The 72089-nt window shown below is 35.8% G+C and overlaps 1 pseudogene; it reads left to right on the plus strand.

Moving 5' to 3' along the window:
• The first annotated feature begins 13037 nt into the window (after positions 1–13037).
• LOC101611771 lies at positions 13038–24325 on the plus strand (annotated as a pseudogene).
• Positions 24326–72089: the final 47764 nt, after the last annotated feature.

The raw sequence follows: 72089 nt of genomic DNA on the forward strand, positions 1-72089 counted from the left end.
TTTCTTGGCTAAATTTGGACTGAAGTCTACCTTGTCAGATATTAGGATAGCAACCACTGCTTGTTTTCTAGGCCCATTTGCTTGACACACCTTCTACCATCCTTTTACCCTAAGATAATATCTATCCTTTGTAGAAAGGTGAGTTTCTTGGAGACAACAAATTGTAGGATCCTGCTTTTTAACCCAGTCTGCAAACCTATGTCTTTTGGTTGGGGCATTTAGGCCGTTGATATTAAGAGATATTATTGAAAGGTGTGTATTTATGTTTGCCATTTTTTTTTTTTTAATTTTGTGGTTCTGGTTCTACCTGTGCTCTCTTGTGTTAACTAGTATTTGAGTATTGCTTGTTTTTTCTAGGTTCCATATATGTGTGCTTTTCCTTTTCTTCAGCATGGAGGATTCTATCAAGTATTTTCTGTAGAGCTGGTTTTGTCTCCAAATAGTCCTTTAACCTGCTTTTGTCATGGAATGTCCTTATTTCTCCGTCTATTTGAATGGATAGCTTTGCAGGATAAAGTAACCATGGTTGACAGTTGTTATCTTTCATAACTTGGAAGACATCACTCCAAGCCCTTTTGGCTTTTAAAGTTTGTGTTGAATAATCTCCTGTAATCCTGATGGGCTTGACTTTGCAGGTAACTTGATTTTTCTCTCTAACCGCTTTCAATATTTGTTCGTTGGTTTGTGTGTTTGGAAGTTTGATTATAATATGGCGAGGAGAGGTTCTTTCCAGGTTTTGTCTGGCTGGGGTTCTAAAGGCTTCCTGTATCTGCATTGGCACCTCTTTCCCAATTTGGGGGAAATTTTCTTCTACGATTTTGTTGAAGATGCCTGCTATGCCTTTGGAGTGAAATTCTTCTCCTTCTACTATGCCCTGAATTCTTATATTTGATCTTTTCATAGTGTTTCGAATATCTTGAAATTCCCACTCATACTTTTCTATAAATTTGTCTTTCTCTTTGTTGCCACCTGGTCTTCTAGCTTAGATATCCTGTCCTCTCATTCATCCTTTCTACTGGTGAGATTTTCTACAGAGTTTTTTTATTTCATTAACTGTGTTCTTCATTGCTAGTAATTCTGACTGGTTTTCTCTTTATTATTTCTATTTCCTTATTTATTTCTTGTATTGCCTTCTTTATTTCCTTAAATTGGTGTCCTGTGTCTTCTTTGATTCCTTTGATTTCCTCTTTGAGTTCCTCTTTGACTCCTTTTTTTTTTTTTTCTCTCTGACTTCTTTGAACATATTTACAATCATTCTTTTGAACTCTTTCTCAGGAATTTCCTGTAATTCATTCTCACTGGAGGTCATTTCTGATGCATTAATATTTGTAGGTGGATTTATATCGTCTTGCTTTTTAGTGTTTCTTGTGTTATAATGTATATATCTTTGCATCTTGGATTAAGTTAATGCTTGGATTTTCTAGCTATCTGGGTATTCTTAGCTGTATCAATTGATTTGATGTTATATATTTTCAGGGTAGGAGCTTAAGATGTTAGGTGTGGCTCTTAAGACTCTCAGAGTATCTACAAAGGTGTTCTTAGGGGTTGAGTTTCCCTGCTATGGGAGTATTCAAGTAGGCTGAGTGGAATAAAATACAGGTAGATTCTAAAATTTAACTGAACACTGTACACATTCAATCCAAAACAGCCCCAAGTATGCAAGAATAGTTATTATAACAACCAGATTCTCTATCAACAAAGAGGTTAAGATTTCTGGTCTGTTGAGGGATCCAAGTCAGCTTGTGACCAAGTTACACCCTTCCCTGGAGCAATCCCAGTTACCATTGAGGATTTGGGGTTAGAATGACAGATAATAACACTTTGGTGTGAATTTACTTTGTTAGAAATGAGATTTTGAGTTGTTAATCAGATTTCCAGCTTCTGGAATCTAGCATGATGTTATTGTAATAATAAGGGCCAGCTTGATTCTAGGTGGTTAATATGGAATTAAAATGTAATGTTTAAAAGCAAGAGTGTAAAACATATCTGACTTTGACATCATGATTCAACTATTTTAAGTCCCTCAGAATCTACAAGGCAATTAAGGCAGATGAAGAATGGGAAGCCTTTCCAACATGCTTTGGGGCTTTATTTAGATGCTGGTTCAATTTTTAATGATTTGAGCCATCTCTTTCGTCTTCTAAATTTATTTCCTAACATACATGAACCTGGTTCATTCAAAAGTATAACTTATAGAGCTGGAAAGATGGCTTAGCAATTAAGGCACTGTCTCCAGACCTAAAGGATCCAGGTTCACTTCCCTAATACCCATGTAAAGCAAGGTGCACAAGGTGACCTATGCATCTGGAGTTCGTTTGCAGGAGCTAGAGGGCCTGGTGTGCCCTTTATATTTTTTTCTTTCATATCTATCTACTTCTTCCTTTCTTTCTCACAATAATAATAAAGTATGATTTATGTATTTTGATATCTGCATAATCAATTTAAAGATTTCGCATGGCCTGCAAAACCAAAAAAAAAAAAAAAAAACAGCCTAATTTGAAATATTTGTTAAAATTTAAAAGGATCAATATTCCATGGAGAGTTCTATGGCCATACCATGCTTTTTGTGAACTAATTATAAAAATACTGTTAGGTGTATCTCAGTCTTTACAAAAGCCTTCTAACAATGTGGCATACAGTCTGAACTGCAAAATTTTCCAGGTAGAAAATATAAAACATCCACTTTCAGCAGATGAAAGTCTGAAAGTCATGCTGCTCCCTTGCCAAGTTCCACTTTGGCTATGCCCCTCCTTTGCACAAGAATGTTAAAAAGGCACACATAGTTTTGTCTATACATCATAAGATTGTCAAGTCCAATTCTAAAATCAACTTCAGAACAGTATTACTATATTTTTCTAAGCAGCAAAAATGTTTAATGAAATTTACTTATAATGGATATGATTAAAATATTGAAGAACTAGATATCTTTCTCAATTCACTTTGGAATTTATGAAGCATTGTTTAGATGAAGATCCTAGCTTTTGGTGGCACCCGAGTTAAACATACACTTTTAGATGAAAGCACGGCTGCCAGTGTGCTTCCACAGCTCTTTGATCTATCTGTGCACCACACTCTAAAGTTAATCTGTTTTACTGAAAATGTCTCTTATAAACTTAGTCAGGTTATTTTAAGACACTTGAATAGTCTTTTATTCATCAAGAATAAAATCATATCTCATACAAATCTGCTTCTATGGATATATATCAAACTTAAAAATATTTTGCTTGTGAACCCACTAAATATAAGATTTATATCTATCTTCAAAATTTATGTTGAATGCATATTTCACAAAAATTCAAAACTGAAATACTAGGCTGAAGAGATGGCTTACTGGTTAAGGTGCTTTCTTGCAAAGTTTAAGGCTGGAGATTGATTCCCCAGGACCCACATAAACCAAATGCACAAGGTGGCACATGCTCCTGGAGCTTATTTGCTATGGCTGGGTGCCCTTGCTTGCCCATTCTCTCTCTACTTTCCTCTCTCTTTCACTGTCTCTCCAACAAATAAATAAATAAAATATATAAATACAATTACTGCTTTCTTCATGGATTTCAAAATTAAAAACACAAAATGACTTTTTTTGGTTTATGTGTGGCATGTGTATCTGTGCATGGTGTGTTTTGTATGGTGGGGAGTGTGTTGTATAGGCATGTAGATGAGAATTTCAGAATGATACGTGATTGGCTGAGACAAGGTGATGCCTGTGGTGGCAGGAACAGAATTTCAGTAGTCCCCCTCCATCACTTCACTATATGTTCTCACTTTGAACTGAAGTGTCTTACTGATATTAGAGCTTGCTGTTTTTTGTGAGCCTGGGTGATTCTCTGATCTCTGCTCTCCTTTGTGAGACTGGAGTTACATGTCCACATGGCTATACCCAACTCTTTATGCGATAACTGGAGATGTGAACTAAGGCAATTTCAGGCAGCCTCAGGCACACATGCTTTCTCAGGAAGCTCACTTAACCACTGAGCCATGCCTACATTCCACAAAGAATATTTTTAAAACATTGGAAATAGTACCATATATGTATAAAAACATGACCACATCCTGTAGCCCATCATCATTTGCTCTGAAGAATCAATTTTTATCTTTTTAAAAATATGTGTGTTTGTGATATGTGTACTTGGTATTCATCTAGGCATGTAGGCTCCCTTGTGTGCATTTGCCTATGGAGACCAGAGATTGGTGTCTGGTGTCTTCTTTAATCACTCTAGATCTTATTTACTAAGTCAGTGTCTCTCATCTGAACCTACAGTTCATGATTTTGCTGGTCTAACTAGCCAGCTTGCCCAGGGATCCCCTATCTAAGCCTTGTAAGCACTGGGATTAAAGGTGGCCTGCCAAGCAACTCAGTATTGATGTTGGTGCTGGGTCCACAGATCTATTTCTCTAGCCTCAACTGTCCTTTTTAGATTGCCACTATCCATGGACTACACCTCCTAGAATAGCTATGTGAAAAATAGCTGGCCTTAAAAATCAATGCTGCAACTGAGAAGAACAGTTCCAGCAATTTATAGGCTAAGAAATATAATTAAAGGATGTATATCTATATGTGTGTGTGTGTGTGTGTGTGTGTGTGTGTACAAATATTGCCCTCATATGATAACTATATGTATGGTTAATGTTTAAATCAGTTAAACATATCCATCCACTCAAGCTTTTATCATTTCCTTTTAATGAAAACTTTCTTTTCCAGCCCTTCATATGTATGATACCGCTCTTAAACCATAAATTGCTTCAATGTTCATGGCATTTCTGAATGAGCAGTCATTTACACTTCACCTGCTTTCATTTCGGAATGTTACTGCCTACTATTTGAAGCAACTCTCTCAGAATAGACCAAGATGCTTGAACAAAATGGCTTACAAAGTTAAATGACCAAATCCATGAACATGGGTCTGGAGAGCTGGCTTAGTGGTTAAAAGCATTTGCTTCCATATACATGATCATAAATTTCAAGGTCGAAAAAATATCGCATACTTCATAAAAAAAATCTCACGTAACATTATTCATGTTAATTACATATATTAATTATAAATGATATACTGTGATGTAATTTTAGTACTTTCTAATTTTAATACCCTTTTAGTTAATCTTACAGCATTCTTTCTTATACACACATTTTCATGCCTTTTTCTAATTATTTCTGTAGGGTAAATTTGTAGAGAGAGAATATCTGTCAAATAATGTGTATATTTTACATTTTGGCACCTGATTTGAAGCTGCATGCCCAAAAGTTCATTTTCTGTCAGAGTAGTGAACAGTTTTTCCATATTTCATTCCACATAGAATTCAGTTGTTCTTTAAAATATTTCAATTATTATATATACTTAAATGAACCATATACAACTAGCTTTTATTAGCATGCACATGAATATTGATGAGGGCTAACTTGTCTTTGTAGGTTTATCACTGTTGTAGTTACCTTCATGTTGCTAAAACAAAACACCCTGCCAAAAGCAACTAGAGAAAAGAGTATATTTCAGCTTATACTGCCTATGAGAAACCTCATTAAGGCAGTGGAAAGCATGGCATGAGCAGAGGCTAGACATCACTTCTTTCTACAGCAGGTGAAGAAAGAAGCAAGAGAGAGAACTGGAACTGAGCTCTGACAACGGGGAAGCTGGGCAATAATACCCCAAAGCCCATTCCCAGCCACTCACCTTGTCCAGCATGGCTATACCTTTCAAATTCTATCAAGCATTCAATACATATGAGTGTATGGGGCCCAACTTATTTAAACCTTCACATTTACTGTTTATATGATATCACTTCTCCTGTGGATCTATATTAAATAACTCTTTCCTTAATCCTAGGGAGCCACTCAAATTTGGCTTAACTAATTTTGCATGTGAGTGTTTTATTGTATTCAGAATCCAATACTCTGAAACACAATTAGTTTACCAGTGATAATCTTCTTGTTGATTTATTAGTCAATCTTCATAGCAGTATAACGATGGATAATCACTAAATCTACAATATTTTTGTTCATCTGCTAAGACTAGTTGCTCAATGCTCTAGGTACCTTAGATTCATCTATACTTTAATTTATAGTAATTTTACAATAGAATTTCCTCTTCAGGAATGAATTACATTTTTACTAAATGAAATCTTTTCCTCTATTATTGAGTAGACTTTTAGGCTCTTTTGGAAGTTCCCTCTTACTTTGTATTTTGGATCAGCTTTCCATAATTTCAGTCATGAATTTGGTTTTAGACAATAGATTTTGAATTGTATTCTGGCTTTTAGTACTGAGAAGCATAATAAAAGTTTTTAAAGCATACCCTCCATGACCTAGTTCCTCCATGTAATTTCTGCCTCCAAAACATTCTACCATCTCCCAAAATAGTACCACCAGCTGGAGATTAAACTTACGTGCATGTGCCTGGAAAAGATAATTCGTATTCAAACCACAAAACTTTCCAAGGAAAATTTAACATTACTTGTGAACTGAGAAGATTCGATAGTTCATCAGAGGAAGAAATCATAGTAGTCTGAGTCAATCCTTCCATATGTGTACAGCCTTCTGAAAGAAGAAGGCTGGGGCCACATCTGAAATGAAATGGCAGCCTATATTCCTGGGAGTCTAGAAGCCACAAGATGTATGACGCAAGGTGAGGCTGTGTGTTATAAGATCATAGAGTTGTCAGTGATAATATAAAAAATTGAGAACATGACAAGCATTTGGTTGATGGGAACAACTTGTGCGTATTTACAGAAGGGTGAAAAACAATATGTAAATATGATGAAGTTAGTGGACAAATATCACCAGACATGTTCCAGAAATGAAATAAATCCAAGTCACTGGAGAACACAAATAGGAGAAGAAAAATCAAGAATTATCCCATGTTTGAGACTGATGAATGAGAGGGTTGATATGTGAATCAGAAAATGGAAAGGACATGAGAAAAAACTATGACTTAAGTTTCAGCCTTCTTAAGATAGAATTTTCTTTTTAATGTCAATATAGATTAGTAAAATATGACCATCATAAGTTTAAACATTAAAGATGGTGGCTCTTCAGATAATTAATTTATAAAATAAACTGTTAAAGTAAACAAATGATACCCATGGGGTTCCCTACTTCTTTAATATAGAAGGAATATTTTTAAAAAGGTATAGAAAGAAAGAAAAAAGAAATAAAGATAACATATGATCTAACACTTGAGTATTTTAGCTTTTGCATGTCCACAAAGAAGTAGATTAATTTTAAAGAAGACTTTAAGAAAGTATGTTTGATTTAAAAAAGTAAACTAGAAGCAGGTTGCAAAAACTATTTGTCAGGACGATTTTTTTAATATTTGAATTAACAAAAAAATTACATTGTGTAGTAATAGAAGTACATGCAATGAATGATAATAATCCATTATTTTTATGGAAACTTTTATAACTTCCTCCAATAAACTCCATTTATTTTCTCACAAATTGTTCTGTTTCTTCTCACTAGATTAAAATGGCTTTAATTTTAAGTTGTAATATGGAAGTAGGTTTCAAAAAATAGGTAACTAGCCAGGTGTGGTGGCACGCCTTTAATCCCAGTACTGTGAAGTTAGAGGTTGGAAGATCACCATGACTTTGCGGCCATCCTGAGACTACATAGTGAATTCCAAGTCAGCATGGGTTAGAGAAAAACCTTATCTTGGGGAAAAAAAAAAAAAGTCAACTAATAGAATCTAATTATATGGGTAAGAAAAATATAACTATATAGCTTTTTTCTTTTCTACGTTCATGGTTGTATACTATTTATTTTTATTTTTATTATTTTGTTTGAGAGAGAGCAGCAGAAACAAAGAGAGATAGGGAGAGAATAGGCGTTCCAGGGCCTTATGTTACTACAAGCCACCTCCAGACGAATGTGCCACCTTGTGTATCTGGCTGACATGGGTCCTGGAGGATCAAACCTAGGTCCTTTGGCTTTGCAGGCAAGTGCCCTAACTGCTAATACATCTCCTCAGCCTATGATTGTATACTATTAAGAATATTTAGGTGGATGGGGAGGGCGGAGAGGGCATCGAAGGGTGGAAAACAGTAATCTGGACCCAAATGGCAATGGTACCATAAAATTCTACTTCCTAAAAGACAGACCAAATGGCTGAACCTTCACTAGACCCTTACAGGAAACACCTGAACCACAAGACACTGGAGAGGGTAGGATCAAGACTAACCTAAATCTTCTACATCTTCCCTCCCTCCCTCTCCCCTTCTCCCCTTCTCCCCTCTCCCTCTCTCTCTTGTCTAACTCTTGTATATTAGTTATCTTTTTCCTCATTTTCTTAGTGGGCACTGACCTGTAACTCCCAGTACTAGCATGGGGCTATCATCCACAATGAGTTTTTGATCAGAGAAACCTACAAGGTTTCCTAAAAGAATGTCAGAGTACTTGATCACCCACCAAAGGTTAGTGGTAAGACCCTATTGCTGAAGACACCATAGTAGCTGACAAGTAAAATGGAACAGCACCCCTCAGTGGTAGGAGATCCATAGCTGGAGCTGGGAAACAAGTTAGAACCATACCCAAACATAAGCCCACTCTCCAATATCAAGCTACCATCAATCATGGGATACAAGAGGGCCTACACCTATCAAACTCTCTATCAAAAAAGTAATTGTTATCTCAATTTTCCGGGTGCTTAACTTACTCTCCGTTGGAGAATCTGCTTCTCTTTTTCACATAGATGCAGATCCTAAGGAGAGAGCTGCCCCAACATACCTCAAAAGGGGCCCGGCTGAAACTAAGGACAATTGGTGAAACAAGCAAGGGTGCTGTTTTCCTGATGAACTGTATACCAGCACAAAGGGGAAGGAGACCAACACAGAGAAAAATCAACTCCTACCAAATCAGAGAGCCAGAGCCTCAGAGGCCTCCAACACCTCAGCACTGAAGCAGACCAAAAATGAACCCAACATGGCTCAGGGAAATTTTGAGGAAGAGGGGGTGGAAAGAATGTCAGAGTCACATGTTGGGTCATGATATGCAGAGACATTTATTGTACCAATAACTGTGGGCTAAGTCCACAATGCACGACCCATTTACATCATCAAGGAGGTTCCAATGGGAGTGGGTAGATCATGGATGAGCCTAAACAATGGTACCAAACTGCCTGTATTTGCTGAAAAGAAAACTAATAAATTAAATTTTAAAAAAGAATAATTATATACTTATAACATTTATATTCAAACTTCATAGTAGCCAGAATTAAGAAAAAAAGCCATAACAGTTGGCAAATAGATTCAGGGAAGTTTTCACATGATGTGTATCTGTGTATGCAGATATTTGAAAACATCTACAACTTATTATTCCCAAATACAGGAAATGAAATGGCAAACAAGAAATTGATTTTCTGTCATCATTTATAATAAACACAGTCGTATAAAACTAAATACAATGACTTTATCTATATAAAATTATTTTCATCACTATATAGCATTAGAAGGATATTAATGTTCATGTGACATGTCTCTTAGGTCATTCTTGCTGTGAATCTAAAATTGTCATAATACTACCAACCAAGATATTTTTGGTTAGGGCATAGCCCTTTTTAGCCTATAGTCATTAGATTACTTCAATAGTCATTAGATTACTTAGATGTGTTGCTTTATAATTTGTGTTTCAAAGAAAATTACAATCAACTACTCTTAATCTTTGGGCTAATGCACAATTAGGGAATGTTGATAATGGCAACTGCTCAGCCAAAACCTTCTGGGTATGTTTTAGAGCTTCCAAGGTTAGCCATTCTCAGGGTCATGCCATGATGACTATCTACATATTCTTACTGTTCCTGTGAGTATCATCATTTGCCACAGCCTCTTCCTTCTAAGCATTTGATTTTGGAAAGTGTGTGGGCTTATTTTCACTACCACATTGTGGTAGTTTTAATCTATGCCCCTGCCCCCAAGTAGACTAAAGTGTTATGAAAATTGAGTTTGCAGCTTCTGACCATAGCAGGCAGATGCCTGCTACAGAGGAGGCATCTCGCTGTGAGTAGATCTGGATTTCCAGCTTAATAGTATGCAGAATTCTTGATCTTTGCCTGGAGTACCCTGCTGAGTATTGCTGTTTTGCTCTTTCTTTTGGTGGTGCTGCTGGTGGATTTTTTTTTCTTTTTCTTCTTTCTCTCTACTTGGATCTATAAAAAGGGAAGACCCTCTTTTGACTTTATGGAACTTTCCCTGGATCTATAAACCTCAAATAAATCCTGCTCTTCCACTAAGCTGTGACTGGTTTGAAGGTTCATCTCAGAAGTGTGGAGCTGACTATGACACACATCCATCTTTATAAAAAGTCAGCGATTTAATTTTAAGAACTTTAATATATATTGTCTATTATACCTTGTAAACAGCCATTTTTATATGTTATTTCTAAATATAAATGCTTCAAAAATATTTTGAGTAGGTATAATTTCAGTGGAAAACCTATTATATATGTAGGTTCTTTAAAAAAAATATTTAACTCATTTATGAGGGAAAGAGAATGAGAGAGGGAAAGACACAAAAACAAAGACTTTACTCAATGGGACCTCTTTCCCACATGCATGGACCACTTTGTGCATCAAACTTTACATGCATAATTAGGAATTGAATAAAGGCTTTGTAAGCAAGCACCTTTAAGCATTGAACCACTTCGCCAGCCTGGTATATTGATTCCTGTAGGTAATATTCTACCATGTTTAGGTTAAGAAAAAAAAAAAGAATGTAATTTACAAAGTATATAACTGTGTCTATATTAAGATATATTTTTATTATGAAATTTATACATTAGTTATTTAAATAATTGTTAACAGTCATTTGAAATGTAGATGGTATATGTACAGCACTGAAATGTCAAAGATTTACATATTGAATCAAAACCTGACTCAGATTTGGGGTATAAGCTTAGTGGTAGAGTGCTTATTTAGCTCTAATTTGGTCCCCTCCATTAGTTTAAAAAAGACTCAAGGGCTGGAGAGATGTTTTAGCAGTTAAGGAGCCTCCTGCCAAAACAAATGACTCAGGTTCAACTCTCCAGGACCCACATAAGGCAGATGCACAAGGTGGTGCATGCATCTGGAGTTCATTTGTAGTGGCTGGAGGCCCTGGTGCGCCCATTATCTCCCTCCCGCCTTCCTTCCTGTCCTCCCTTCCCCAGTCTCTCTCTGTCTCTCTCTCTCTCTCTGGCTCTTTGTCTCTTAAATACATAAATGAAAATCTTCTTATAAAAGAGTCAATATAACAAATTTTCACTATAAAACTATCTATATAAAGTATGAACATAAGAAGAGAGGTCAATCTTATAAATATAATAGAAATAAAGGTAAAATAATAAAATTACATTCAAATATGGTAAGCTTTAGAATATACAAAGTATATTGGATTAAAAAGATACATTAACTAATAGTGCTTAATTATTCAAAAAGACATAACAATTTTTTCCATGCATGTTAAGGCATGTTATTGTCTAGGACACTGCAAATGAAAAGGATCCAATTCTGCTCTCTCTGTCTTCCTGCCTGATGAAACCGTTGCAGTCCACAGTAAGCCTGGGGGACTCAGATGCCAATGGCATGTGGATGTTCTGTCCAGGTCAGGAGCATTCTGTAGGCATCAAGTGCAGGGCGCTTGCGTTGCCCTCTTGTCTACAGCTGATTTTCCCAGCCCTTCACCTTCCCTTGCCACAGTAAACCCAGGCTTTTTGCATCGGGAAAAAAAAAAAAAAGAAAAAGATCCAATTGACATTTATATATTATTTCACACCATGATATCAGAATGCAAATTATCTTATTGATAATATGGAATAGTTAACTGGATGTGCTGCATCTTGTAAAGTAAAATGTACCCTAATAAACACAAAGGAGTAGAAATCATACAGTATATGGTTTTAGATTATTGAGAAGTTAAGCAACAGATAACAAAATATACAGAAAACAACTTATTGATAATAATGTGTAAGTCTTTATGAGATATGTCAATAGGTTTATTTATTTATTTTTTGAGGCAAGCCCAACAAACTGAACTTTTTTTAATGTGAGAGTGTGAACTTGGGAGAGAGAGATTGTGTGAGCAAGAGAGACAGAGAGAGAATTGGAATGCTGGACCTCCAGCCACTGGAATCAAACTCCAATCATTTGATCCCTCCTTGTGTGCATGTGTGACCTTGCACTATTGCATCACTTTTGCATCGGCCTCCCATGGGACCAGGAGAGTTGAACATGATTCATTAGGCTTTGCAAACAAGTTAATTTAACTGTTAATCCATTTTTAAAGCCCATCTCAAAAGGTTTTAAACAAAGTTTTGAACTTCATGAAAATAAAAATTCAAATTTCACAAAAGTATTTGATAAATGCTAACAGAAAATTTATAGTATTGAATACATATAGTATAAAGGAAGAAAGAATTGAAATCAATAATACAAGAGTCAAGAGCTGAAGAGATGATTCAGCAGTTTTGGTGCTTGACTGCAAAGCCTAACAACCAGGTTTTGATTCCCCAGTAGCCATACAAAACCAGATGTACAAAATGGTACATTTATCTAGAATTTGTTTTCATCTCTCTCCATCTCTTTCTCTTACTCTTTCTCATTGCAAGTAAACAAATAAATAATAAAATATTTTAAAAGAATCAAGAGACAATAAAAAGAATGAAAAATTAAATATAGTAAAGTAAAATATATGACATAATAAAACATTTTATATGCTAATTTAAAAGGTAAAACTAAAGTAAGAATAAATAATATTCAAAGCAGATTTCAAAGGAAATTGAAAAAAAATGTCATAGATCAAGCCAAAAACATATTCTTGTTTTTTTTTTTCAAGGTAGGGTCTCACTCTGGCTCAGGCTGACCTGGAATTCACTATGTAGTCTCAGGGTGGCCACGAACTCACAGCGGTCCTCCTACCTCTGCATCCTGAGTGCTGGGATTAAAGGCATGCGCCACCACGCCCGGCTCCAAAAACATATTCTTAATAAAGGTGTAAAAGTAAATATAATGAAGAAACCTCTAGGTAGGCTAATAAAAAGAATAGTAGAGAATACTATTATGTAATATAATGTTAATAGCATGACAGAAAAATGGAATATCACCACAAATTCAGGGACATTAACAGCAAAATTAGGAAATACTATGAACTCTATCACTATTAATTTGGAATCCAAGGTAAGATGTATTTCTCTTTAAGACACATCTACAAATATGCATATTAGTATATATGCATCATTTATAACATATCTATATATCTAAATCTATCTACAAGTATATTCATATATATCTAATTATATATCATATAAAGAAAACAGAATGCTTAAGACCAACATGAATCCATTTATAAATTTTACCTACGCTAGGTAAGAAAAAGCCATTAATTTTCTTTATCACATTCCAGATGATAGCCAAAGAACCACTTTAATTCATTTAATACTAACTGAATAGTACTACTGTCCAAGACAGTTCTAGTAACATACAGACCAGTATTAATTATGAACATTTATGGAAGAGCATTATAAGCATTTTAGTTAATCTACTTTAACTATATAGAAGTAGAATTACACACAATTCAACTCACTATCTGTGAAAGTTATTTTAAGATACTGTTATTAATAATTATTTTTAAGAATACGATAAGTGGGCTGGAGAGATGGGTTAGGGGGTTAAGCGCTTGCCTGTGAAGGCTAAGGACCCTGGTTTGAGGCTTAATTCCCCAGGACCCACGTTAGTCAGATGCACAAGGGGGCGCACACATCTGGAGTTCGTTTGCAGTGGCTGGAGGCCCTGGTGTGCCCATTCTCTTTCTCTCTCTTTCTCTGTGCCTCTTTCTTTCTCTGTCTGTCACTCTCAAATAAATAAAGAGAAATTAAAAAAATAGAAAAAAATATGATAAGTTATCTCACAGAAGCAACTTCAGCAAGGTAGAATTTATTTTTGTTTCACTGTTTCAAAAGAAAACAGTTTACCAAAGTAGGGAGCATATTGAGAATATGTGCTAGTTATGAGACAGTTGATTTCATCCTGATATTTGTCCATGAAGCAGAGAATTGCACCAAAAGCAGAGCTGGGCTATAACTTATCTCAAGGCACAGTCTCAAAGACCCATCTGCAATAGCCAGTCTTCACGACTTCCCCAATATTTGACAGTTCAGATCATATTCTCTTTTAAGGAATTAACCTGAGAACATTTAGTAGGTCAGCATCATAAACACCCCACATCAAGCCAGGTGATATTATAGATTTTATTTTTTTAAGTCAGGAAATATTATATAAATCACAAATTCAAGAATATGTATCTGTATATATTTCAATTATGGTTTTTATGCTTTCCTATTTATGTTTTACACAAAACCAAAGGAATGACAATATTATATGTTGGATACAAATATTGTTTGTTTCCAAAATACTACCAATTTAATTCTGTATGATTTGTAAATTTTATTTACTAAATAAATATATTATTCCTTTTAATATTGTTAACCAAATGAAAAAAATACATGGTTGAAATGCTTTTTATTAAATGTAATTCCATTATAGATTGAATATAAAATGTAAAATATTAGGCAAAGGCCATTGTATTTGCAGCTGTAGTCCCAAGCTGGTGGGTCTGTTTGGGGAGGGGTTGTGAATTCTCTGGGAGTTTGGACCAGATCATCTTCCTGTCCTGTCTCTGATTGATACACCACCAATATGTTATATTCTCAGGTATTTAACTTTTTATACCTGGCTTATATCACTTAACATAATGAGTCATACATGTTGTGATAAGTAGTAGCATTTTTATTTAGAAGGCTAAATACTATTTTATGTACACAGATGGCACACACATTTGTTTATGTGAAATATGGATATTTTAATGATACTGTCTCTAGTTCATGGACATGGTATATCTTTTAATTTATTTGAATCACCAAACTCCATTTTATCAGTCTGATAAAATTGGATGTACTTTGTTTTCTTTTGTGTCTTCTTCATTTCTTTCTTTTTTATTTTTTCTTTGTTTTATTTTTATTTTTTTAGGTGCATAGCCAATGGCTTTCTTTTTTTTTAATTTAATTTATTAGTTTTCTTTTCAGCAAATACATGCAGTTTGGTACCATTGTTTAGGGTCATCCATGATATACCCCCTCCCATTGGACCCTCCTTGTTGATGTAAATGGGTCGTGCATTGTGGAGTTAGCCCACAGTTATTGGTACAATAAATGTCTCTGCATATCATGACCCAACATGTGACTCTGACATTCTTTCCGCCCCCTCTTCTGCAAAATTTCCCTGAGCCATGTTGGGTTCATTTTTGGTCTGCTTCAGTGCTGAGGTGTTGGGGGCCTCTTTTTTTGAGAAAGAGAGAGAATGAGTGCATCAGGGACTCAAGCCACTGCAAATGAACTCCAGACTCATGGGCCACCTTGCACTTGTGCATCTGGCTTATGTAGGTTCTGACAAGTTGAACCTAGGTCGTTTGGCTTTACAGGCAAGTGCCTTAATCACTGAGCAATCTTTCCAGCCCCCTTCTTCAGTTTTAAGTAGGATATTTTACCTCCTCCTCCTTCTTCATTCTGGAGGTTGAATCTCAGAAATCCAAAGCATGTACAATCAATCTGACATATACACCCATTCCTCTTTCCTCTCTTAGGATGTAGTTATGTAATGCTACTGACTTCCCTTTTAGAACTGCTATTGCTCCTCACATCCATTTTGTATGTTGTGTTTCTGTTTTCATTTTTCTCAAGATATTTTAGGTTTGTCTTTAATGACTTATTTATCTTAATAGTTGTATAACAAACTATTGTTTACTTATGTATCAGAATTTTCCATGACTTTCCCTATGAGTGAGTTGTAAGTTTCATAGCATTATAATCAGAAATGATATTTGATGTGATTTCTGCCTTTTAATTTTTAAAGATGGTTTTGAGTCCAACATGTTTTTTGTCAGAGGAGAGAGCAAATTATTTTCAATGGATGAAGAGTCCTCTATAAACCTATTTTAAAACATTGTTCTAATATTCTGTATATGTGTAATAGACCTCTTTGTTCTGGATTTTACTTTAAATTTCATATTTCTCATTCCTTTTCTGTATGCATGATATGTGTATTTTTAAAGGTGAGATATTAAAGTCCCTTATGATGATTATATAGCAACCCATAGTTCAAATAAGGCTTAGATATTCTTGCTGCTATATGTATGTGTTCCAGAGTTAATTGCTTATGTACAAACAACTATTATACCCTACCCTTGAAAATTTCCCTTTATCATGGCACAGTGATTTTCTTTGCCTGTTTTCCTTGGTTTATACTTAAATTTCATATCTTTGTAACACAAACACAAGGTTTTATTCATTTATTCATGTATAATTTGAGAGAGAGAGAGAGAGAGAGAGAAGAGAATTGGTGTGCTAGGGCCTCCAGCTACTATAAATGAACTCTAGATATATCTATCCTCTGGTGAGTCCTAGAAAATTGAACCTGGGTTCTTTGGCTTTAGAGGAAAGTGCCTCAACCACAACCAGTAAGCCATCTCTCTAACCCCACAGACATGAGTTTTGTTTGGTTTCCAGGTCCATGGATTATGTTCCCCTCTGTCCTTCATTAATTATTGTTTAAGGATTATATTTTAGGATAAATTTATATCAGAGAGAAAATCATTACATTTGCTTCTAATCCACTAAGCTTTGTTAAAAAATTACTGTGTTTATTTTAATTGTATATTTTAGTTCATTATTATTCAGGTAATTATGAATAGGTAAGAATTACTAGTTTCATTTTTACTATTTTCTGTTTTGCACATAGTGCACTTCTTTCTTAACTTTTGATTTCTTCAGTTGTGAGCTGAGGGTTTTCATTATTGGTATGCCTTGACTATTTTGTGTGTGTCTGTGTGTGTGTGTGTTTGTGTGTGTGTGTGTGTGTACATGCAAATGCATGTGCTCTCTGGATTTTTGTTTCATGGTTCCCATCAGATTGTAAAGTGTTTTTAAAACAGACTATTTTATGCTGACAACAACTTAATATTATCCACTCTATATATTCTACATTTTGATGCCTGTCCCAACATTTCTGTCAGCTACAGGTTACATATTTTTCTTAGCTAAATTCCTAAGAGATTATTCTTATGCTTATTTTTACCATAGTCATGGTTATATATTCACTTAAATATCACTAATACTCTATTGTTATTTTAATTTACAATGTAATTATTTGTTCTATTGGGATTTTCATGGTGCTTATGAGAATATTTTCCTTAGAATGAAGACCTCACTTCATTTTGGCAGTTTTATGTTTCTCTCTCTCAGGTCAAACAAAGTCAGCTTCTCTAGACACGGCTGGGGATACTAAAGCATTAAACAACTACTGCCATTTATTTTTGTTTTTCTTTTGAGTGAAACTGAGAGCAGACTTTTATCTGTCACTGTCTTTGTTAAAATGGAACAGATATCTGTTGACATTGGGAATGAATAGCTCCTGGAAGTGGACTAATATGTGTTAAACTATGTTTTTGTGATTTAGATAACCTCCAGAATGCAGATCCCCATCTACTCTGTGATATAGAAGACAATTATTTGAATATTAACACTAGAATTTGAGGTATTAGATGAATGGTCAGATTCCATCATTGGAATGTTAATTAACCAGGATACATCACTGGGATGAGATGAAGTGGCAGATAAAATGGATAAAATGTTCCAAAACTCAAATTCATACAAGAGAGTTCTTTTCTTTGCCTAACAAATATGTGGTACAACTTTGTTGAGAATCCAAGCCACAAAATCTCCTCTTGAACAAATGTACCTGAAACCCCTTCCCAAAACAGTGAGAGCTGTGAGTTTTATCTCCTTCTTTCTTCTTTCTCATGGTGTAGCCCATAGAAACACTCCTTTTGTTCTTCTCTCATTTAGAAAATATCACATGCTATACTCAGTCATGATTGGACTTTGTGTTATTAGAAGGCAGCCCCTCCACTCATGCATTAAGTGCATGGAGGAATTGGTGAAATGGATTACCTGTAGAGTGAGCTGAAGAAGGAGAAAATGAGCTGAAGTAAAAGTAAGTAGATTCAAAGGCTAAAAAACTGCTCAACTCTTCTTATTCATATTTCTGGAAATCTGTTTATTTACTGAGTTAAATTCCAGATTAAGAAAGCTGGGTCAACTGTTCACAGCCACACTTGTCAAAGCATATTGGCAAAACCTTTTGAGAAATAAAGTGAAGTATTTAGCACCTTCTCTGCCTTCACACAAAGAGATGAGGTCCCTGAAAGGGGCTTGGGCACATTCAGAAACCTAAAAGACATCTGTATGCTTAATCTGTTCTGTGAGAGAGATAGGTAAATTACTTGTGGCAGCCTATAATTACGTTACCATATATCTGATCCAAATTTTTCTCTCCTAAAGCAAAGCCTGGGTATTAGGAATCTTTCTTTGATTATGTGTAATTGCTTAGGTATGTGAATACAAATATTTTCTCAGTTGTCTCAACTGTTTTTGACCTTTCCTTAACAAGGAGGGATCTCTGTTTAGATGCTAATCTGATACACCCATGGGTGTCAGAAACAGTTGATTCTACAATTCTACCATGTTGCTAAAATTTCTATATTACTCTATTTTTTTTACAAATTTTTATATAGCATCTCTTAAAGTAGACTGTTTATACATGATTTCATAATATCTAAGACCCTTTGACAGGGTTAAACTAAATTTTATGATCTCTTGTTGTTGAAGTCACACTTTCTGAGTGATATGGACCTGACTGGTCATTAAGAGAATCTTAAATTCTAAGGCATTAAAGTTTTTGATAAACCAATCTTTAATTTTGTTAAAGAGGTGCTTAATTTTCTAACATTTTTGTCAAGAAACTATCTTTTGGTTTCTTTCTTTGAATTGCCCTTTAATTTAAAAACTGATTGAGGTTTTAGATTTAGTTAATTTCTATCCAAGTACCAAAATCATGAGGAAGAAAGATATTAAATGACTTCAATACTTTAATGTCTTTATTCATGAAAGCACTTTCAGATCTACATGAAATACTACAGATTTTTTTAAATAAGATACATCCATTTCTGTTATAAAAGGTAAACTGAACACAAGGATTATATTTAACTCACAAATTAATTGGGAGGAGCCAATTAGATGTTAAAAAATTAAGGACCCATACCAGATTATATATATATTCCATTATTATATATTTAATATTATATTATATTATATATAATTACATATATAATTAATATATATTATATATAATATAATATATATGTGTGTCTGTGTGATATATATATATATATGAGATATATATATATATATATGATATATATGTGTGTATATATATATATATATACACATATATATGTATATAATGGTATTAATAAAATGTTGAAATTAATTCAAGAGAAATTATAATTCTATAGGTGCTATTTTTATTTCTTTTTTAAATATTTTATATTCCTTCATTTATTTGAGAAAGAGAAATAGGCAGAGAGTGAGGAAGAGGGAGAGAATGGGCATGTGGGCATGCCAGGGTCTTCAGCCACTGCAAACGAACTCCAGATGTGTGCACTCCTTGTGCATCTGTCTTACATGTGTACTGGAGAATAGAACCTGGGTCCTTTGGCTTTGCAGGCAAGCTCCTTAAACACTAAGTCATTTCTCCAGCCACATTTTTGTATTTCACTTAACAAAATTCATTTATATTATTTTAGACAATCATTTGTACAATATAAAAAATATATAGACCTCTACAAACCAGATAGTAAAAAATATGCAAGGACCATCATCTGGCAATCAATTCAAACTCTTTTCTTATTTTTTCCTGGGCGAATCTGGAAGGATGGTGACATGTAAACATTAAAAACCATTGTATATTACATGGATATTAAAGACTTTGCTAATATGGCTGTATATTCATAGTACTGGCTTTATTCTTACTCATAACTCTTTAATAGGTATATTTTTGTAGTTGGAACTCTATTTTCTCCCCTGAAAAGCAAGATTTATTGAAGTGATAAACTTTGGTATTCATGATTGTTCTGCCATTTTGAAAAAAAGTTGAGACTTTATGAAATATTTATTGATATTACTTTAAAATGAAGGTTAGTAGAAAGAGAGGCACTTGGGCTGGAGAGATGACTTAACAGTGAAGGCTCTTGGTTAAATCCAGAAGGCTCAGGTTTGATTCCCCAGGACCCATGTAAGCCAGATGCACAAGGATGCACATGTATCCGGAGTTTATTTGCAGCAACTGAAGGCCTTGACTCACCCATTCTCTCTCTCTCTCTATCTTTATCTCTATCTCTATTATCTATCTATCTCTATATGCCTCTTTCTCTCTCTTACACATAAATAAAAAAAATTTAAAAAAAAATTAAAAATGAGCGGCACTCAGATGGCAAGTATGATTCATTCTGGAGCATGTATGTGGGCTTTTCCAAAGAGAGTCATAGAAATATGATCTATCTAGGTGGGATGTATGGGATTATCAAAGGAGAATCACACCACACTTTTTTTCTTTAGAATCATTATCTACAGAATTTTGATATGTTTTGAAGCTGATATATTCAAAAGTTTGCTAAAAAAAAATAAAACCCTAAATGTGATTATACAGTGGTTTCTGAGGGGCAACTATAAGGATTATACTTGATAAGGTAGATATAAGTCACAGACATAAAAGAAGTTATGAAATCTGAGTTTAAAGATTAGAGGGTCATCAATTGAGGGGAGCCTGGAAGAGAGCCTACTATTACTCATATCAAAACACAAGCAATAAAGCATGTGACAAACTGCTTTTTTTAAGATAAGATCCCAAAACATCAGAGACCTTTTATTGTAAGTTGCCTGATCACTATGGCATGAATAAATCATCCAAAACTTAAAAAGAATCTGTCATAAATTTAATTTGAACATGTAAATCTTGGAGGACTAAGGACACTTGTCCCAGCCATTCAACCCAGATGCATAGCACTCTAATTTTGGAACATGTTCCTGCTTGTGCTGCTGGTGTTTTAAGGGTCATCAGGTTTTGCAATAAAGCCATACTCATCATCTTAAATTTTGAGTTTAGGAATGAGATCTCACACTGTAAAATGTAAAATATAAAAAGAACATAGTGACCTTCACAGTGACATGTAACAAACACCAACTAACATTCCAAGAAAGAATCCAGTGGTGGGAAAAATCAAAAAGAAAATCATGGGCAGCTATAACCATTCCAGCTGTGTCTAATGGAAAACAATGAAAACAAACAAAAGTGTAAAATAAGGCTACAACTACTTGGTTGGATAGATGGCTCAGTATTTAAAGGCACTTGCTTGCAAAGACTGCCAGCCAATGTTGATTCTGTAGTACCATGTAAAGCCAGATGCACAAAATTTGCACGTCTACTTAGAGTTGGTTTACAGTGGCATGATGGCTTACTGCACCCATCCCCACCATCTTCCCTCTCAAGGAAATAAATATATGAATAAATTATACATATATATATATATATATATATATATATACACACACACACACATATATTCAAATATTTCAGCTACTAGTAGGCATAGAAATGGATCTTATCATTTTGTTATAGCTAGATTGTTTGTTTGTCCTACCTGGTATATCAGTAACTCACACTCAGGTTTTATTGGGAAGCCCTAATGAATGGGTCATTATTCACTTTTATTTTTCTCCCTAGGTTGAGTCTTCCTCTAGCTGAGGCTGACTTGGAATTCAGTATGAAGTCTCAGAGTGGCCTTGAACTCACAATGGTCCTCCTACATCTGGGCCTGAGTGCTGGGATTAAAGGTATGCCACCACAATGACACCCCAATAACATTCTTGTTTTGACTATGATCACTCTATATTTCCAGTAGGTGACAATCACGTACCTTAGAGAAAATGTCTATGCAAAACCCTTTTGGAGCTACAAGTATTTCCTATTCTTGTTAAAAATCTTTACCAAAATACATTTCATAGGTATGAATTTCTATATCTGTTTTAGTACTTGATGGTTCCTCTTAGTTGAATTTTATTTAGAGACTTTTGAAAATCATTTTCTACTATTTACTTACTGGGGGTGGAGGGGCAGACGGAGAAAGAGAGAGAATGGGTGCACCAATACCTCCAGCCACTGCCAAACAACTCCAAAAATATGTACTACCTTGTGCATCTGGATTTTGTGGATTCTGGGGAATAAAGCCTCAGTCCTTAGGATTCACAGCCAAGCTATTTAACAGCTAAGCAATCTGTCCAGCCCTATTTAGACAACATTTTAATGCAATAGCATTATATTTTAATGACACAAGAAGCTATGTCTGAACTATAGATGTGATAACAGTCCTGTTTAAAAAAAAAACATAAATTAATTAGTTAGATTTTAATATCTAGTATGGTGGATGTTAAAAAAAACTACTTTTTATATTTTATTTTTATTCATTTATTTATTAGACAGAGAAAGAGGGAAGTAGGGTGAGAGAGAGAGAGAGAGAGAGAGAGAGAGACAGAGAGAGAGAGAGAGAATGAATGGGCACGCCAGGGCCTCCAGCCACTGCAAATGAACTCCAGACGCATGTGCCCCCTTGTGTATTTGGATAACATGGGTCCTGGGGAATCAAACCTGGCTCCTTTGGCTGTGCAGGCAAATGCCATAGCCACTAAGCCATCCCTCCAGCCCTACTTTTGTTTTTTAAAATTATTTAATTTTCAGATGGGCTGTAAATGAGAGCACCACAAGTTTTATTTTGTATTTGCTTACAAGTTACTTGTTTATCTTTACTGAGTAGCATAGAGATAATTCAAAATCCTAACTCCATAGTTGACTGAGATTGTGGAAGTGTATGATAGAATACCCCGTATTAAATCAATTATGCAATGAAGGCTGAGTGTGGGAGCAGGGAATGGATCATTTGAGAGTCAGTTTAACTCTTCAGGAAATATACACAATAGGAACTTCTTTGGATGATCTTGTAGAACGTGAATTGAAGCAAAAATCATACAGATTATAAACTGACAAATACATTTAGTTAGGTGTACCTTTTGTCCTATTTTTAAATATTTTCTCCAATTTTTTAAATTAATTAATTAACTAATTAATTTGAGAGCGACAGACAGAGAGAGAAAGAGGCAGATAGAGAGAGAGAGACAATGGGCATGCCAGGTCCTCCAGCCACTGAGAAGGAACTCCAGATGCGTGCATCTGGCTAACGTGGATCCTGGGGAATGGAGCCTCGAACTGGGGTCCTTGGGCTTCACAGGCAAGCGCGTAACCACTAAGCCATTTCTCCAGCCCTGTTTTCTCCTATTTTAATTAAAGTTTATGTCAGCACCTCAAAGACAGACTAGGGTTTTAGACCCTCTATTTGTTACACTAATGTGGTAGTGTTGGTTAAATCTCCTCTTTGTCCTTTAACATTACTTATCTATCAATCAGTGTACTGTGACTGAAGGCAAAGTTTAACATGGTGATGCTGTTGAAACTTCAGCTCTTGCCCTTAAAATTCCAGTTACACTGCAAAGTAAAACAAAGTTTGGCTAATTTAGCAACTTTAATTTAGATGAACACTTACTTACCTAATATGAACATTTTGTTATACAATCACTTTAGAAACATAAGCTCATGTTGACCTTGCCTCCATACCATAGTCATTTATACTGGTAGACCTATAAATATATGCACCAAAATAATTGCAACAAATTTTATAAAGCAAAATATGCTAGATAATAAACCAGAAATAAATCTCACACAGTAACAGTAGGATGCTGTAATACACTGCAATTGTCAACAGAGACAAAATCCAAGCATAAAATTAATGGAGAAATAACAGAGCTGAAAAACACCTTAGGCCAATTGGGCTTACCATACATCTACAGAACATTCCACTGAAATGTCACAGAATAAACATTCTTTTCAGTAGTACATAATATATATCACTCTAATATATATCACACATTGGGCCATAAAGCATGTCTCCACAAATTCAGGAAAATTGTGTAACTCTATGCATTATATTTGTAAACCATGCAATAAAATTAGAAATCAATGGAGCAAAAAAAAAAAAAAAATAGTTGGAGCATTTGGAACATGGTGACAATGAAGATCAGCAACAGAATACCAATACTATAGAAGAGCCCCTGGATGTCATCAGGCTCAGCCCAGATGAACAAATTTATGTGAGGATAAGAAATGACTGGGAGCTTCGAGGCAGATTACATTTTTATGACGGGCACTTTATATGATACTGGGAGATGTAGAAGAAACTGTGACTACTATAGAAATTGATAAAGAGAAGACATATGAAGAGATTATATAAATCAAGAGAACAGAATGTGTCAATACTCTTTGTCTAGGGAGATGGTGTGGTACTAATTGTGCCTCCATTAAGAGTTGGCTGAAGAAAAGATTTATCCAGTGTAGAAAGTAGGAGACTGTACAATTATCCCTTCATATGTACAAGACATTCAGAGAGAGAAAGACCTGAGGGCTCACCCACCAGAAATGAGTGCATTTCAGCTTACAACTTCTTGATTTAAACAGCATTTTGGTTTTTCTTCAACCTTTCAATAAGTGTTATTATCAAGGTGTTCTTTGTTAGGAGTTGGTTTGCAATATTGTTCTTGCAGGCAGGCAGTTTATGAATTTTTTTCTTCAAAATTAAACTTCTTTTCCTTTTTCTAAAATTTTGTCAAAACAAAATAGAAATCAATAAGGCAACAAGACAACAAAAAATACACCAACTCCTGAAGACTCAATAGCTCACTATTAAACAATGAATGTGTCATCAAAGGAATAAGAAAGGAAATCCATAGATTTCTAGAACTAACTTTTAATGGAAAGAAAACACACAAAACATAACAAACACTGGCAGTCTTAAGAGGGCAGTTTATAACATTAAAGGACTACATTATAAAGCAAGAAAGAACTCGAGTTAATGACTTAACCATCCACCTGAAGGCATTGGAAAGACAAGAATGATCTACATCCAAAAGTACTGGAAGGAAATAAATAATCAAGGTCAGAACAGAAATCAATGCTCAGAAATTAAGAAAATCAATTTAAGCAATTGATGAAATAAAAAGCTGGTTCATTATAAAAGTAAACATGATTGATAAACCCCTGGCTAAATTAATTAAAAGAAAAAAGTTGAATAAAAAACTCAAATCAGCAAGGTCAGTAATGAAAATGGAGATATTATAAAGGATACCAATGAAATAGGGAGTATCATGAGGACATGCATGCAAGAACGCATTAATCATGTAGGTTTCATCTCAGGGACAGAAGAGTGGTTCAGCATATGGATACCAATAATCATAATACTTCACATAAGCAGATTTAAAAGCAGGAATCGTCATTTAAATTAATGCAGAAAAGGCCATCAGAAAAACACAGCTAGGGTCCAGGTGACTCCACAGAGGAAACGGCAAGTTAAGTATGAATGCTGCTGTCACGGCGAGCCTGACAACCTGCGCCAAGTTGGTAAAAGACACTGAGGACACTCAAAAGGTATCAAAGCAGAAATTCAGAAGTTGCTGAGAGGACAACAATAACGCAAATTTGTAACACATTCCCCAAGGCTCCAGGAACATTGCAGAAGAGGAAGCAGAATAATCATAAAAGCAATAGGGTGAGAAGGAGTATCCAGAGGCTTCCCTCCTTCCTCCCCACCCACACAGCACTCCTCCCCATACCAGTGATGAACTGTTGTTTCATAATGGATGACTCCATGGTGAATGCCAGTAAACCCACTGAGGAGGTTCCTTAGTGGGATAAGCATGGGGAGTGAGAGGATAAAATGGGGTAATATGAGAGAAATGGGAACAAAACCTAATTTGCACATACAACAAAGTTTCTAGTTTATATTTTTTTTTAAATAAGGAGACATGTAGATGGAGAATAAACCAGACCACAGAAGCATCAGCAAAACCCCCCAATAATGTTGCAGAGAGATTCAGACAAGCCCCAAAGAGAGAGCAGCAGAAAGTGGATAGAAGCACAGGCCTACACTGTCACTCAGCACCCTGAAGAGTTCCTTTATCTTTTATGGGGCTTGACTCAGCTCAAGTCAAGGATTTGTGACCTTGAGGCAGAAAAGAAATTCATGTGGCTGGAGAGATGACTTAATGGATAAGGTACTTGTCTGTGAACCTAAGGACTGAAGTTTCATTACCCAGTATGCATATAAACCAGATGCACAAGGTGGTTCATGCATCTGGAGTTTGTTTGCAGTGGCTAGAGGCTCTAGTGTGCTAATTTTCTGTGTCTCTCCTTCTCAGTAGCTTTCTTTCTCCCTCTCTCTCTCTCTCTCTCTCTCTCTCTCTCTCTCTCTCTCTCTCTTATGTAAATAAATATATATATATTAACAACCTTCATGGGCAGCCAGTAAAAGCAGTTAGGACTTTATTAAAGATGTTTTCTAGTAATTCAATGTTTATTCATTTATTTTAAAGGCTATTTTTTTCATTTTTCACTTTTTATTCACACCTTCAATATATAAAGATAATGTACTAAGAACATATCTACCTCCCACCATCATACATTCCTCAATCCTCTACCCATGCCCATCATCAACTAACTCACTTCTTTTTTCCCAGTTATTCCCTTTTCTTTGTTGATGCCATCATTTTTATGTTGTGTCGTACAGGTCTTGTGTAAGTAGCATCAGCCACTTTGAGATCATGAATACAATGACTACTTTGTGTCTAGAAGACCACCTTGCAAGACATTCCTCCCCTTTCTTTGGCTCCCACATTCTTTCCAGTGCCTCTTTTGCAGAGGTTCTTGAACCTTAGAGGATATGAAAGAGATGACTCACTGTGCTGACCACTAAACTGTCACTTATTCTCAACAGTTTGATTAGTTTTGAGCCTCCCCAGGGGTCACTGCCTCTGAAACGTAAGCTTCTCTAACTGGAAGAGAGTAGCATCAATATATGTGTATAAATGTAAGAACTTAGAGGGAAGTTTGGTAAGGATAATATTTCCATTTATCAGAAAACCAAAATAGTTTCTTCCCTTCCCTCAGGGTTATGACCTCCCTAAGAAGGGGCAATAGATATAAAACAATGATGAAATTACAACTTTATTAAGTATGTCAAAACTATAACTAAAAAGCCATGTCTATTTTCTGTTTTAACTTTTATTGATAATGCCTGCCAGAACCAGTAATTATGTCTATATGAGTATAGTGTGTTTTCTTCACTATTTCCTTACCTGACACAAGGCATTATTTCGGTATTCATGTAGCATCTATTACTTCCATGCAAACACTTCAGGATGACAAGTTAATTTTTGAATCTGTCAGGGAGATGCTCAAAAACACACATTTCTCCTTGATCCTAAAGCATGTTTTTTTTTTTTTATTCCCTCCCATAAACTCAGGCAGAAAAAAGTGAATGTTTCAGCTACAATATAGTAGCATGTACTATTTTTATGGAAAGAACAGTCAACTGCAGATTATGACAGTGAATTCAGAGAACATAAAAAAAATTTACTAGTGATGCCTGCAAACAAACACAACAGACTTTTTGAATATTACTGATTTTTACACATTTAGAAGAGAAATAAGAAAGAATAAAAGAGCTATACCTCTGTAACTCATTCTTAACTATTTGTTGTTATTATGAAAAAAATCAGGATAGATACATAATTAGAACTTTAAAAACTTTCAACATGATAAAAGTGTTCTTATAATATGACAATACTGGACTTCCATGATGATATCTTAATATTAAACCTCAGAGCTGATACTGAGTATAGTCCTAAAGCAAAATTAATTCATTAAGTTTAGGTGTGAAAAAAATCCATTATCTTTTAACTTTATCTTAGTGAATACCAAAGAATGTTTTCAAATCAGCCAGTTTCATCTAAAATGCTATGATTTCAAATTATCTTATAATTAGTTCATATTCCTGAGAATTGAGAAAGTGAGGAAAGAAAAATATATACGGAAATATTTTGTTATGCTTTATTTTTCTTAAGGGGTATAAACAAAATAGCCTTGATAGAAATAACCCATTAGAAAGAAAAATGATGATATATGGTTTAAAATAAAACTACTAGATAAATATGAAAAGAGCAAAGGTATTCTCATAAACAATAACTAAGGATTAATTTTAGATGATTATATAGGTGGTCTCTCCTATTTAACATAGCAAAGACCACTGGGTGGATTCCTATAAACATATCCCTTTCACATTTCACAAAAGAAAATTATGCAGTGAACATAAATTGTAGTCTCTGTTTTTATATCAAAAATATTTATTTGTGTGCATTCATGTGTGTGTGTGTGTGTGTGTGTGTGTGTGTGTGCGTACTTTCATGTATCAGAGTTACCTCTGCATGCAAAATAAAAGAAAAAAAAGATGCTTGTACCACTTATTTATTTAAAGAGAATCATATTTATTAAAATATAACTACCATAGTGTATATCATTGTTTTTGCCAGGCTATGTTCACATCATCTCTACTCTTCATCACCTTGGTATTCAGCATCTGAATAAATAGAAAATGGGGAAAACATTAAAGCAAACTATTTTTTAAAGTATTTTTATTTACTTATTTGAAAGCAAATAGGTAGGAAGATAGATGACAGATGATTGATAGATAGGTGGTTAGATAGCTAGATAAATAGCAAGATAGATAGATAGATAGATAGATAGATAGATAGATAGATAGATGATAGATAAGAGACTGAATAGTGTATGTGTATGAGCAAACAGAAAACTACTCCAAACACAGGCACACTCTGCATTTGGCTTTACATGGGTGCTGGGGTATTGAACCCCGGGGCATCAGGTTTTGCAAGCAAGTGCCTTTAAGTGTTGAACCATCTCCCCAGACCATGTATTGATAATCAACTCTCAAAAGTGTTCTAAAATCAGTTTAATTTATGGTAGCATAAGCCTTTGAAAGCTATTTAGACATATACTTTATTTTTATAATCCAAGCAACTTCCATTTTATTGGGTATATTATAGACTAATTTGTCCTTCTAGCATGACTTTTATGTGATGTGGGTAAAACAAATGGCATGTTCTATCAGTTAACTAATAATCCACCATTTAAATCTAACCATATATCATAGCTTAATACTCTTAAATATTCCTTTTCCTTAAAATGTTTCCTTAAAGATACCTACTAGACAAAAATTTTGGAATTCTGTTAAATTTTCATACATATTATTAAAGAAGGCTTGCTACCTGAGTTTTTGTAGCAATCACTGGATGAACATTTGATGAAAGTTGTAATTTTTTTTTTTATAGCTTAGTTTTCAGTTAACCTGATTGATGGTTTCTATTTGGAGATCTACTTGTATATAGAGAAAATTAGAACAATAACATATTTAACATATTAACAAGCAAAAATCTTGTTTCAACAGATTATGTGCTGGCACCATCATTTCCATCCTCCCTGCCCCAATCAGGATCCTCCTCAGAAGGATTCCTGGTATTTACTATATGGTTGTGGGTTATGAATTGGGAGACCTGCAGTCAGAATTTGTGAGGAACAATGCCACTGTATATTTGCTCCTCCATTTTGGTATTATAATCTTTCCACCCACCTCTTCCACAAAATTTTCTGAGTCTTGGAGGGTGTTTTTAAACCTGTCTTATTGGTGAGTGTTCAAAAAGTTTCTGAATTTCTGCTCTATTGAAGTTTTAATATTCTCAGTGTCTGTTTCCATCACCCTGGATCAAGTTGTCAGGCTGGATATGGAAGCTACACTCTTGTTCATCTTGCTAATTCCTCTATGGTTTCACTAAACACTAGCTGATGGGCAAGGGGTAGTTCACCTCCTAGCAAGGAGTCAGCTAGCTTTTCTTGTCTTGTTGATATATTTTGGTTGTGGTTGGTTCTCACTACCTTCTGAAAAAGAACAGATTCTCCAATAGAGAATGAACTCAGCACAGGTTAAAGGGAATGAGCATTGTTAATTTAGAGATATTTTGATGGATGTAGCCTCTTGTTTCACCCAGACTAGTGGGAGATTCTTGTTGGAGTCCATAATATTAGTCTCCATAGGATTAGGACTTGGTTCCAAGTGTCAGTTATAGGTTCATTTCCCTTGAGTGGATCTCTTTGTTAACCAGAGAGACATTGGTTACCCACCTAAGCTGGTTGCCACTATTGCTCCGTTATGTACATCTTGTAAGCTGGTTGCTTATGTATGGCAGTGTTCCCAACTAACACACAACATTTTTGGCCCATTCCCCTCAGCAGCTCATGTAGTACTTCCCATAACTATACAGGTAGGCATAAAGACCATCTTGGAACTGACTTCCTTTTAGATTCCAAACGTATCTCTATATGGTCAGAAGCATGTGGTTTCTTCAGCAATAGTGTCTTGCATTTTAACTCATTGCACAACTTTTCTGTGAAAAGTTATTTGGATAGCTAATGAATTGAACCCTGTGAGAACAGGCTGAGACATCACCTCATAACCTGTGGTAGCTATTCTTAAATGATATTTTATGTATGGTGACTATTTTATACCACCAAGAATGGAGTAGACAGCCATTATCTTCTTTGTTCTGCCTCCCCCTTCCCTAAGGAAAAATAAATGAGACCTAAAACAAGTCAAAAAATGAGCACACAGGGCTGGAGAAATGGCTTAGTGTTAAGTCATTTGCATGCAAAGGCTAACAACCCATGTTCAAGTAACTCCCTAGTACCCATGGAAAGCCAAGTGCACCAAATGGCACATGCATCTGGAGGTAAGTTGCAGTTTCACGCAAATTCTCTTTATATGTCTTTATTCTATCTCTGTCTGCTTGGTCACAGAGGATTTCACAATTACAACTGTTTCAAGCAGCTACTCCTCATACCTATCATTTAGCCTTTTCAGGGAAGCCAGATCTCTAGGGACATACTTGAATGAAATCTGTAGTGTTCTCATGCTTGCATAAAACTCACATAAGTTTCAGAATGTAAACATTGGTTTACCTCAGAAAAACTTTCAGACATTGATCATAACACTATAACAACAGTTATGCTGTTTATACTCTGCCCTTGTCTGTATTAGAAATGAAACTTTATGGAGCTAGAAAACATGAGCACATTCACCAGATTGGAGTATGTAAACCCTCTCTTTTGAACAAAGTAAGCATTTTACTAACAAAGTCCAATTATTCTGTTCCCCCATTCTACAGATCAGATAGAATATCTCCCTCTTATCCCTTATTATCAACTCTGTTGCTCTATAGCCCATATGAGAGTTAAATCCCCTTTCTTTCTTATGCAGTGCACAGTTTCAATTTAGTTAGTAATGTTAAAGTGATTAAAATTAGAAACCCATCTCTTCCTTCAGAGGTGTAAGACACTTTTAGTAAAATTTTAAACTTGATATCTGGGTCATATTTATCATTTAAAAAGTACCCCAAAAGATGTTTACTTTAACTTACTGCTTTTATTCCAAGCTTCAGTAGATTTTTTGGTGGTTTGAAATGAGGATTCACACTGCAAGTTATATATTTTAAGCACTGTAGTTGTAAATCACCTAAGTATATGGTATGTGTGAACATCTTGCATATGCTTTGTTGACAAACAGCTTACAACCCCAGCTATCAAGACATGCCATGTTTTCTAAGACACATCTGCAACATAAGCATGTTAGACTTTATAGTTCAGCCCTCAAAGTCACTCATCTCCAAATACCATTCAAAAATTCTATATGAGCTGTTTTTTATAGGACACATTCCTACTTTATTACACATAATCCCATTTTCATTAATTGTGATATTTTAGAGCTACTAATATTACTTAAAATAATGGGAAATACAATGAAAATATTTTAAATTTTACCTTTTATATTTTTGTGATAATTCTCAGGCCTTCAAATATTAGGAACTTGAGAAATAAAATAAGAAAGGAGGGATTAAATTTAAAAAGACAAACATAAAAGATTTCAGTATTTTAATAGGCTGTGATGGTCATATCATCATCATACACTCAAAACAAAACATGTCATGAAAGAATTAAGGGGTGTAATCTCATTTACAACTATGTCAAAATTAGCTTAAATAAACTTGACCAAGAACTGTATCATGAGAAATTGTAAAACACTGAAGAAAGAAGTTGAAGAAGACAATGTCAGATGAAAAGACATCCCATAATCATAAAAATGATTATCTACAGATTTAATGAAGTCTTCATCTTCAGTCCAATGCAATTCTTCACAAAAATGAAAATAAAATCACTTGAAAGTACAAAAGACCTCAGTCAAATCCTGAGAAAAATGAATAATGCAAGAATTGTTATCTTACATGATTTCAAGGTATATTACAGAGCCATAGTAATAAAACAATATGTAGATCACTAGGACAAAAAAGAAGAGCCAAGGATAAAACCACACAGCTATTGCTATGTGATTTTTTAAAAATAAAGATTGTAAAGATTGCATTAGAAAAATGAAAGGCTCAATAAATTAGACTGGGCAATGTAAAGGTCTGTGTGTAGAAGAAAACTAATTTGTTTCTCACCCTGTTAAAATACTTTGAAGGGATAAAAGAACTTAATGTAATATCTCAAACTCTAAACTTCTTACAGGAAAAAGTAGGAAAAACATTTCAAGGTATAGGTATAAGTATAGCCAAAGACTGAATAGGACTCAGGAAAGGATGTCAACAATTGGCTAAGGGGACCTCATTAATGCAAGGGTCCAAGAATCACTGAAGAAAGACCCAGGGCTCAAATAGTGTGTAAAACCAAAGAGTGTTTATCTGAAGAATCAGTCAGCATGTGTGGGTCAACCATTCATACAAAATAGTGACCACGAGAGGAGCACCTAGGCTCCTTTTAAGCACAACTAAGGGGATTCTAGGCAGGTTAGGTAGTCTTCTGACATGACTGGCTAGGCAAGCAGCGGTTTCAGTTGTATGTCTCTGATTGGGGCAACGCACATGAAAGGGACATGTTTGGATATATCTCTAGGAGATGACTCAGCCCCCAGAGCATAAAATGGCAGCTATCTTTCCTGGCCACATGTCAAGGTCACTGTTGATAAACAGCCCACCCTGTGTTGTTTTTCCCAGAAGTCTTGCCTAACTCTCTGGGAAACTGAAACTTGGGCCTAGTTAGGGAGGCACCTTACTGAAGCCTGTCATGGCGTCAGTTGGGTCCCTTCAATAAATATATATACTGTACAGCAAAAGTAATGGTTCATTGTGAAAGAAACAGCCTACAGAATGAGAAACAATCTTTGCTTCTATATGTAATGCAGAATTAATATCTCCAATGTATGTGTAACTGAATAAAGCTGACAATAAATTTAATTATCCATTCAATAAATGGACTATTGAGGTTAATAAAAAGTTTTCAAAAGTACGAGGCTTTCTTGAGGGTCCATGAGACACCACTATCACATTTTGCTTCTGATTTGGATTGTGGAAATTTGTAGAGACAACTTATACTGAAGAAAACTGTGAGGTGGGTAACTTTAGCTTAATTCATAATTTCAGTGTATGGAAGGAAAAATATTATTTTGATATTTTTATGGCTCTAGTTCCTCATCTAGTTCTCCACTACCAGGCGCTGGTAAAATGTAACTCAAGCTTCCTGCTTCAACCAGTCATGCCTTTTCCACCATGATGAAAGTTGCCCTGGAAACTCTAAGCTGAATTAAATCCATTTCTTTCTAAAGCTGCTTCAGGTAATACATTTTTCTCCAACAAAAAGGAAATAACTGACACAGAAAATTAGTGTCAAGTAGAGGATCTGTTTTTTTTTTTTTTTTTTTTGACAATAAACCAACCACATTGTTCTTATGTTGGTTTGGAATCTGTTTGTAGAAGGAATGTGGAAGACTTGGAATTTTGGAGTAGAGAAACCTAACAATACTATAATTAGAGCTTAATGGGTTTGACCTACAATAGTTTCCACAACATTCATGATTGGCATACTGTCTCACTTGCTTAGGATTAAGCATTATAAAAACAAAAAACAAGCCTATGCAGGATCATTTTACACACAACCCACCAACAGAAGGAATTATGGAACTCACTGGGGCAACCATGTATACACACACACACACACAAACACACACACACACACACACACACACACACAATTTCCTCATTGCAGTTTAACCTTTAAAAATGCTCTAACATAGAAAAAACACATTTCAATTATTTCTTGTGACCACAAAACTTCTAATAGTTGGTTATAGAACATATGGACACTGAAAGTAACTTTAAGGGGACCTAATTTATTTTATAACCAAAAGCTTGATGGACCTGGAAAGGATTATACTAAGTGAGGTAACCCAGCCCCAGAAAGCCAAGCGCCACATGTTCTCTCTCATATGTGGATCCTAGATACAGATGATTGGGCTTCTGCGTGAGAAGGAAAATAATTAGTAGCAGAGGCCAGTAAGTCAAAAAGGAGACATAAAGGGAAGAGAAAGGAAGGGAGGAGGGTACTTAATAGGTTGATATTGTATATATGTAAGTACAATGATTGTGATGGGGAGGTAATATGATGGAGAATGGAATTTCAAAGGGGAAAGTGTGGGGGGGGGGAATTACCATGGGATTTTTTTTTTTTTATAATCATGGAAAATCTTAATGAAAATTAAAAAAAAATAAAAAATAAAAAAAGAAAGAATACCAAAGTATCTTTTCTTGATGTAAAATCTGATGCTCTGATATCACATTCTACTAAAAGTCCTGCAATAAAAAGAATCTATCAGATTATTTGAAAGAATCATCACTGACCTTGGAATTGTGCAAAGAACATTTTACTTATTTTTTTTTCTTTTATGTCGGTGTTTATTTTAAACAACATTAAAAAAAAAATTGTAGTCAGTGAATCTATTCAAGTTGGTACCATTGTTAGCCTCCTCCCTGTCCTCTCCCCTCCACAGCAACCCTCCTTGTTGGGGTATATGGTTTGTGCCTTCTGGGATTAGCCTTTAGTTTTGTGTAGGAGGAAATGTCTCTGTGTATCATGACTAAATGTGTGGCTCAGACATTCTTTTCACCCCCTCTTCCACAAAATTCCCTGAGCTATGTTGGTTTCATATTAGGTCTGCTTCTGTGTTCAGATCTTGGGTGCCTCTGTGCCTCTGGATATCCAGTTTGGTAGGGGTTGATTGTTCTCTGTGTCTATATCCTTCACCATTGTGCTGGTTCCCAGTTCACCAAGAAAAAACAGCAGTCTTGCATGTATCCCCAATTATTCTTAGTTTCAGATGGGGCCCTTTTGAGGTATGATGGGGTGGTTCTCTCCTTAGGATCTGCATATATCTAAAAACAAGAAGTAGGTTCTCCAACGGAGAGTAAAGTTAGCACCAAGTAGATGTGATTACCATTGTTTTCAGAGATAGTTTAGTGGACAGCGGGTTCATTCTTGGATATTGTTCTGACTTGTTTCCCAGCTCCAGCTATGGATTCTGTTCCACTGAGCATATCAGTTAGCCAAATTGAGAGCAGTTGGTTTCCCACCATGGCTATGCACCATTATGGCACTTGTATGAGCATCACATCAGGTTGTTTGCTAAGTAAGATAGAGCATGCATTGCTTGCACAGATATTGGTCTTCAACACCCATTTGCTCATGTAGCATTATGTGGCACTAGATGCACCATCTGGGAACTGACTCCCTTCCCACTTCCAGCCACATCACTCCATGCTACATTGCAACAGTGCATGATGCCTTCAGCAGTAGGGTCTTACCACTAACCTATGGTGGGTCCTCAAACACTCTGACATAAATCTTTCTTCTTTGGGGAAACCTTGTAGGTCTCTGTGATTAATAGCTCAGTGTGGATGATAACTACCTGCTGGTACCAGGAGTTACAGGTCAGCAGCCTCGAAGAGAAGAAATAACTGGATAAGTGATATAAAAGAGATAGAGTGATGAGAGAGAAGAGGGAGGGAAGAAGAGAGGGAGAGAGACACAGAGAGAAGAAAAAATATGAGGAAAAGTTAGGAGGAATATTCCATGATCCAGGAATGGGAAAAGACTTCCTGAACAAGTAAGTTCCCAGTAAACAATCACTCAACCAATAGGATCTTATGAAGGTGAAAAGTTTCTTCACAAACATACAATAAGCAGAGCCAATAGATTACCTACAGAATGGGAGAAAATATTTGCTGAATATCCAACTGAAAGAGGCCTAATTTCTAGAATCTACAAAATACTCATAAACCTAAACAATAAAAAGTCAAATAACCCACTCACAAAATCGGGCAATGAACTGGACAGGCAGTTCACAGAGGAAGAAATACAAATGGCAAGCATACACTTAAGTAAATGTTCATTTTCCCTAATCAGGGAAATGCAAATTAAAACTACTATGAGATTCCACCTTACCCCAGTAAGGATAGCAAACATCAAAAAAATCCAAAGAAAATAAATGTTTGTGAGGTTGTGGAGAAATAGCAACCCTCGTCTACTGTTGGTGGGAATGTAAGATGGTACAACCACTTTGGAACGCAATATGGAGGTTCCTAAAATAACTGGCTATAGAGTTACCAACAGATCCATTTATTCCCTTACTGGGCATATATCCTAAAAGCTCCATGCCTCAGCTCAGAAAGATTTGCTCAATCATGTTTATAGCTTCTCTTCATAATAGACAAGAGTTGGAATCAACCCAGATGTTCATCACTAGATGAATGGATAAGTAAGATGTGGTATATCAACACAATAGAATTCTACACAGCATTAAGGAAAAATGACACAATGAAATTTGAAGAAAAATGGTCGAGCCTGGAACAGCTTATTCTCAGTGAACTCATCCAGTCACAGAAAGATAATTGCCGCATAGTTTCACTCATCTGTAGCTCCTAATCTGAATCTACCCAAGTCGCTGACATACCTAGCAAGCATCTCGAGGACCAGACAATAGGGAGGGTGGGGAGGGAGGGGAGGATAAGGAAGGTAGGGGGGTACACAAAACTGGACCCAAAAGGCAATGATAACATAAAACTCTACATCCTAAAAGACAGACTGAATGGATGAACCTCCACCAGATAGGCCCTGAGAGGGAACACTAGATTCACAAGGCCCTGGAGAGGGTACAAACAAAACCTTTCATTTTAATTACCTTTAAAGAACATTTTTCAATGATTTATTCAGAACCTGCAAATTTTTTACAATGGAATTTCTAATTTTAATTGTTAATACTTATTAATTCAATTTGCTTTTCTACAAGGCCAGAGCCAGTTAAAAATAAATAAATAAATAAATAACTTTTCATAGATGTTTTGGCTTTGTCTGTCTAGCATAGGGGATAATCTAATTTCACATGTCTTTTTCTGAGGCAAAATATTTCAAACATTTTAAAATAGGGTGATTGGGGCCTGGGTTCTAGCTGTGTAGTAGTATTTGGTTAGCATGTGCAAGGCTCTGGGTTCAACCCTCAGAACAATTGAAAAGAGGAAAGAAAACAACAAACATTGTGTGATTGAACTTGTGTATGACTATACCTGCAGGGGATAGCAAATGGGACACTAAAGCTGTTTAAGGTGATTCCCTGCAGAGCTCGCCATCCTGGCTTCAATTCCCCACATAAACTAATATACAAAGTGGGGCATGCATCTGGAGTTCATTTATGGCAACCAAGGTTTCTGGCATGCCCATCGTCACTCTATCTCCTCTTTCTTTTTGCTTGAAAATATGTAAATAAAAAGCTATATTTTAAAAATCAACTCCTACCAAATCAGAGATCCAGAGACCCAGAGGCCCCCAATACCTCATCACTGAAGCAGATGAAAAATGAACCCAACATGGCTCAGGGAAATTTTGGGGAAGAGGGGGTGGAAAGAATGTCAGAGCCACATGTTGGGTCATGATATGCAGAGACATTTATCCTACCCATAACTGTGGGCTAACTCCACAATGCATGACCCATATACCTCAACAAGGAGGGGCCAGGAGGAGGGGGTAGGACATGGATGAGCCTAATAATGGTACCAAATTGACTGTATTTGCTGAGTACAAAACTAATTAAATAAATAAATATAATATGTATAATATGCATCCTTGGTTAGACTGATCTATATACCTAATGGGGAAAGAATCTGTCCAGTGAAAGATATAAGCATAAGAGAATATATATGCATAGCTCTGTAGGTCTAAGAGGGTAGATATATCACAGATGAGAAAGAGAACTAAGTTTTTAGACAAACTATCTCTCTCAACATTGAACATCATATGAGGAAGATAAAATGAACCTTTAAAAATCACTGAGAATGAACAAAATGCATCGTTTGGATTAAAATGTATTATCTAAGGTTAAATCTTCCAGAAAAATTATAGCAAAATTTTCACATTTAAAGATCAAAATAAAGCAAAGCTTAAAATCAATTTCAACTCCTGCAGATATTCTGGGCTACCAGACATTTCTATCTTTACACTTCCAATGCTGTAAAATAATGAAGAGCAAAAGCTATGTTATCAGAGAAGGTTTGTTTTCACTGGCCATTGTGAATACATAGCTTCCAAAAATTGACTGTAGCTAAATAGACCCTTGTCTCTCCAGGTGATCTACAAATACACAATAGCAAAAGTAGAATCCATCCACAAAAAGATAAGTGTAATAATAAGATAAGTTCCAAAACTACAAGGGACCTAATACACAGAAGCCAAATATACTAACCATAGCCCACTATCCATTAAACTTGAACAAAGGCCAAATGTAGCCTTTTAAACTGCAGATTTAAGCTAACACTCATGTTATATCAGAGAGAAACACTGAATTTTGTGGTTCTCAAAACCAAAATAGATAATTGGATTGGGTTAGGGCAGATCAGAGATTCATTCACCCTTAGTCTACTTGGTGCTATAAAAGCTGTATTTCAGAAATGGGAAAAGGAGGAAATATCTGAACTGTTGCTTGAAACACATTATGTGAATTTATGATAACTCAGACAAGTGAGCATAAAACAACAGGAAATCCCCAGAAGAGTACTGAGAAATTGTGTTTTCTTGTAAGAAATGCTACTAATATAGAAGACACTGAAGAGACTTGACTCGAAAATCCTGACACAGAGAGGCAAGCTATTCAGCAGTGAGAGGATTAGTCTCCTGAGGTACAAAAGAAGAGAAGGTGTGAGAATGCTTAGGGGAAGAATGTCACCTCATTCAACCTCACACGTTTCCCATAACATAATGTCTTTCACATATTTTCTTTAACTAACTCATATGTGTACATTAACATACAAACTTTGGAAAAGTAGCCATTGTCCCTATGCCTTTCCTCCACAGCTTCAGCTGCCTCCGAGAACCTTGTTGAGTAAGGACTCAGAACTCAAAAGCTACAACACATTGTGGTGACATTTAACCTTGTTCTCAACACTGGAAACTGCTTAATGGAATTCCCCAACCATTTGTCTTACATACAAAGTAATGTGGTTAGAATGGAATTCATGCATTTTGAAGATGATAACTAAATCTAGATTCCATATGCTAAATATAGCCTGGTACCAGCTGGTTAAAAATCTGTTCTCATCTCTCTGAGGAATTCATTTTAAAATTCATGTCTTGAAAGAATTTCTTGTGCAGTAAGCATGTTATGTGTTTTTACACACAATTGCCCTGGAAAATATATATTTATTTCCTTAATCGAAATTAATATCCTATTTAAAAGAACTGAACCAGTAGTATAAAGCTATATGTGCATCATAAGATAAATTGAACATCCTATCTTGAGTTGATATTTTACTGTTTAAATTCAGCTCCGTTTCCAGGAAGGAATGGATATGTAATATATAGAGCAAAATGTGTTGGGTTTTCTCCAGAACTGTCCCATTGTTCTGAGTCCATAATGCCTGGGAAGCTTGTTTAAACTATTTTCTTTTAGCTGAGATTCCTCCTACCCAATAAGATTGATTTAAATTTAGACAATTTATGAAGGAAGAATTATATTTCTAAAATCCTATATTAAATATTGAAACAAGCAAAGCCACTTTGAGAAATTAGAAGATAGAAGACATTTGTTGGCTTCTCCTGTCAGTTTATCAAGAGAAACTCTTTTTTATTATTTTCCAGTGACAGCATGTGCCCTGAGAATGAGGGTGCCCAGTCTGTGCAGCACTGCCTGCAGTGGAACATATCAATTAGTCAGAAAGAAGCCTCAGAAGGTTCAGCTGTCCCAGAAATGAACTGCCACAGTGGGAAGGAATACCATTCATAGCCCACAACACATTGTGACCAGTTTTGGTGTGAGACAAACACACTGAGTGGAAAAGGAGAAAATATATAGTCCCAGGGCCAAACACAGATAACAAGCACTTTTGGTAAAATAAATTGCCTTAAAAATCATTGAAAATACATATTTAGTAAGATTTTATATATAATATCAAGGTAAAACAATAAGTTGTATATAAGATTTCATAAAGAAATTATATCTAGTTTTGATTGACTTTATATTTGTTGAGCTTATATTACATTTTGAGTACATTGACTATACTTTTAATTTAAACTTGCATGGGATTATAAGACAAAATAATACCCTCTTTTCATATAAACCTTTGAACTTATTCAATTCCTTAGTAGAAATAAGCATTTAATTTTTTATATTTCATATCTAGTTATTTATTTATTAGAGAGAGAGAGGAAAAAATGGGCATGCCAGGGTCTCTAGCCATTGCAAACAAACTTCAAATGGCTGCAAAACATTTGCATCTGGCTTACATGGACTCTGGGGAACAGAACCTGGGTCCTTAGGCTTCACAGACAAGCACATTAACTGCTAATCCATCTATCCAGTACAACTTGTTTTATTAATCCAAATTTGATTCTAAATTCATGATGTATAAAACATAATTTTGCATATCTGGAACTGTTTGTGAAATGTGTAGGTCAATTAGTCAGCATTTTTTTGCTTTGACAATACTGAGGTAACAATGATAAATGAAGAAAAACACTTGTTGTTAAAATAAAACATTTAAAATGTTTCAAGTAAAAATGTTTTGAGCCTTAGACAAATGGTTAGTTTGAAATATTCTGCTAGTAAATGTAGGCTTCATTCTGTGTTGTCAATTTGCTCAATGAATTAGTATTCTTCATTAAGGAAAACAACATAAAAGTAACTCTTACTTCCATAAAGCAAAAAGAAATTCACCTTTCTTGCAAATTTGATTAGGAAATTTTCCCTCCAAACCTTGCTTCTGGCTGAATGATTCAGAATGGCCTTGTCCTATTCACTGCCTGGTCTGCAGAGTTGCTAGCATTTTTTTTTTTTAATTTGTTTTATGATTATAATCTAGACATTCCAAGTACTAGGACTAAAGCAGGAATGGGGAGATTTTGTAGCATGCTAGATATCTCAATTTCTTCAAGTTAATGTCTTACTTATACTGTGCAAATGATAAGTTATGAGGCTTTGATTTAAAGACAAATACAAATATATGCATACCTATACACAGACAAAAAGACCTCTCATAGAAAATGAGAAAGTAATCAAGGTCTAGTAATAGAAGAAAAAAATAACAAAAGATGTTGTGCACCTTGCCTGGATTGATATAAACAAATCTATTTTAATACCAGGAGTTCACTCTTGACAGACCAAACAAACAATTCTACTAACTTAGTGGACCATGAGTTATTGTGACTAGGTACTGTGGTATGGGCAAGGGATTTGTTAGAAGGCCATAGGTGACTCAAGGGTAGATGGGTCACAGGAAAACCCACTTCAGCATGCCTAAGGACTTATGAGAATGCTATGGTCCTGAAGATTCATGTACAGACATGGAAGCAGCTTGCAGATCTGATGGTCTTTTCTCTTCAGCCATTGTTACCACCTTCTTGAAAGGATTTGTGAATCTTGTAAACTTCAGGAGCTTCCTCAGACATGTTGGTTGTTTGCTTCTTGAGTCTGACTTTTTTTTTTTTTTTCTATTACAGAAATGTAATATGGTTAACACAATAGGCACTGGGTCTGAAAATGGCTTTAGGCTGGAGAATCCTTAAGTCTAGATTCTCCTTCCAGGATAAGATGTTTCAATTCAGAAGAAATTCCTAAACAACAGATGGGTACATTAACTAAATATAGGTAGTGTGAAAACATCCAATTAAAACATGTGACTCCCAGTTACTTACTCTTCATTATTTTATCTTAAATGTTATCTAATCCATATGTAATTTCTTCCTTCACATATTTTTTTATAGCTTGGAATATATCTAGAGAAAAGTGATAAATGTCATACTTTGTCCTATAAAAATTAATTACGCAGTAAGTCATCTTTCAAATGACCTTTGAGGAATGTTATCCTTTGAACAGAAAATAAAAAGAAGTCCCTTTAGAATCAAGAAGATTGGGAAAAAACACACTTATGAAAATTTAAAAAATTGTAGTGAAGACAAGAAATCTCTAAAGACTGTATGTTCCACAGAATTCAGTCAGTGTTTATAGGATGAATGATGGTAGTGCCAGTAGAGGAGGCTCATTCTAGTCAGGAGAAACAAAGATACTTTGCACAGTTACTTTTGTGAGGTCAGACAAGCTAGGGCATCCTGCAAGGACTTCCAGAGGTATACCAATCTACTTTCTTGACACTTTTTCAAGGTACTGATTTCAGAAAGAGGATATTAATTTCCAACAGCAGTAATTCTTATATCTCTAGGAAAAATGTTAGGAAGGGAAATTACGAATGAAAATTTTGACCTAGAGTAAAACAGCATTAATGAGGTGAAATATGTATGAATATGTATGTCTCTGTGTGTCATGAGTATGTTTATGTTTGAAAGTATGCTGCTTGGACTTAACCTCAGAACTCTGAATGGGATACAAACCTAGCCTGTGAAGTATGTCCCTAAATAAAACTGCTTGGAGTGCACCTCTCTTTATAACTTACAGACTTGAATCAAAGCAGATATATTTCTGGTTTGACTGTTTAAACATGCTGTAATATAACAGAAAGGGTATGTTCTTTGTACAAAAGAGATCAAAATATGTACATAATTTACCAAAAATTAGATGTAATTTCTAATGATTTTTGATACTTTTACCAACCAAAAATATTTCCTTAATATAATAGAAAATGATTTTTATTTGCCTCCCAAAATATCATATCAGGTAATCATATTCTGTGATTGGCAATTTTGCCATTAGATATACTTCTACCATGATTTAGAAAGTAAAATAACATTTATATTCTCTCCAGCCATTGAGAAAATTGTTTCCTTTGGTCCAATTCTGTTTTATTAGCATATTAAAGATGTGATGGTGATGCATGATAATGTGGTGAACTTAGTCTGTCCCTTTGAATCAGCAGTGATCTAGAAATTATGTGAACTCAAGCACTGTTCAACCTATTTTCACAAGCAATTATAATGCCACACTGAATACTCACAGAACATGTCAATCAAAGTAAATCTGGTTGGGAATGGAGAGGTTAAGTTTTGATACCCCAGGGAAGACTTCATAGGCAGATATTCAACAGTGTTGCAATAGAACCTAGTGTGAGTACAACAGAAGATGAAAAAACAGAATGATAAATACTGTTCCTGTCACAATATTGTGCAAATTTCTTTAGAAACACTCACTTTTATTTAAAAAATAAGAGGAAAACATCCACTTCCTTCACAAAAGAAATTTGTGAATATGAGTAAACCCATAAATCATTCATTCATCAGGCATCAAAAAGATCTTTATCATTTCAAATTTTAAAATTTGAAGAGAAATAGAAATAGAAGGTAAAGTATGTATGTGTCTATGGGTATGCAGTAATATAAAATGAATTTATATTGACTAATAATTGATCAAAAATTGATCTAGTGCTGAAGAGATGGCTTAGCAGTTAAGGCATTTGCCTGCAAAGCCAAAGGACCCTGGTTCCATTCAGGACCCAAGTCAGCCAGATGCACAACAGGCTGCATATGTCTGGAGTTCCTTTGGAGTGGCTGGAGGCCTTGATGAGCCTATTCTCTTTCTATCCCCACTCTTCCTGCATCTTTCTCTTTCAATCAAGTAAATAAATGAATAAAAATTAAAAAATTGAACTCATCTCTATTCCTATGGAAGATTATTCTCTTTGAAGTAGAGCTCTTCTCAAGAGGCCATAATTTGGTATATGCAAGCATGAGTACTCATTTCGTTGGGAACAAAAACACACATGAAGTAATGCACCTGGGCTGGACTTGGGCTGAGAGTTTGCAAACAAATATCATCAACTGATAAGTTTTCTTTCAATGCTCTCACAGAAAATTTCTAACTGAAGTCAACAGAATGGGATCCCCCCACACACATGTTTCAGCATAAAATTACCCAAAGCAGGGGCTGGAGAGATTGCTTAGTGGTTAAGCGCTTGCCTGTCAAGCCTAAGGACCCTGGTTCGAGGCTCGGTTCCCCAGGTCCCACGTTAGCCAGATGCACAAGGGGGCACACGCGTCTGGAGTTCGTTTGCAGTGACTGGAAGCCCTAGCGCGCCCTTTCTCTCTCTCCCTCTATCTGTCTTTTTCCCTGTGTCTGTTGCTCTCAAATAAATAAATAAATAAATGAACAAAAATATTTTAAAAAATTACCCAAAGCAATGGGAAGTCTTTAAACAGGGTCAGATGCAAAAAGTCTGAGATATCACCTATAATTTTCTACTGGGTTGGAGTCTCACTGGGTTGCAGGTAATCTACATATTTCCTTGTTATTTAAACACTACTTTTTGGTCAAGTTATTATAAGCAAAATTAACTTACTCAAAATTCCAAAAATAAAGCCATGTACAGATCCAATTGTGACTATTTTTTTTTCCGGGAAAAAGAAAATGAATAGGGATTATATAGTATACTCAAGTTATTTTCAATAAAATAATTAAATACCATCTTAATTGGTGTGATACAATCTGCACACAGAAAGTAGTGTTGTAAAGATGTATACTTTATTACACTATTGAAAGGATTGCCAAATTAGATCAAATATAAAGTTGGATACAAACAAAACAACTTGCAATAAAAGATAGGACCAAAAGTGCGAAAAATGAAAAAAATTGACATCTTTCTTATTATGACTAAAATTTTCCCAGGTTTTTTCTGAGAATTCTAGAAGATAGTAAAAACTTTAACAATATATTTTCTGTAATGCTTATAAAGTAAAATAAATAAATAACTGCTGTTAAAACATAATACTTCTTTTTCTCTCTCACTCTTCTCTCTAACTCTTTTATATTAGTTATCTTTTTCTTCCCTTTCTTAGTGGGCACTGACCTGTAACTCCCAATACCAGCATATGGCTATCATCCACAATGAGCTTTTGATCACAGAGACCTACAAGGTTTCCTAAAAGAAAGATAGATTTCTGTCTGAGTACTTGATGACCCACCAAAGGTTAATGGTAAGACCCTACTGCTGAAGACACCTTATGTGCTTAACATGGAGAATGAAATGGAATGGCTGGAAGCTGGAAGAGAGTCAGTCCCCAGACAGTCAGTGGGTCTAGTACCAGAAGGTGCTACTTGGGTGACTAGGGGAAAATGATCAATATCTGTCTAAGTAACTCATGTTCTAACCTACTTAGCAGCAAGTAACCTGTTGTGATGCCCACACAAGGGCAATAGCGGCACACAGCCATGGTGGGGAACCAACTGCTCTTGATTTGGCTGATTCCCTCAGTAGTATGGGACTAATATTGTGGAGCTTGGAAACAAGTCAGAACCATATCCGAACAAAAGTTCGCTTTCCATTATCAAGCTACCATCAATCATGGGCTACAAGAGGGCCTACACCAATTAAATTCTCTATTAAAAAAGTAAGGGTTACCTCATTTGTCCTGGTGCTAACTTATTCTCCATTGGAGAATCTACTTCTCTTTTTCAGATAGATGTAGATCCTAAGGACAGAGCCACCCTATCATACCTCAAAAGGGTCCCAGCTGAAATTAAGAAAAAATAGTGAGACAAGCAAGGGTGATGTTTTCCTGGTGAACTGGGTACCAGCACAAGGATGAAGGAGATAAAAACAGAGAAAAATCTACTCCTACCAAATCAGAGAGCCAGAGACCCAGAGGCCCCCAACACCCCATCACTGAAGCAGACCAAAAATGAACCCAATGTGGCTAAGGGAAATTTTGTGGAAGAGGGGGTGGAAAGAATGTCAGAGCCACATGTTGGGTCATGATATGCAGAGACATTTATCCTACCCATAACTGTGGGCTACCTCCACGATGCATGACAATATACCTCAACAAGGAGGGCCCAAGGAGAGGGGGTAGGTCATGGACGAGCCTAATAATGATACCAAACTGACTGTATTTGCTGAATACAAAACTAATTAATAAAAATAAATAAATACAAATTATTAAAAAATGAGGTATTTATCACAAGTTCAAAATTTTTAATTTTATCCAGTTCATTGGGAAAACAGCACCCTTGCTTGTTTCGCCAATTTTCCTTAGTTTCAACCAGGGCCCTTTTGAAGTATGATGGGGTGGCCCTCTCCTTAGGATCTACATCTATCTGAAAAAGAGAAGCAGATTCTCCAGTGGAGATTAAGTTAGCATCAGGACGAATGAGATAACAATTACTTTTTTTTGTTTTATTTTTTTAAATTTATTTATTTATTTGAGAGCGACAGACACAGAGAGAAAGACAGATAGAGATAGAGAGAGAGAATGGGCGTGCCAGGGCTTCCAGCCTCTGCAGACGAACTCCATATGCGTGCGCCCCCTTGTGCATCTTGCTAACGTGGGACCTGGGGAACCGAGCCTTGAACCGGGGTCCTTAGGCTTCACAGGCAAGCGCTTAACCACCAAGCCATCTCTCCAGCCCACAATTACTTTTTTTTAATAGAGAATTTAATAGGTGTAGGCCCTCTTGTAGCCCATGATTGATGGTAGCTTGATAATGGAGAGTGGGCTGGGCTTTTGTTTGGATATGGTTCTCAATTGTTTCCCAGCTCCATCTATGTGTCCCATACCAGTGAGGGGATCATTTAGCTGAATCAAGAACAATTGGTCCCCTACCATGGCTGTGTGACACTATAGAACTTGTGTGGGCATCACAACAGGTTATTTGCTGCTAAGTATGTTAGACCATGTGTTACTTGGACAGATATTGGTCATTTTCCACCAGTCGCCCATGTAGCACCCTCTGGAACTAGATGCTCTGACTGTCTGGGGACTGACTATCTTCCAGCTTCCATTCATGGCATTCCATTTTACATGTCAACCATAAGGTGTCTTCAGCAGTAGGGTCTTACCACTAACCTTTGGTGGGTCTTCAAGTACTCAAACAGAAATCTGTCTTTCTTTTAGGAAACCTTATAGGTCTCTGTGATCAAAAGTTCATTGTGGATGATAGCCACATGCTGGTACTGTGAGTTACAGGTCAGTGCCCTCTAAGAAAACGAAGAAAAAGATAACTAATATACAAGAGTTAGAGAGAAGAGAGAGAAAGAGAGAGAGAGAGAGACAGAGAACAACAGGGAGAGGGAGAGAGGGAAGATGTAAAAGATTAAGGTTAGTCTTCATCATACCTTCTCCAGTGTCTTTTGGTTCAGGTGTTCCCTGTAAGGGCCTTGTAAAGGTTCCGCCATTTGGTTGGCCTTTTAGAAAGTAGAATTTTATGTTACCATTGCTGTTTATGTCTAGATTTGTGTTTCTCACTCCTTTGATGGCCTCCCCTCCCTCCATCTTAGTGTCTAGTCCATGAGATGCTTGCTGGATATGTAAGGCATCTTGGGTAGATTCAGGTTAGGTGCTGTAGATGAGTGAGACTATGTGGTGATTTTTTTTTTTTTTCTGTGATTGCGTAAGTTCACTGAGAATGATCTGTTCCAGGTTCAACCATTTTTCATCAAATTTCATTTTGTCAATTTTTCTTACTATGTATAGAATTTCATTGTGTAGTTATACCACATCTTAGTTATCCATTCTTCTAGTGATGGATATCTGGGTTGATTCCAGCTCTTAGCTATTATGAATTGAACTGCTACAAACGTGGTTGAGCATATATCTCTGGCCTGTGGTTTGAAGGCTTTAGGGTAGATGCCCAGTAAGGGAATAACTGGGTCTGTTGGTATCTCTATACTCAGCTTTTTCAGGAGTCTCCATATTGCTTTCCAAAGTGGTTGTACCATCCTACATTCCCACTAACAGTGGATAAGTATTCCTACGTGTCCACATCCTCATCAGTATTTATTTTCATTTGAGTTTTAAAAAAATATTTTGTTTATTTATTTGAAAGTGATGTACAAAGGGAGAAAGAGGCAGGTAGAGATAGAAGGGGTGGGTATGGGTGCGCCAGGGCCTCCAGCCACAGCAAATGAACTCCAGACGTGTTCCCCCCCTTTGTGCATCTGGCTAACGTGGGTCCTGGGGAATCAAGCCTTGAACTGTGGTCTATAAGCTTCACAGGCAAGCACTTAACCACTAATCCTTCTCTCCAACCCTGCATTTGATTTTTTGATGTTTGCTATGCTTATTGGGGTGATGTGGAATCTCATAGTTGTTTTAGTTTGCATTTCTCTGATGATTAGGGATGATGAACATTTTCTTAAGTGTGTGTTTGCCATTTGTATTTCTTCCTCAGTGAACTGCCTGTTCAGCTCTTTGTGTCATTTTGTGAGTGGTGTGTTTGACTTCTTACTGTTAAATTTTTGAGGTCTTTGTAGATTCTGGAGATTAGGCCTCTATTAGTTGGAAAACCCATAAATATTTTCTCCCGTTCTGTGGGTAATCTTTTGGCTTTGCTTATTGTATGCTTGTCTGTAAGAAACTCTTCAGTGAAGGAGATCAACAAAGAGAAAAATCAACTCCTACCAAATGAGAGAGCCAGAGCCTCAGAGGCCCCCAATACCTCATCACTGAAGCAGACGAAAAATGAACCCAACATGGCTCAGGGAAATTTTGTGGAAGAGGGGGTGGAAAGAATGTCAGAGCCACATGTTGGGTCATAACATACAGAGACATTTATCATACCAATAACTGTGGGCTAACTCCACAATGCATGACCCATATACCTCAACAAGGAGGGACCAAGGGGAGGGGGTGGTCATGGATGAGCCTAATAATGATGTGAAACTGACTGTATTTGCTGAATACAAAAGTAATTAATAATAAAAAAAAATTTAGCTAACACTTTTTTATGATTTAAACTATTACAATGTCTTTGAAATAACTAATAATTAATAGAAAAGTTACTAAGTGTGTAAGAATATTCACCTAGGGTAATGGGAAGACAATGGCCACTAAAATATGTCAAATAGCATATGTAAACAAAATATTCTTTCATTTAGATTATATTCTATTGGCATGTTTATTGGCCTATCTGATACATATTATTAAAATATATATTAAAAATCCTGGGTTTACCAGGGCGAGGTTGGGCATGCCTTTAATCCCAGTACTCAGGAGGAAGAAGTAGGAGGATCAATCTGAGTTCAAGGCCACCGTGAGACTACATAGTGAATTCCAGGTCAGCCTGAAATAAAGTGAAACCCTACCTTGAACCTCCCCCCAAAAAAATAACCTGGGTTTAATATACTACCTATATGGTCCTAGGGGATTGCAGGATAGTTTAGTAGGTAAGCTGCTTCCCTTACAAATATCAGAGTGTGTGCAATGTAATCCCAACAATAAGGAGGAAAAGACAGGAAGATTCTGGAGCTCACTGCCTATCCAGTCTAGTCAATTTGGTTAGCTCCAGGACAATTAGAGAACTTGTCTAAAACATAAAAATTTTTAAAAAAAAGTAAACAAAGGTGTTCACTATGACTTTGGATAAAGTGAAGGTTGTCCTTTGACCTCCACATGCACATGTACATATGAATACACATACATACATGCATGCACATCACACAGTCAAACCAAAGAAAATCAAGATATAGTATCAAGTTAATTTAGATGCCGATTTTTCTCCCCACAAAAGCTTTAAATATCAACTCTATTAATTTTAAATATTTAAATCGGAAAATCACTATAAAGGCAAATGTTGTCAGAGGATGCATATTATGACTTGGCCTACACTTTATATCCATAATGCTGATGATTATGAAAGAAAGCTACATTGGTTTACCACATCACAGAACAATAGCAGTTGATTGTTTTTTGAATTAAATGTCCACCTAGGCTCATGTGTTTTGAATAAATGTTCCCTAACTTGTAGCAATTTGCTAAAGTTGTAGGGCCTTCAGCAGGTGGAGATTTTCAGAAGGATGCATGTCTCATTGGGCTTGGGTTAATGAAGCTTAGTTCTAAGCCTAGTACTCCTCTGGTTTCCTTCCTATTGTTGTAGATATGTGATGCCCATGTGGCTGTCTGTTTGTGTCATGCTCTCCCTATCATGATTAAACTTTTCCCTAGAAACTGTAAGCCAAATGAACCCTTTCCTCTCATAAGCCACTTCTGGTTGGGCGTTTTGTCTCAGCAAGAAGAAGGTAACTTCTACCACCTGCATGAAGATGCAGCTTTTTTACTTGTTTCAAAATCCATAAAGCACACTTGTAAGCTTATTATTATTTTAAAGTTTCATAAAGCTTAATGTCATACCTAAAATTAAGGAAACTACAAGATCACATTTGGAAACACTAATATTAATTAAAATATTAATTAATATTAACTATTAATTAATGTTAAGTATTAATTAAATATAATGTTATATATAAGATCTATAATAAAACACCCATAATTATTTACCCCAGCCAAACAGGGAACAATTTACAAACAAAATACATTTTGTTTCTACATTCTGTGTCTACATTACTAATTCTCTTTTATTACTTCTGGTGCCTATAGCATCTATGAAGCAAGCTTAGCAATGAAGCTTGTTATAAAAGTGGACTTTAGGGTACATTAAAAATGATTCTGTGTAGACATGAGCACATTAAAACAGGTTTTCCCAGGAACAGATGCCAGCTGGCAAGAAATAAAGCACTTTATTGAGTTTTGTAACCAGAACAGCTTATATGTGTACCACAAATACAGGATTATGTACAAGACACGTTATTGCTACCCTTGCAATGGAAACAAATCAAAACTGCTGGTGTAGACATATTCTTCCTGTATTTCTCTATTGTTTATAGAAAGGAGAGTATGTTTCTGAGAGTCTATAAAAGAATATAAATTATTAGTAGATCTATAAATAGACTTGTTTATATTGAAAGAAATGTAAAGAAAATCCAATAAAGACTAAGAAAAAAGATTTACATGACACTCTTAGAAGTGAACAACACAGAAATAAAAATAACACTTGGGTTCACTAACAATTAAGGGCAATTGATGGTCAGTATGGACTGGAAAATTTATATATTGTAATGTGTCATCAAAAGTATATTGGAAATCATATTATTTTTTTCATTTGCTAAAAATAATGTCCAAACCCAGGAACAGAGCATGCTGCTGTTTTGTAAATCATCTCAATGGATTAGAATTCACAGAGCCATAAGGTTTGGTTTGAGTTTGCTTTTATACATCTCCAGTGGCACCCAAATTTCCTTAAAAATATCTAATTGCTCCCTGAAATCAAAGACTAGACACTGTCTATTCTCTTAGTATAAATCTCGTTGGTATCACAGACAACACTGAGTTCTTTCCACTCCCCTTTTGATTTGTAGAACACTGAAACTAAAATTATATCATCACATACCAATTTTCTCATACAGGAGAACTAAATGTTATGAAAGGTCTTTCTAATTAACAATAGATGAAACCATCAAGAGAAGAAAATTTGCTTCCTGAAAAGCAAAGTATTTTTAACAGGTTTTGAAGATGTATCAATAAGTTCGCATGAGAGGAAGTGAATGGAGGCAGAGTTGTATAAGTGGAGTTCTTGAAAAATTGCTCATGCCTTGAGGCACAGTGCAGTGCTTACAGAACTGGATCTTAGGTAATGACAGATACACTACTGTGTGATAAAATGGATAAGCCACTATCAAGCTACCATCAATCATGGGGTACAAGAGGGCCTACACCTATTAAACTCTCTACTAAAAAAGTAAGGGTTACCTCATTTGTCCTGGTGCTAACTAACTCTCTGTTGGAGAATCTGCTGCTCTTTTTCAGATAGATGCAGATCCTAAGGAGAGAGCCACCCCATCATACCTCAAAAAGGCCCTGACTGAAACTAAGGAAAATTGGCAAAACAAGCAAGGGTGCTGTTTTCCTGATGAACTGGATACCAGTACAAGGGGGAAGGAGACCAACACAGAGAAAAAGCAACTCCTACCAAAGCAGAGAGCCAGAGCCTCAGAGGCCCCCAACACCTCATCACTGAAGCAGACCAAAAATGAACCCAACATAGCTCTGGGCAATTTTGAGGAAGAGGGGGCGGAAAGAATGTCAGAACCACATGTTGGGTCATGATATGCAGAGACATTTATTGTACCAATAACTGTGGGCTAACTCCACAATGCACGACCCATATACATCAACAAGGAGGGGCCTTTGGGGAGGGGCTAGGTTACGGATGAGCCTAATAATGGTACCAAACTGCCTGTAATTGCTGAATAGAAAACTAATTAAAAAATTATAATTTTGCTCTAATCATATAATAACAAAGGTAGCTAGCATGTATGTTACAATTAATATAAAATATGTTTATATATGTATATATTTGCTGGTACAATTCTCACAGAAATGCTAGGCTTTAGAAATCTTATTTCAGATGAAGAAAAAATGGGACACAGTTGAGGAAGCAACAATATATTAGAATTTTATTAGTATTTTTCATTAATAAAAGAAACATTTAGTGATCTTCAAAAAAAATGGATAAGGTTTATAAAACTGAATGTCTTTGGAAAGGCAATCCTGGTTTGTTCCCATGACACTTTCATTTCCAAACTTCTTTGTATTATAAAAATTTCTATCTGACCCATGGATGAATGATGACAGACATTTGCTAAATCCTAAAATTTAAACTTCATAAATGTGTTTTGAGTCCTATTTTTTTTCAATTTTTAAAAATTTTTTTTTAAATTTAATTTATTTTTTTCTTATTAGTTTTCTGTTCAGCAAATACAGGCAGTTTGGTACCATTTTTAGGCTCCTCCATGACCTACCCCCTCCCCATTGGCCGCTCCTTGTTGAGGTATATGGGTCATGCCTTGTATAGTTAGCCCACAGTTATTGGTACAATAATTGTCTCTGCATATCCTGACCCAACAAGTGTCTCTGACATTCTTTCCACCTGATGGTGGGATATGGCAGTGTCATTTGAATAGATTAAAGGCTAACCTTTGTGTTGCTTATCACTCCAAAAGAAAGAAGGCAGCAAAGTAGATCCATATAGGCAGGCTATACCTGTGGCAGGGTCAACATGCACAGCTGGAAGGGGATCTTATCTATGACAAGTGATATAAGGGTAGCTAGGTGTTGTTCAAGCTTTGCCTGAACTGTAATTCACATAATTTCTTAGGGAATATAGAGACTGCCTCCAGTTTTCTAGTACCTGACCCCTATAGGGCTGATGCATACTGATTTGGTACATGAACAATAAGCATAGTGCTGGAATAGGGACTGATTGATTAATTGATTGATTAGTTGGCATGATGAAGATATAAGGCAGCATCTTGCATACATAGTCCACAGAAGCATGAATGAACTATATCTTCAGCCCATTGATGTAGGTTTATTCATGTGGTTAAGTAAAAGAACTAACCTACTTTTAGCCAGGTATCAATACTAGGATAAGAGAGCATTGCAAGTTCTACTGTGCTTTCTGCCACACAATAAACACATGCACATACAAAGTAGACTGTTTAGAGAATGTTATGATAACATGAGCAAGTGTTAGCAGGTGCAGAAGTAGGCAGTTGAAGAGTATAGTGTCTTAAATTACATTCAAAATGGTGTCCTATCTTTTAGTCACAAATATTTTAGGTTAAGGTTTCTTGAATACATAGAGCTCTAGCATCCAGGGCCTCAGAAGTCAGGTCCAGGATCCCGCAAGCCCAGTCCTATGTTTTGGAATCTGAGAGAGCTGTGGTTGCCATAAAACCGCAAGGTCCCTTGTGGATGGAGGTGGAGGGGATCTGGGAGTAGAAGTTGGCCCGTAGGAGCCTCTAAGTAGAGGTGAAATTTCAGCCAAAGCTCTCTCTACAAGTCCCTTTCTATAACATCACTTGGAGCTTCTTTGGGATCTAAGTCATATTCTGTGACATCATGTCCAGAGAACCATCCTCAACATATTTTACAAGATGATCTTCACATACCTGTGGGTGTTCCTGTGTGCCAACTTTATACCTTGAATTATGACCTGAACTGAACAGGATGAAAAGAGAATGTTTGGGAACAAGTTGTGCAAGAAAGACCTTGCTCTCATGAACATATATGGATTTCAGGAAGAAATTCCTAACCCTTTGCTCTGGGAGCAGACTCCATTTTTAAAATAGTATTCTTTGCTCTTCTGCCAGTAGACAACAAGCATCCCTTTTCCCCACCTTGGCTGTGCTTTTATTAAGAAAGAAAAACATATATACATAATATATATTACACAAACATACATGTATGTATACACACAAATATTTAGATAGATAGATAGATAGATAGATAGATAGATAGATAGATAGATAGATAGATAGATAGATGAAATTATATTATATAGAGAGAGGTTTTTTTTTTTTTTTTATAAAAAGGATGTACTTACCTGCCCTCATTTATTGAGGATCCTCCTTGGTGGGGTATTGGTATTCATTGTGGGGTCCTAAAAGCCTCAGCCAGATTCTGTGTGGGGAGAGATGATGCCTGTGACTAATTACACCCAGTCTGAGGCTTTTACAATTGTTCTGCCCCTTCTTATTCAATTTTTGGCTATACTTTTAATGCTTCTCACCAAAATGTGAAACTGCTTTGCTCAATTACAAAATGAGGATTTTAATTATTGTTAGTATTATGAGCCAATTTGTCATAGAAGAACACTGAATAAAAAAGATAACAAGAATTGAACATTATGACTACAGCATATTATTTCAGCTCATTTCATGACAGGGGAAGCCACAAGGCCCAGTCATAGACATGTAAAGCAGAACATCTTGCCAGTGTATAGCTGAGTTTGCAAGTTGTGCCTGTCACTCTGAAAGCACTGAATTTTAACTATGCCCGTGACTTGACTTCTCATTATTTCTCACAATCGGTTACAGCAAGTTGACTTAGTTTTCAACTGAAACAGGTTTTCTCTCTGCAAATGATCTTCAGTTGCTATAATCTAAGATCTATAGAAAACTTTAGAAGTTATCCTATATCCAAGAAAGATTTTAGCATATGCTAAATAGTGGTAATGGTCATGATGGCTTATGAGCTCTTCTGTGTTATCTGCCACCCTTGGGAAAATGCAGTGGCCAATGTTTAATGATGAGTCACTAGGCTCATCATGATCATGTGCGCTTCTGTTTGATGATAAACATAGAGAGCAGCTAAGCACTTATATAACATTTTTTTTTCCTAGCATGCTACTCAGGCTTTCCAAGTCTTCTTGATATGCCAAAGGAGCATTTCCCACCACAAATTTTCCCTTGGATTGTTATTAAACTATCACCAATTCCTATTTGCAAAGAATGATGACATTCTCTTGTGACATATATCTTTGACAACTGTGCCATTTTCTTTTTCTGAATTTCTCATATATCTTTGAATTCCTTTCCCCTCATACAAGATATCCCTTCAGGGACTACTAAGCCATCTTATTGCTTAACAGCTTCAGTGATTATTTTGGGGGATGTTGTTGATTTTTTGTTTTTTGTTTGTTTTTTCCCAAATAATTGTCATCAACATAGAGTTTTGCCTTGATTGTTCACTATCCTTTTACAAGTCACCTCATTAGTCCTGTTATGTACTTTTTCATTATGATATAGTGGAATAGTATGTTGAAATAGATCACACATATAAAGGTGGGTGACAAGAAAGTCAGGGTTCAGAATGATGTATAGTACCATAGAAATGGCTTAAATAAGCAGTTAGGAAATATATCATTTATATTTGAAATTCCTTTGGGGTTGTTATACTATTATAAAATATGCTAGAAATAGGTTTCAGTACCCACGAGGCAAAGTGCCCAGTGGGCTTTATTCTAGGGAATGCTAATTCAGTTTCAAGGGCAAAGTTGCAATCTCAATATAGTGAACCGATACTTTGCATTTGTTCTTGAGAAAAACTTCACTGTGTCATTCTTTTCTCTAACCTCAACTTTTCCATTCAAGCCTGTGTTAACTAGTCTGCTGCTTTTCCTGGGACCTAATATTATCTTGTTCCTATTGGATGGTGTGTGTTCTCTGAATCTCCTTATTGATTCCTCTTCTTGTCATTACCATAGATTTACTGAAGAATTTGCTTTCCTATACTGCCTGCTAATCATGATCAACAGCATTCTTATTCCTAATTTGGCTCCTAAAATTCCAACTGAGGTTTGGGAATTTTGCTTATATAGAACCTAAATCCCTATCCATTTAAAAGAACAACATATATTTACTGAGTTTGAATTTGAACTCAAAGATTTCAAATGGCTCTTCAGAAACATAATTTTATGATTTACTACATTTGTCTTGCCATTACACTAGGCAGTAGAGATGTTGACAAAAAGAGAAGAAAAGATAAACACCCTTATATTTTAGAAGGAAATATAGAAAACATTGGAAAATAATAACATACTCCTTAAATACATTGAATTTAGGATAGATTAAATGGAGAAACTAAATAAGATAGTTTCATAACCGATGATCTTAGGCAGAAACAATTTTTGGAAGAGCTGAATTATGAGAAAATATCTAGTCCTAAAGTTGCCCTTGGGAGACTGCTTATAAGATTGGTCTTTATTATAGCTAGTTTAGGTTTCTTGCTTATATGATAGTCAAAGGAAAAAGGGCTAAATATTTGTATGTCCAAATGGCATAAGTGATCCTTTGACCAAATTGTCAAACATAATAGGATTAATATTACTGAAGAACCTTTACACAATAAAGTACTACAGATGTATTATAACCAATAAAACATGTATTTTGAAGACTTAGGTTCCAATAGCTCTGAATGTGATGGTATTTGGAAACAGGGACATTGAAGTTATAAACTGTTAGGCAAAAGTGAGGTTGTAGTAGAGGACAGTGAATCTTTTAAAAATCATTTATATTTATTTATTTGAGAGAGAGATAAACAAAGAGAGTGAGTGAGATCACACTAAGGCCTCTTTACTATAAATGAACTCCAGACACATGAGTTATTTTTTGCATCTGGCTTTACATGAGACACTAGGGAGTTTAACTCAGGCCACGAGGCTTTGAAAGCAAGCATCTTTTATCAACACTAAATTCCTACAGACCTGGAAAGTGAATCTTAAGCCAGTATTACATATTTCTTTGTAGAAAAGTTGCCAAATTATTGCACAAAAATATCTCCAAAGATGCCACATGAAAATGGGATTGGAAGGTTGATATGTTACAAATAGAAATAACGGTATATCCAGGGCTACCAGAACTAACAGATGCAAAGAAGAAGCATTCCTTAGAGTTTTCAGAGGTAATAAGGTCCTATTAGTACCTCAAATTCAGGCATTTTTTTTCTCCAAGTCTGATGTTTTAAGCTGCTCAGTTTATGAGACATTGAAGTGAAAGATACAGAAAACTAATTTGGGCAGGTTTAGGTACAATTAGAAATAGAGTAACTGTCTATACTTTCACCATGACTTTCCATGGTCCCTTTATTATAGACCAGTGCTAGCAGGATATCCTGACTACAAAATATGAGGCAGTCAACACCTAGTCAAGAAGCTCAGGTACTAGAAAAGAGAAGCAATACTCTGGGGAAGGAAAACCCCATGGTTTTCTTTACCATCAATTAGAATAAAACTCAATCAGAAACTAATGTTTATAAAGTCACTGTAATTTTTGTTTTGATTTGCATGTCAGAAAATTCATACTTCTAAAATGCCATTAATCATTCAAACACATTAAGCATTTTTTAATGTATTTACTAAGAGACGCTGAAAGAACTGAAGGCAGTGGTTAGCTAAAACTACATCACTTCTCCATGTTTCAAAATAGTAAACAAGACTTATTCCAGGCAATTATCAGTTGTACCTGAGTACTGTAGACTACTAAGTAGTTGCAGTTTCAAGAAAAAAAGAGGAAGCTGAAATTCAACAGTTTGTAATCACTTTACTAAATAAGATAAATTAGTTTTAGCACTGACTAGACTACTTGTGAGGAAGTTCTGCACAATGTCTATAAGCAGCAATGAAGTGAGGCATCCACTTTTAAATCATAATCATTTATTAGCTCAGATAAATAATCATAAAATTCTTAAGTCATTTTCCACAGCTATGTGTACAGATAAAGGTACCACTGAGATTTCTCTGAATAATCTTATCAATACACAGCTCTAACACTATCCATACAGATTTGTGTTTTATACTTTATCATATTTAGCAATGTGTAAAATGTTTCACATTTTTGGAAATACTACATATCGATAGTAAAACCCACATAGATTTCATAAATACTAAGATATGTGAAAATTAAACTATGTGACAGAAAGCAATGAGAACTAAGGACAAACAAAATGTATAAATAGGACAAGAGTAGCTGACTCCATGTCAACAGCTGAACCACCCTTAGAACAGCAGCTATGGCCTGGGTGAAAACACAAAGGAATTGGTGAGATGACCAAGAATTCTTCTTCCAAAGCAGGTCTGACAACCTGAACCAGGGTAATGGAGATAGACAGTGAGGATACTCAAAATGCACTAAAGCAAAAAGTTAGATGCTTCTGAGAAATCAACACTAAAGTAGATTTAAAGCACTCCCACCAAGGCTTGGAATTTTGCAGAAGACGGGGCAGAAGGAATATAAGAGGGGCTGGAGATATGGCTTAGCAATTAAGGCACTTACCTGCAAAGCCAAAGTACCCATGTTTGACTCTCCAGGTCCCATGTAAGCCAGACACACAAGATGACACAAATGCACAAGCTCGCACATGCACACAAGGTGGCACACGTGTCTGGAGTTCAATTACAATGGCTGAAGGACCTGGCATGCCAATTCTCTCTCTCTCATTAAAAAAAGCCAGTCTCGTACTAGAGTGAAACCCTACCTCAAAAACAAAAAAACAGCAACAACAAAAAAAAAGCCAGTCTGGAAACCCCCACCCCCATGACTGACTGCTGCTCTTGTAAGTGACATCTCCAAGGTGAACACCAGAAATTTCACTAAGGAGGGCCTTCAATGGAGTGGGGGGCGGGCAAGAAGGAGAGGAACAATGGTATCAACACTTGATGTATACAAAGTTTGAACTTAATAAAAAAAAATCATGCCCTTAAATTTTTCAGTTAGATCAATTTTCCATCTTTCAGGACTAGAAAACAATATAGAGAAATAAAAATTAATGTCATATAGAATATCAATTTGGGTTCTTGGGAGAGTGTTTTACACAGATGTGATAAATTACAAAGTTAATTAAATTAAAACGTTTATACTTCACATAATGCAATGTATACATATAAGAACATTAATAAGTTAATGTGCCCATCTTTTGCAACTGAATTTTGTTTATAGTCACAAAAAGATTTCAAAGCTGTTTTAGTTTTTAACTGAAGTATTTTTCTTATATTAGAATAATAAAATTATCACAACAAATTTTATAAGAAAAATATTCCAGCATACATGAAACCATTAAGTATTGCTCATAAAATAACATGTTCTGGACAATTATCATTGGCTATTTTATCAACTTATAATACTCACAAATCTATATTTATGTTAATATTGATGATAACATCTGCGAAGATATTGATAGAGATGCTTGAATGGCATAGATTAGACTAGTGATAGATTATATTTCTGGAGTACATTCCAAATCCCATGCAAAGTGTAATTACATGAAGATGTTAGTACTATCCATTTTTTCTCAAATATGGAAACTGAAATAATGTAACTAAAGTGTCAATTTTTCACATAAGTTTCTTGACCAGAGCTGTTTTATTAATACTTAAAACCAATTATTGTATCTATAGTGACCAGTATATATTTTCATTTTCTAGTGATAAGAAAATTAAGTTCTAATTTGGAATCTAGTTGTCAACATTAATTTAATACCATTGAAATATCATGAATTCAAGATATATACTAATTACATTTCAGGACAAAGAGGAATAATTAATAAAATAAAAAATAAATAATAAAAAATATATCTCAGATTGGCTAGTTATATGACATGGCAGTTGATTTGTGTTGATATGAATATTAGTTGCATCCTGTTTACTTTATAATATAATCAATAAATTTAAGTCATTGCACTTTTTGTTCTAATAATGTTATTACTACCTATAGCTACTGCTTAGAATATTCATAGGAACTGCTACTACATTTGAAACTATATTAGTAGTAGACACTTTTTTTTGAAGAGTACATACATTTTTGAAGCATTCAAAATCTGAATGCTCTAGAGATAAGAATCAAAAATATTTTGTCATACAAATGCATACTTTGGGCTGGAAATATGGCTTGCTGCAGGTTAAGGTGCTTGCCTATGAAGCCTAGGACCACAGGTTTTATTTCCCCAGTATCCACATGAGCCAAATGCATAAGGTGGCACAAGCATCTGGAGTTTGTTATCAGTAGCTAGAGGCCCTGGTGCACCCATTCTCTTTTCATCTGCCTGTTCTTGTCTCTCTCTCTCCTCCTCCTCCTCTTCCTCCCACTTTCTCTCAAATAAGTAAATAAATCAATATAGCAAATATCCTTGGTTTTAGCTTATTCACTAGTGTTTTCATTTAACTATGAGGCAACAAGAAACACAGTACCTAGAACTGGAAGCAAGCAAAGACCAACAAAATTTATGACAACAAAGCTAATAATATCCATGTGACCCTTGCAAAAAGTGTTCATAGGTTAATACATTTCTATCATTTTACATCAGGATTAGAATAACCATTAAATCATAGAAATATGTAAACCTGAGGACCCAAATTCAATTCCAAGTACCCATATAAAACCAGATGCACACAGTGGCACATACATCTGGAGTTTGTTTGCATTCCCTATCATTATCTTTCTCTTCTTGCAAATAAATAAATAAAAATATCTTTAAAATCATAGAAGCATCTTTAATCTTTAAAATCATAGAAGCATATGAGAACAAAGGAAGCACATTTGTGTACAGCTACCAAATTCATCTTAGCAGAAAAGTACTGACATTATGAGTGCTGTGATCTTTGAATTGGTACCAAAAATGAGTGTTTTGGACTATTGAGAAAAACATGGAAAATGATGTGGATGATGTTTTATGGTATTCTACTATAGTAATGTAGTCTGATATGGGTTCTGTGATGGACTTAAATAGTTAAAAGGTTCAAAAAATATTTAATCCCACATGTGCCAGTAAATACCTCTTGAGACCTCCTGCCATTAGCTAGTGAGGGTTAACTGTAATAGATAAAGTCTTCAATTTTCAAACTTATTTCTATTCTGTGTGGTTCTATGACTTGGAGCAACATATCTGGATGGATGTCCATAATGAACATTGCAAAGTTTAGTACTTTTGCTGGAAAACAGTCACGGCATTTATGCCAATGATAATGAATATGATAAAATTGATCATTGTGATCATGAAAGTGAGCTATCTGCAACATAGCTTTTAATTTAGTTTTCCAATATATTTTGTATCATTTTAAATAAATGGATATTCCTTGTATTAGGCTCTCCTTTCCTCCTAAACCATGTATGATTCACACACACACACACACACACACACACATATGTATATATACATAACTATATAGTTATCTTCTAGTGGTTTATTAAATGTATGAATTTCATCATTTAGAGAAATCTTACAAAAATATTTGTGATAAAAAGGAGTGACTTTCACACACTTATCTCAAAGTAGCATTTGTGCTTTGTGAGTGCTTATTCCTTGTTTATAACTCTTTACTGAATGCTGATGTCCTATCTCTCTTATATCACCTTTCTTTTTGTGTGTTTCTTTGTTTATTTCAATATTTAAATGTATTTACTTGTGTGTGTGTGTGTGTGTGTGTGTGTGTGTGTACTTTTAACACAGTACGTGCATGGAGAACAAAAGACAAATTTCTGGTATGTCATTGCTCTCATTTGAGGAAGAGTATTTCATTGTTGCTCTTCATCATTTATAAGCTTCTGAGAAATTTTCCTGTTCATGATTTCCTTGGCCCCTTACATGCACTGGGATTGGAGAAGGCCATTAGAGCTTATATAAGTGCTTAGCCAAGAGCCAATCCATAGTCTCTCTGGTGAGGTTTTGGCCTGGGATTTAACATGCATTCTAGGCTGGCCTCAAACTCACAGCAACTGCCTGAACGTCCCAAGTTCTGGGACTAGAGATGTGAGTTACTATTCCTACTTTAGTAACATTTGTCATATTCTAATATGTCATGTTTATAAGCCATTTGCTGAATAATATGCTATGTATGCTATTTTAATACAGCATATATCATATTAAGTATAGAAAAAATATCATTTTGTCTGAGAATATAAGAAACACAAAGACAAGACAAAGTTGTGAAACTTCATGGAAAACTACAGGAAATAGAGCCTGTTCATTCTTACTCCAAATGAAGACAGGAGATAATTTTATCTCAGTAGATACCTAAGACTTTCAGTTCTAGTTAATACTTAATAAGACTATAAAGAGCACTTTGCATCTGGCGATATAGTGCAGTTAGTACAGTGCTTGCCTAACATGCCTGCAGTGCTGGGTTCAGTCTCCAGCATCACATACACAAAGTGTGGTGGTGAATATCTATATACACCACATCCACAGGTAGAGACAAGAGGATCATTCAAGAGCCTCCTCAGCTTCAAGTTTATAAGTTTAAGGCCAGCCTGAGGTATATGAGACACTTTCTCAAAATAAAACAAGGGCATAGCATTTTTCTTTACTTGAAAATATTTGGAAGTAATTTAGAAATTGGAAATTTGCATTTAAATTCACATCTTTAATGTCTACTAACATTGCATATATGATGAAACATAATATTTTTATTTTACTTTTATTATAATTGTAGTTTAACTTGAAGTAAGCTCATTTACACAATCAACATGTTCTTGTATTTAATGTTATGGGAAAATATTGATAATAGAGTAAATGTGTTTATAAATCACACATTTCATATTCTTCTTGCTCCAGGTTACACTATGGGTCTGCATGGTACTTAGTTATCAAATAACAGAATGTTTTGAGTTGTTCACTATGAGACATTTAGCATTCATTTTGTTTTTTTTTTAACTAGTACCTAAAGCTAATATATGCCATATCAGTTGTAAACTTCTACTGTAAGAAATAATAAAATTTAATCAGGACTAGAGAGATGGTTTAGCAGCTTAATGCTCTTGCCTGTGAAGCCTACAGACTTCGGTTCATTTCCCCAATACCCAACTGAGCCAGGTACACAAGGTGGTGCATGCACCTCAGATTTGTTTGCAATATCTGGAGGATCATGCCCATTCTCTCTCTGAATCCCCCCTCCCTCCTTTCCTTCCTCTCGTTCTCCCTCTTCTCTTAAATAAATAAATAATATTTTAAAAAATAATATTTAATCGTAACACTTTTCATGTCCTCAGAGATGTATGTGTGGAAGCACCTTTGAACAAGATGGTGATAAGTCCAGAGGTATAAGTTGTTATATTAGAGTCAAATGGTCATTGGTGATTTTATTCCTAAAGGGAATAGTTTATTCTAGTTGCTGAATACTTGCCATGCCCATTCAGTGGAGCTCTCTATGTTAATAAAGTTAGCATTAATTTGAGTAGCTCCATGGAGTTCTCCTAAAACTTTGGAAATTTGAAGTATGGTAGTTAGCTTCTTGTAACTGTAAAGAGAAAATATATTTAATAGAATCAATTTTTACAAAGAGAAATTGTTTATTTAAACATTTTACTTGAGATGTTTTAGCACCTGATCTATAGACACATACTTCTGTGCCTGTGTGGAATAGAACACTATGGTGGTAACACAGGGAAGTGCAAGCTGCTTCCTTCACAAGGGAACCTTAAGCAAATACTAGCGATTAACATTTCACAATGTCATTCACAAATAAAATCACTTGGTACAGGGCCTCCAATTAACCTGTTCTTAAATTTTACTTCCCTCTCAGTAACTTCCACACTGGGGATTGAACCTTTAACTCTTGGACCTTTGGAAGACATTCCATATCCAAAACATACCAAGATCATAGATGCATTTGTGTCTAGTAATGAGATATCTGTTGAATTTGCAGGATGTATACACATGTGACAACCTATTTTAGAAAAGGTTTTGGGTGTAGAGTGAGAATCTATGTAAGCCCTATGACACTTAGAAAACAATTCTGCTCTTTAAATACATGGCTGATATCTTGCCTCAAAAAAAAATTATTTTTAAACAAACCTGGATTTTACAGAAGTCTGAAAATTAAAGAAATGGGGTTAAATTTCCTGAGTCAGTCATTTAATGGGAAGATGAAATGACCACCATACTTTCAAGTAAAAAACCAGAAATGCAGGATAGCTCAAATTTTAGGTGCATCAGTACTTTACTATCTCTGCCTAAAGGACATTTCCTGGTAGAAGTTATATGATGTTTTACAGCTGTTTCATGAACAAAATATAAGCAGTTTTAAATTAGGCATTATTAATCATATGAGAAAAGATAGTAACAGTACGGAAATCAATTTTCAAAAAAATGAGAAAGTTGGGCTGAAGAGATTGCCTAGCGGTTAAGTGCTTGCCCATGAAGCCTAAGGACCCTGGTTCAAGGCTCAATTCCCCAGGACCCAAGATAGCCAGATGCACAAGGGGGTGCACACATCTGGAGTTTGGTTGCACTGGCTGGAGGCCCTGGCTCACCCATTCTTTCTCTCTCTCTCCCTTTCTCTCTCTGTCTGTCGCTCTTAAATAAATAAATAAATAAATAAATAAATAAATAAATAAATAGAAAGTTATTTGACAATGGCAATTTGCCCAACCCCAGAAAGTGCTCTACTTCATAGCTACAATCCCAACCTCTTTAAAATTATTAATTCAGGGGCTGGAGAGATGGCTTAGCGGTTAAGCGCTTGCCTGTGAAGCCTAAGGACTCCCGGTTCGAGGCTCGGTTCCCCAGATCCCATGTTAGCCAGATGCACAAGGGGGCGCACGCATCTGGAGTTCGTTTGCAGAGGCTGGAAGCCCTGGCGCGCCCATTCTCTCTCTCTCCCTCTATCTGTCTTTCTCTCTGTGTCTGTCGCTCTCAAATAAATAAATAAATAATTTAAAAAAAATTATTAATTCACACATTGCACTTATCAGACCAGTGCTAAAACCAGCCATCATCCAAATGTTAAATAAAATAAAGGACCTACAAATTGGAATAGATTATAAATTACAAGGGACAGCTGAATTTCTAGGAAAGAATGAAATGGATATTTAAAACTTAGATTCTTTAAAACAATGAATTACTGGATGCATACCCAGATTTGTTACTTCCATAGGCAAGAACATGAGCTCAAAAGTTGCTTAGCAGAAGAAGAGGGGAAGAGACAGAGAGGGAAAGTGAGAAAGAAAGAAAGAAAGAAAGAAAGAAAGAAAGAAAGAAAGAAAGAAAGAAAGAAAGAAAGAAAGAAATAAATTAAGAAAGAAAGAAAGAGAGAGAGAGAAAGAGAGAGTGAGATCATAAAACCCTTAAGAAATGTTAGACCGTTTCAAAAGTGTATTTTCATAGTGAAGCGTGTGCATAATTTTCCACAAAATATAAATAAATAAAAGCCAGTGCCCACAAAAAGAAAAGAAAGCTCCCAATAACTTGATCAATTTTAAAATTACATAATGAAAAATGCAACAAGTTTCTAAAAATCCTTACAAAAAAGGTAAATATTATTGCATAATTGATGGATAATAGAGAATAGACAAATTATATGCTCATTAAAATAAATACAGCTAGAGCATTTGATCAAAAGAGCATGTCATCTTCTGAATAAAAGTGAATTATATATTAGGAAATCCTCAGCATGGTTTTTGCTCTATTTTAAAATTTCCTCTGTCCACAGTTATAGTTTAACTTAATTATTTTCATTGTTTTATGCATATATTTTCAGACTTAACTTGGATTTTTTTAGTACACAGAATAGTTCACTTTTTTTTTCTATGTGAAATGATTTTATAGAGATTGAGTGCAGTCTTTGGCCAGTGCCTTCATTTTTGTTTGAGTTTATCAGAACATTGCGGACACAGTCTGTCTTTGTCAGTATGTGAGTTCATTAAGTTAGAACTACAATAATGTTTGTGAGTACTGTTAACACGTGATTTCTTTGAAGATAGTGTTCACAGCACAGAATAAGAATATATTTTCCAAATATGTTTGATAACCTGCCCAAGCTTATCAGGCAAATCTCTATACACTAAAAACTATCTATATTTATTGTTACTGTGATAAAAATCCAAAGAGGAACTATAAATATGATCCAGACCATACTCAGTGAACTCACCCAATCACAGAAAGATAATTGCCACATAGTCTCACTCATATACAGCTCCTAACCTGAATCTACCCAAGATGCTGACATACCTAGCAACCAACTGGAGAACAGGACAATAGGGTGGATGGTGACGGAGAGGAGAGTAAGCGAGGGAGTGGGGAACACAAACCTGGACCCAAATGGCAATGGTACCATAAAATTCTGCATCCTAAAAGACAGACCAAATGGTTGAACCTTCACCAGGCCCTTAGAGAGAACACCTGAATCACAAGGCCCTGGAGAGGGTGAAATGAAGAGGGTATAATGAAGACTGACCTTGATCTCCTATTTGTTTGTTTGTTATTTCTCTCTCTCTCCTTCTTTTCTTTATATCTTTTATAGTACTTATCTTTTTCTTCCTTCTCTTCTTGGGCACTGACCTGTAACTTCCAAGACCAGCATGTGATAATCATCCACAATGAGCTCTTGATCAGAGAGACCTACAAGGTTTCCTCAAAGAAGATATATTTCTGTCAGAGTATTTGATGACCCGCGATATCAGTGGTAAGACTTAAGATACCATATGCTGTTGGTAACGATTGCATTTCCTTAAAAAGAAATTATCATGAGTATAAATCAAGAAAAACACATTTTTTTTGGTGAGACTATAATATATATATGTGTATATATATATGAGAAAATATATGGCTATATATATATAATGTTTACATCATTTAAATCTTTTCATTTTGGGGGGTTGAATCAAGCAGTTTTTTTTTTCTTTCTCATAAAAGTTTAATGGATTCTTATGAAAATATAAAGCCTAACTGAGGGTCTTCACAGTCTAGATCCTTATTAACTAACTCCATGTCAGGTAACATAACTTTTTTTTTTTTTATTAGTTTTGTATTCAGCAAATACAGGCAGTTTGGTACCATCATAAGGCTCATCCATGTCCTGCCCCCTCCCCATTTGCCCCTCCTTGTTGATGTATATGGGTCGCGCATTGTGAAGTTAGTCCACAGTTATTGGCATGATAAATGTCTCTCCATCATGACCCACCATGTGGCTTTGACATTCTTTCCGACCCCTCTTCTGCAAAATTTCCCTGAGCCATGTTGGGTTCATTTTTGGTCTGCTTCAGTGATGCGGTGTTGGGGGCCTCTGAGGCTCTGGCTCTCTGATTTGGTAGGAGTTGATTTTTCTCTGTGTTGGTCTCCTTCCCCCTTGTGCTGGTATCCCGTTCATCAGGAAAACAGCACCCTTGCTTGTTTCGCCAATTTTCCTTACTTTCAGCCAGGGCCCTTTTGAGGTATGATGGGGTGGCTCTCTCCTTAGGATCTGTGTCTATCTGAAAAAGAGAAGCAGATTCTCCAACAGAGTGTAAGTTAGTACCAGGACAAATGAGGTAACCCTTACTTTTTTAATAGGTTTAATAGGTGTAGGCCCTCTTGTAGCCCATGATTGAATGTAGCTTGATATTGGAGAGTGGGCTTATGTTTGGATATGGTTCTGACTTGTTTCCCAGCTCCAGCAATGGGTCCCATACCACTGAGGGGATCAGTTAGCCAAATCAAGAGCAGTTGGTTCCCCACCATGGCTGTGTGCCACTATTGCACTTGTGTGGGCATCACAACAGGTTATTTGTTGCTAAGTAGTAGGTAGACCATGAGTTGCTTGGACAGATATTGGTCATTTCCTCCATTCGCCATGTAGCACCTTCTGGCACTAGACATGCTGACTGTCTGGGGACTGACTCTCTCCTTGCTTCCAGCCATGCTGTTCCATTTTAGGTGTCAGCTATGTATGGTGTCTTCAGCAAGAGGGTCTTACCACTAACCTTTGGTGGGTGATCAAGTACTCTGACAGAAATCTGTCATTCTTTTAGGAAACCTTGTAGGTTTCTCTGATCAAAAACTCAGTGTGGATGATAGCCCCATGCTAGTACTGGGAGTTGCAGGTCAGTGCCCACTAAGAAAATGAGGAAAAAGAGAACTAATATACAAGAGTTAGATGAGAGAGAGAGGAAGAGGGGGGAAGGGAAGATGTAGAAGATTTAGGTTAGACTTGATCCTACCCTCTCCAGTATCTTGCGTTTCAGGTGTTTCCTGTAAGGACCTGGTGAAGGTTCAGCCATTTGGTCTGCCTTTTAGGAAGTAGAATTGTATGGTACCATTGCACTTTGGGTCTAGATTAGTGTTTCCTACCCCTTCGATGTCCTCCCCTCCCTCCCCATCCATCCTAGTGTCTAGTCCATGAGATGCTTGCTGGGTATGTAAGGTATCTTTGGTAGATTCACGTTATTGGAAGCCTATGTGATTATTTTTCTATGCAACTCTCATAATCAGTTTGCTTAATAGTGGCAAGTATTGAATAAGTATTTACTGAGTGACTGATTTACCCTTTAGGTGGTTCTGAAAGAGGGGGACAGTTACAGTTAACTGTGTTGAAAGGAGAAATGCTATTTTTTCCCCATGCCATGAAGTTTTGGAGTAAATAGCCACGTAAATAAAAAATAGAATGTTGATTGTGGGAAATAATCTGACTTCATTAAGAAAGGAAAAAAAAAAGAAGAAGAACAGAAACAATATCCCAAGGATTCATTTCCTCCTGGTACTAGGAATTACCAGTGTTGTCACGAGAAGAAATGAGGCAGTGCTGGATCAGTGAGAAATGCCATCAGTTTTGCAGTATAAAAACAACCAATAAAACTAATCTACAAGGGGCTTTTAGATTTTGATTAGATTGTAGATTGTAAGCATTTTGTGAAGTTTTTGTAAAAATAGCAATTGATTTCCCCTCTAACCAAGCAATTTAATCTATGGTACAAGTCACAAAGCCATCTGTGGGAGAGTGGGTTTCCCTGCAGGATCAGTGAGCTGGAAGCAATATACCTGCCAATAGGCTTCTAGGATAATCATTTGGCAAAGATAATTTTATTGGGCAAGAATAAAGGTTAACAACCTTTGTTAAGATTCTCTAGGGTCAAAATTATTCCAATGACACATTCATCTCCCTGTGCCTCTCTTTTATTCTTTTTTTCTTTCTGTACTGACATAAAAATTGAGATGAGCAGGTTTTAGTTACACTGATTATCATACTGCTTCAAATATGCATATATTAATGCAGAATATATTAAATGTATGGCATTTCAGAAAATAGGAGACAGATATTAGATTATCATAGGATCTTAAATTAGTGTTTGTGCAAGCAAGGTTAAAAAAAGAAAAAAAACCTTCTGAATCTGATTCAATAGACAGAGGAAATGCAAAAGCACTGTAGGACATATTTTACTTTTTCTCAGACAAAGTAAAAATAATGAATGTTCAGAAAACTCACTGAGGGACTTTGGAGATTTTACTTCTAGTGGAAGACTCTTCTGCTTAGGGCTGTAATCAATGTCAAAACATCTAAAAATGGGCCCCAGAGGCTCTTCAGAGGGAGAAGAAATTGGACTGTCATAAATATTAGGGAGTCAGAGTAGCTGGAGAATGCCTACATCCTACGTGACCTGAGAATAGGATATTTTAAGTCACAGTAGACATACCATAGTAAGTTACCTCTACCATTGTTTCTTTGAAGGATGTTCGTGATAGTTTCAATATGAAATGTCACCTATAGCCTCATGAATTTGTAATTCAGTCTCTTACTCAATCCCTAGCTGGTGGAGCCTTTGAGAGGGTCAGGCTTGTTAGAGGGTATGCAGCAATGGGGTTGGGCCTTGAGCATTGTTAGTCCAGGCCTACAGGATGTTCACTAGTTAATTTATTCAGACTATCTCCCTGCTACTGTGGAAATGCGACCCAGACTTCCTGCTTAGCTTGTCCATGCTTTTCTCAGCATGATAAAACTGCCTTTGAGACTACAACAGAAATGAACACTTTCATTCCACAACCTGGTCAGATGATTGTTTGTTTTCCTTTTTTTGCCAGCAATGAGAAAATTCTTGCTACAATGCTCGGTCCCTTAATATACTGAAAACTGGTACACCTTAGTCTTAAGATAGACTTGGTGTGGTTTACCAAAGCCACAGCTACAAGATGCTAGGACAGAGGAAGAGCCTTCTATGAAGTTCTCTTTACTCTCTCTGTGAGTCCTGTTTCTGGGACATAGAATGATTAACTCCTGCTGATTAGGGTTTTTCAAAGAAATCACCTGAGTTATTCTAACATTCTAAGATATCACTTGTTGAACACTGAAATGCTTCTGACAGTGTATCAGTCATTTTACTTGAATTATCTCAACATATAACAAAGTACAAAGAGTGACAATAAGAGAATGAGAGAAGATTCATCTTTCAATCTTTTCCAGCTATACCTCTGTCAGAGGATTAATATCCGGGATATACAAAGAACTCAGAAGATTAAATATTAAGAAATCAAACAACCCAATTAAAAATGGGTTATGGAACTATATAGAGTTCTCAAAATGAGAAAGATAGCTGTCATGTAGATATCTAGAAAATATTCTACATCCATAGCCATCAGAGAAATACAAAGTAAAACTGCTTTGAGATTCCATGTCACTCCTGTCAGAATGGCTATCATCAAGAAAACAAATGACTATACAATTTTGGAAAGAATGCAGGAAAAGAGGAACTCTTCTATACAATTGGTGGGTATGTAGTCTGATACAGCTATTGTGGAAATCAGTGTGGAGGTTCCTGAGACAGCTAAAAATGGATTTACCATGTAATCCAGCTACAGCACTCCTAGGGAAATACCCTAAGGACTCTTCTCACTACCTTAGACATACTTGCACAAACATGTTTATTTCTCCTCTATTCACAATAGCTAGGAAATGGAATCAGCATAGATGTCCCTCAAATGATGAATGGATAATAAAGATGTAGTATATTTACACAATGGAATTCTATTCTGTGGTAAAGAAAACAGAAATTACAAAATTTGCAGGGAAATGGATGGATCTGGAAAGGATTATACTAAGTGAAGCAAAACAGCCCCAGAAAGCCAAATGTCGCATGTTCTTCTCATCTGTGGATCCTAGATAGAAATGTTTAGATTATGCGTGAGTTGGGATTAAAAAAAAAATGGTAGCAGAGGCCAGTAAACTAAAAAAAGGCTATAAGGGAAGGAGAAAGGGGGAGGACACACGTAGATGGTACTGTGTATGTAAGTAGAAGAATAAATTACTGGGGTTTAATGGCCTAAGCAAGGTCAGGGGAATAGATTGAGTCAAAGAGTGGGAGAGGCTTAATTAAAAATTCAGGATATTGTGAATTAGCCATATGAAAACTTAGTGTTTTGAATAATGGCATACCGTAAGCCATAGATGGTTACTAAAAAAATTTCAGTGCCAGGGATTGGATACCTTCTAATGACTTGTTGGCCATGGAGATCTCTGATGTCCCCACTACCAGCAGCAAACATTACAAGCAATTGCTAAGGCTCGTGGTTTCCCACCAGAAATTCATGGTAAGATCCTATTGGTGAAGATTCCACATACCTGAGCTGAAAATTCACTGAGAAATCAAGCTGGAGCTGAGCTGAAAACCTTCTCCCTGTAGACCAGCTGACAGAAAGCTAGAAAAAAAATCTGTACTGCATGAAGCACTGTGGGAGACAGAAGTCATCAACAGTTAAAACAATGGACACTGCAAACTTCAAGTTTGGCCACCCAGGCCAAAACACTGAATAGGTATAATACTGGCATGTCTGTTATGGGGGAAACCAACTGCCCTCTAATTAGACTGAAGGCCCACTCTATGGAAGGGAATATAGGCCTGGTACTGAAAACCTATGGTAGGGGAGGCCATGAGCCTTAGGAATGTAATGTCTGCTCTTGTCTAGCTAAATATGTATATATTATGCTCCCCAAACCACCCTGTAAGCACTTTACCCAAAGTT

Source organism: Jaculus jaculus, chromosome 1, assembly GCF_020740685.1.
Source record: "Jaculus jaculus isolate mJacJac1 chromosome 1, mJacJac1.mat.Y.cur, whole genome shotgun sequence".
Classification (NCBI taxonomy): Eukaryota; Metazoa; Chordata; class Mammalia; order Rodentia; family Dipodidae; genus Jaculus; species Jaculus jaculus.